The sequence below is a fragment of the Amphiprion ocellaris genome, chromosome 17 (genome assembly GCF_022539595.1).
Source record: "Amphiprion ocellaris isolate individual 3 ecotype Okinawa chromosome 17, ASM2253959v1, whole genome shotgun sequence".
In the NCBI taxonomy this organism is placed as follows: Eukaryota; Metazoa; Chordata; class Actinopteri; family Pomacentridae; genus Amphiprion; species Amphiprion ocellaris.
Window position 1 is genome coordinate 32,393,122 of NC_072782.1, and position 63,023 is coordinate 32,456,144.

At 36.9% G+C, this 63,023-nt stretch overlaps 3 protein-coding genes and 1 long non-coding RNA gene across 4 annotated transcripts; 2 read left to right on the plus strand and 2 right to left on the minus strand.

Annotated features, from left to right (window-relative positions):
- Nucleotides 1–17,582: 17,582 nt before the first annotated feature.
- On the minus strand, nucleotides 17,583–28,594 carry LOC111586733 (BTB/POZ domain-containing protein KCTD9-like). Its single transcript, XM_023296523.3, has 12 exons — nucleotides 28,434–28,594; nucleotides 28,194–28,315; nucleotides 26,901–26,944; nucleotides 26,559–26,652; nucleotides 25,155–25,213; nucleotides 24,951–25,079; nucleotides 23,857–23,924; nucleotides 23,595–23,690; nucleotides 22,659–22,808; nucleotides 22,149–22,254; nucleotides 21,188–21,321; nucleotides 17,583–19,732 (listed from the first exon to the last, which is right to left on the minus strand). Exons 1-12 carry the CDS (start codon nucleotides 28,479–28,481, stop codon nucleotides 19,616–19,618), a joined length of 1,167 nt encoding a protein of 388 aa, XP_023152291.1. The 5' UTR covers nucleotides 28,482–28,594; the 3' UTR covers nucleotides 17,583–19,615.
- Nucleotides 28,595–30,698: 2,104 nt separating this feature from the next.
- marchf5l (membrane-associated ring finger (C3HC4) 5, like) lies at nucleotides 30,699–40,034 on the minus strand. Its single transcript, XM_023296525.3, has 7 exons — nucleotides 39,933–40,034; nucleotides 37,794–37,881; nucleotides 36,720–36,922; nucleotides 35,858–35,988; nucleotides 35,410–35,581; nucleotides 34,498–34,664; nucleotides 30,699–33,494 (listed from the first exon to the last, which is right to left on the minus strand). The coding sequence occupies exons 2-7, from the start codon at nucleotides 37,820–37,822 to the stop codon at nucleotides 33,333–33,335; spliced, it is 864 nt and encodes a 287-aa protein (XP_023152293.2). The 5' UTR covers nucleotides 37,823–37,881; nucleotides 39,933–40,034; the 3' UTR covers nucleotides 30,699–33,332.
- A 1,905-nt stretch (nucleotides 40,035–41,939) lies between these two features.
- actr1b (actin related protein 1B) lies at nucleotides 41,940–54,197 on the plus strand. Its single transcript, XM_023296522.3, has 11 exons — nucleotides 41,940–42,144; nucleotides 43,753–43,817; nucleotides 44,005–44,080; nucleotides 46,785–46,910; nucleotides 46,992–47,116; nucleotides 47,771–47,987; nucleotides 48,368–48,460; nucleotides 48,549–48,723; nucleotides 49,286–49,347; nucleotides 50,728–50,768; nucleotides 51,508–54,197. Exons 1-11 carry the CDS (start codon nucleotides 42,097–42,099, stop codon nucleotides 51,608–51,610), a joined length of 1,131 nt encoding a protein of 376 aa, XP_023152290.1. The 5' UTR covers nucleotides 41,940–42,096; the 3' UTR covers nucleotides 51,611–54,197.
- A 2,148-nt stretch (nucleotides 54,198–56,345) lies between these two features.
- LOC129350959 (uncharacterized) lies at nucleotides 56,346–59,923 on the plus strand. The gene is made up of 3 exons (XR_008604559.1): nucleotides 56,346–56,684; nucleotides 57,860–58,008; nucleotides 59,422–59,923. It is a non-coding gene; the product is annotated as an uncharacterized LOC129350959 (long non-coding RNA).
- The last annotated feature ends 3,100 nt before the right edge of the window (nucleotides 59,924–63,023 follow it).

Sequence of the window (63,023 nt, forward strand, 5' to 3'; positions counted from 1 at the left end):
TGATTCTCCATATCAGGCTCAGCTGCACATTTAGAATAGAATAGAATAGAATAGAATAGAATAGAATAGAATAGAATAGAATAGAATAGAATAGAATAGAATAGAATAGAATAGAATAGAATAGAATAGAATAGAATAGAATATCTTTCATTAGTCCCACAAGGGGAAATATGCAATTTTGTACTTTTTGCATCATTTATCATCCAGAAACTGTTAAAATCAGGAAGAATGGTCAGATTGGTCTCATGGACCTTGAACTACACACATATGAAGAAAAGTAAGAAAAATTAACCAAATCTGAGCTTCATATTGTGATGTTTAATTTTAAAAATCATTTTAGTCTACATGGCTCATTTAAACATTCACCAAAACAAAACCTGTGTACAGGAGATTTACACAATTTTTCATCCAGAAACTGTAAAAACAGGAAGAATCACCAAGTTTTCAGCTTTCTGGCAGCCCTTGAACAATGAATATGAATTAATATATGATATTGAGTCATTTTTGGTCAAGTTTCAAGTCATTTTGGACAATTTGTGAGTCACTTTTATGTGATTTCGGACAAGTTACAAGTGATTCTGACAGGTTTAAAACCACTGCAGACAATATTTTTATCATCTTTGACAACTTTCTAAAGCTCATGAAGCCACTATTTTATTTCCTGTATTGGTAAAACTGATTGCCCCCCATTTTTATTGTGAATCAATAAAGAAATTAAACTTTCATGCTTTTCATTTTTAATGATTTCTGGTTTTCTAACTTTGTCATACTGACAAAAGGCCTTTCTGAGTTCTCTCTCCTTCTTAGTGGTTGTTCTGTTTCCACAGAGCTGCAGGACTTTAGATTGATGTGAAGAATGAGTCCAACGTGAATAAAAATGAATGTAAAACCTTTAATTTGAACCGTTTTACACCAGCATAGAAAAAACTGTGTGGGTTCAGAGCCCCTCTAATACATGCTGATCAAAGTTTAGCAGCTCAAAAGTAATTAGAAAGAATAGGAAAATCACTACAAGCTAAATGTAAATTAATGTTGTGTTTCTCTGCTCCAGGACAGCAAACGTCCAGATTTATTGAGTTATAGCATTTCTACTCTGCTATTTCTTCATCAGAGTCAAAGTGGACAGAGACACAAGGAAAACAGATGGATTCAATGAAAGCTGATCTATTCTCCTGCTGTGGCAGTTTGGGCAGAAACAGGCAATAGATAGATGAGGTTGTCGAGTTCCTGGAGACCTTAAATTAGAAAATACTTCTTCATGTTGCTATAAACTGGGAACTTGTGACGTCCAAGAGAACTGAAATCATTAATATCTGCCACTTGTGTTCAGAATACTGATGGCAAAGAATTAAATGATTAAATTCTGCCCTGACAAACTTAATATGGGGTTTGGTATAAAGTCTCTTCCTACATTTGTGTTTGCTTACAGGTGCAGAAAATTCCCATGTTGAAAGTAAATGGACTGAGCGCCGCATAAACCCACAGTTTGACAGGAACCAAAGCCACTTCCTCTGGACGCTTTTATCCCACAGCGTTTAGAAATGAATAATGAATCCTGGCATTAAAGAAAATATTGATTTAGCTTTCAGTGTCCTTTTTTCTTTTTCTGTGAGTCAGATGTTGATGTCGGTTTAAACAAAGTAGAAAAGCAGCTGAAATGAATTCTTCATTCAACACGGTGCCAACAGAACTATTTACTGAGACAGAAAGGTGGCAGATGGTTTTCCACTCCTGGTTTAGTGATATGTGCTCATGTACCGCTTGTATTTTATCCACACTAATCACTTTAAAGCCAGGCAGCAGCTGCTTGATGTTCTCTGCTAATCACATCGTAGCATCAGTGTTTCAGAAGATGCTCATGTTCATTTCCGCCTTTATTGAAAATCTAGTGCAGAAAACTATTTGAAATGAACAAATGTGAAAATATTCTGCAGTTAAATGCTTCTGAAGCATCTGATTGTGAAGCAGTTTTACAGTGTGTGCTTATTGATGAGCTAGCATTAGCATATAACTTTAGCCACGTTAAGAATGAAGCTGGTTCAAACATAAGGCACCTGCTGTATTGAGAAGCTTATATAAAGTTGATTTACATGTGAATTTAAGTGTAAAACTAAACAAGTTTTATGTATGCTTATTGATGAGCTAGCATTAGCATTAGCATGCCTAAACAGAGAAACAACACGAGTGTCGATGGCATCAGTAAACAGTGTGTAGCAGAATGTAGAGCTGGATATGTAGAATAATGGAATTAAATGAATAAAAAACATGGTTGAACATGTTGAATTTGTGATGGTGTGACTTTGAATGAATGTTGAGTCCAGTTGGACAAAGTTTGACTCCTTTTGTGCATATTTGGATAATTTTGTGCCATCTGAAGAAGTTTTTGAGGACTTCTGACAGCTTTTCAATTGATTTTTAACAATTTCTAAGTCCTTTTGGACAATTGGCATGTTATTTTGAACAATAGTGAGTAATTTTGGTAGTTTTTATGTGATTTTGGATGACTTTCGTGTCATTTGGAATAAGTTTTTGAGTAACTGTCAACAATTTTTGAGTAACTCTATCTAAAGACGGGAAGAACTTTAAAAAGGTCATTCTGGGTAAATTTTCATATCAGCATGTTGCTCGGTGGTTGGTCAGAAGAATTATACACACTGAAACTTGTTCTTTTTTTTAACCTAAAAACTAATGTTTTGTGTGACTTTCAACAATTTCTAAATAATTCTGGACAGATTTTTGTAATTTTAGACAAATATTTAGATGATTTTGGACAATTTTTGAATCAGCTTTTTTTTTTTTTTAATTCTATCATTTTTGACAGATTTCATTAATTTTGAATAATGTTTGAGTGATTTCAACAATTTCCAAGTAATGTGTGATAGGAAGTTGGTCAGAACAAGTTACAGCTAAAGAAAGAAAAACTAATTTTGGACACATTTTCTCTCAGTTTGTATGATTTTTGTATGATTTTGAACAAATGTTGAGTCCACCTAGACAAAGGTTGACTGCTTTTGTGCATATTTGGGTAATTCTGTATCATTTGAAGAAGCTTTTAAGGACTTTTGGCCATTTTTTTTTAGTTCTTTTTAACAATTTTGAAATATTTTTGGACAACGTTGAACAGTACTGAGTAATTTTGGTAGTTTTTTATGATTTTGGACGACTTTCGTGTCATTTGGAACAAATTTTTCAGTCACTGTCAACAATTTTTGAATAATTCTATCTAAAGAAACTTTTAAAAGTGCATTCTGGGTTAACTTTCATATCAGCATGTGTGATAGGTGGTTGGTCAGATCAATTAGAGATGATAAAAGGATAATTTTTGCCTACATTTGATTCCAGGATCATCTACAGACGTGATTCACTCTGTGGCAAAATAAGTTTCTCATATAAATTCGGCTGATTTTATATGGAAAAACCATCACAATTTAAAGCTTCTGCCACTTCACACAGCTTCCTTCTCCCAGCTCTTCATCTAAACCTTTAATTTACAAGCATTTGATTTGATGTTTCTGCTGTTAAACGCTGTTTGTTTGCTTTGAATGGAACCACAGCAGTGTCGTTTGATTTGATCCATATTCCTCTCAGATTAATGACATCGGTGCTTCCATCCACCCCCACCCCCACCCCCACCCCCCGTCCAGCGTCTGCCTGAAGACGAGGCTTTGTTTGCTGGGATGAAGCCACAGTGCTGCCTCTGTGCTCCGCTGGACTCTCACAAACACCCAGATGCAAACACTCGGCTGCATTGTTCGCCGCCTGACACTCAAACACACATTATGCCAAACAGCCAATGAATCCACAAAGGAATCCATCTGTGGGACAGTCAGTGTGAGTGCTGCTGATACTTATGTTTAGGGACAGAAATGTGTTTACATGGTCACACTGTGGACATTCAACCTCAATATGGACACTAAAAGAAAGTCCCAGTCTGGTGAATTATTCATCTTTAGGTCAAGACTTGGTTTCAGGTTCATTTAATTTAGCATGAAATGAATGTAAGTCAATGTAAAGTCCTGAGAAGTGATGGAAACAGAACTGTGTGGGCTGAGTGGTGATGTGAGCGAGGAAAGTCTAAACGGCTGATTATGATCTCAGGAAAGTGATACTGACACAATCTGACAGAATCTTTAAAGAAAACGATTCAAAGAGGCACTAAATTACCAGCAGAGATGACACCAAACAGATATAAAATGACCAGAAAGACAGTAAATGACCACAAATAGGCACAAAACTACCATAAAGGGACACAAAATGACAACAAGCAGACACAAAAGTAACACAAATAGACATAAAGAGATGCAAAATGACACAAAGCGACACCGAATATACACAAAAAAGGCCAAAAGATACCCAAAATGACCACAAAAAGACATACAATGACATCAAACAGACACAAAGTGACATCAAAATGACCAAATGTTGTCAGAAATGATAGAAATGTGACTGTGGAGGCTGAGTGGTGACGTAAATGAGTCAAAGCAGCTGATCATGATCACAGGAAAGTAAAACCGAGACAATTAAACAGAACTTTGTTTGCTGAGTCATGAACTGACCGGTCATTGTGATGCTCAGTTAGAGTTTAACACTGATCCAGATCCAGCCGTCCAACACAACAATGAAAGCCTCACTTCAGAGTTTTGACAGAAGTTCCCAGAAATGTACAGCCTGTAACAAGCATGTCAGTGTTTTCTGAGACCACCGCAGCGTTAGACGATCATAAGTGAAGCTGTACGCATCATTGTTGAGTCACTTTCCTCCAGATGAATGTTTAACAAGCTGCTGCAGCTTTGTTCAACCCTCCGCTGAACAATGATGATCTGTTGGTGCAGCAGAATAAGTCCAGAAGTCTGAACTGATCTAGCTGTAACTGATAGGACATGACAAAGTGATGAACCAGTCGACTTTATCGAGACTTTTAAGTGATCTGTGACCCTAGCAGTCGACTCTATGCAGCTTTGTAGTGAGTTTTAGCTCATTGTTCAGCTGTCCAGGTACTACTTTACTCCCTCTTAGTGCCACATTTAGTTGCAGGTTGAGGTGTTTATAGAGAAAACCCTCTAAACAGCTTCTGTACGATTAGAGACGAGCTGGTGAACAGAGCGGAGCATTCATTCTGAGTAAGATTAAAGTCATGTTGGGCACATTTTGAGTAATTCTGTGCAACCTTTAAAACATACTGGATTATTTATAAAATCATCCATCCATCCATTATCTATACACCACTTAATCCTCACTAGGGTCATGGGGGGAGCTGGAGTCTATCCCAGCTGAAATCTAGAAAACTGTCTCTTTGTGAAAGTTCCCGAGTTAATTTTTAATCCCCTAAACAACCAAATGCAATCAATAGTTAAGTCAGTAGGATGGTGGGCTGAATGTGCACAGCAGGAATTTAAAGGAGAGGAAATCCTTTTCTTTCCTGCTGCTAACAAAATGAAATGGGTGGGGGTCCAAACACACATTTCTACTTCTATCTCTGTGAGGACCACTGCCGATAAAAGGCTTTCCTCCCTGATTCTAACAACCCTTTAAACTTACTGTAACTAACAGGTATACAGCTTGATGATCAATACATCTGACAGTTATTATAGTAATAATAACTTTATTTATATAGCAGCCTTAAGAACAGCGTTCACAAGATGCTTTGACAGTCAAAAGATGCAACACAGACAATCCAGACATAAGGAGACGAGTCAAAGAGGCACTAAATTACCAGCAGAGATGACACCAAACAGATATAAAATGACCAGAAAGACAGTAAATGACCACCAATAGACACAAAACCACCATAAAGGGACACAAAATGACACCAAATAGACACAAAAGTAACACAAATAGACATAAATTGACACAAAGCGACACCAAATATACACCAAAAAGACCAAAAGAGACCCAAAATTACCACAAAGAGATATAAAATGACACCAGAGACCAAAACTGAGAGAAAGTGGCACAAAATATACACAAAAAGAACAAACACTAATCAAAATGGCCAATAAACATACACAAAATGACCACAAAGAGACATAAACTGACCTTAAGAGACAAAATATTCTTAGAAATGATGGAAATGTGACTGTCAGCTGAGTGGCGACGTAAATGAATCTAAACAGCTGATTATGATCACAGGAAAGTGATACTGAGACAGTTAGACAGAAACTTTGAAGAAAATGATTCAAAGAGATACTAAATGACCAGAAAGAGACACAAAATGACACAAAAGACACTAAAGTAACACAAACAGACATAAACTGACACAAAGTGACACCAAATATACACTAAAAAGACAAAATGAGACACAAAATGGCCACGAAAAGACATACTATGACAGAAAGCAACAACAAAAATAAACAAAAAGACCCAAAGAGACCCAAAATGTTCAACAAAGTCACAGAAAATGAACACAAAGAGACACAACGTGACACCAAAAAGATATAAAATAACCAGAAAGAGGCACTAAATTACACAAAAAAACATGCAACACAGACAACCAAGACATAATGACACGAGTCAGAGCAAATAATAATAAAAATGACAATAAAATAAGTGAATAATTAGCCAGACTAGCATGCATACCAAACAAGGGGACTAGGCAGTTTAAAAATTAAAGAATCACATGCAGGATTAAAAGTTAGAAATTAAAAAATTAGAGATTTAGAGATGACATCACATCAATGAACCAGGCAGCTAAAATTAAAATACAACCAGAGAGAACATTTAAAATAAACAGAACATAGTACAGAATAAAACAATAAAACTAATTAAAGCTAAAAGTAAACTTCACATAAAAGCAAATCTGTAAAAGTGGGTTTTAAGAAGTGATTTAATCCAAAAATTCTGCAAAAAATTCCCGAAATTTCTGAAAATTTGCAAAACCTTCAGGAAGAAAATTCCAAGAATTCCTTAAAAGTTTCCCTTAAAAGTTTAATTTTATATTTTAAAAAAACTCCTAAATTTGGCAAGAAAATGCGTGTAAATATTTTTTTAAAATGAGTAAAAATCTTCCAAAAAATCCTAAAAATATCTAAAGTGATTCCATATATATCAGTAAAACTTCTGATGTTTTCTTTAAGAACATTCACATAAAAATCAACCAAAATCCAGCGAAGTTTGCTGGATTTTGGTTGATTTTTATTTGAATATTCTTAAAGAAATATTTTTAACATTTCTTTTTTCCACCAAAAAATGTTCAAAAATTTCCCAAAAATGTTGAAAATGCGGACATCAGAAGTTTCACTGTGGAAATAGATTTTTTTCTCACATTTTAAACTTTAAAAGGGATCACTTTTGACCCGCAGGACGACATGAGGGTTAAAGAAGTTAGTGACTCTGCAGGCCTTATCTCCTCGGGCAGGAAGAGGAAGTTATTGTCTTTAATAACTGACTGGCTGCTCAGTGTACAACTTGTTCTCTTGGGTGTGTTTCAGTTGGCAGACAACCAAACTATTTATGTATGAGTCTGATAAAAGGTTCAGTTTTATCTCCCCTGGAAGGTTTCACATTTTGCTGCTTATCAACGTTGAGTCATGGACAATTTAATTAGACTTTTTGGACAAGAACTAAAGAAAAAAGACTTCTGACAGAGTAATGCCAATTCATTAAAAATGTAAAAATAAGTGATTGCACAACTATTTAGCCCCTTTACAGTGACTCTAATTGGACTCAGTTGGTTCTAGAAGTCAACAGACAGTAAATGGATGATCTGAGGTCAGTGATTGTAGCATAAAGACTCCTGGATCTGGAAGGTCCAGTCTCTGGTGGATCAGTTCTCCTGGATAGAACTACACCATGAAGACTAAAGAACCAAGAAACTCTGAGGAAAGCTTGTTGAAAAGCATCAGTCTGGACGATACAAGAACATTTAAAGTTCCTGGGTCTGGTCCTGCTGCTGTTAGACGCTGTCATACTTCTGGCTGCTACAATATCAACATGTTCTGTGAATTCAAGAACACTGCAACATCTATTTTCTACATCTTATACAATATGTGATGTGTTGTGTTTTTTTTCTACTTACAAACAAATCTGTGCAATGTAGACAATATTACTAATATTTATGAGCATTAATATTACTCTCAGTAACTCAGACTACTGTCCAGATACTTCTGGTGGAGCTTTAGATGCTGATTCAGACTCTCGGTAAAAGATTAAAAACCTGTTTTATTCTGTTTATATTCATTCTGTGTCCTCTCACGGTTCCATCCAGGCGTTATTTTGGATCCCAAGCCACAGCAGCCCCAACCCCAGCCCAGCGCTAACTACCGACCCTGTCCAACCACAGACCAGTCTGGACCCACCCAGACCTGGACCCAGAGCCAAACCCCAGAACTCTGGACTGACCCAGCAGAGCCGGGATGTTCCAGACCAATAAAAAGAGAGAAAAGCACATTCCTGGTGACCAATCAGAGCGTCGAGGCTTTTCTTTACCTCAACAGCAGAAACACATCAGAAAAAACACTCAGGTGATGAGAGGCAAGGAAGTTAGAAAAAGATTTACAAAGAAAAGAATCCAGAGAAACATTAACAGTGATGACATTCATATGAGAAACAAAAGAAAGCCAAGGAAATATAAAAGACACTGTAAAAAATCCCTTTAAAAAAGGTGAAATCTGGCAGCAAGGGTGCCAGAAAAAACACATAAAAGGTGGAATATATTAGCGAAAAAGCTGGGAAAATAACAGCAAAAATCTGTAAAATAATGTTTTTTTTTTTTACTGGATATAGATGCAGTAAAACAATGTTTAAGACAACATATTACTATGTGTGAAAATATAGAGTTTGATGTGGACATTATTCACAGTTTTGCCTGCTTTATTATTTTTATTTTTTACAGTGAACATGTAAAATATAACTTTTTTCTTTTTAGTTCTTTCACTGGGTATTATCTACAGTTGGACAAAATGGGTGAAATCTGTAAAATAGCAATAAAAAAAATGATATACCATTTTAAATGTATATTATGCAGAGTTTTTCTTTCAATTATTGTCAAATATCTGCCAAATAATGGTATTTCTTGCTAGCTTAAATATAGTAAAATGCTTAAAATTTACAGTTAAACACTGTAAACCAATAAATTGACACTTGTGAAAACACGCATTTTGATGTGAATGTTTTGGTTGTTTATTTTATGAATTACTGGTAAAATAAACATTTTTTCTGTGGTTTTACTAATTATCTGTAATTTAACAAAATCTGGAGAATCTGTGAAATGATGTTAAACTGTTCAAGAAATTAAAGTTAAAATTGTTAGAAAATGTCCGTCTATTAGAGCGTGTGATAGAATTATGCTAAAGGATCATCACAAAGGAGAGTAAAAAAATGCAACATATTACGTATTCATATTATTACTTTGTGGAATTTTCTCTTTTTCCCCTCTCCACACTTTCCGTACTCAGTTCCTGTAGTGTTTTTTTTTCCTGTTTGCAGAACCACCTCAATCCAGAAACAATTTATGCAAATCAGAGCTGACGTGGACTCACTTAGACCAGATGTGTTCCCTCCACAGCCCCAACAAATACTAGATCTCAGTAGTAGCTGTGTACTTTTATTTAGTACTCGGGATGTCAGGGTCTTGGGTCTGAAGGTTCTGGACTCTGGTCTCAGTATCTTGGTGTCTGGAGTCTTGAGGTCTATGTTCTCATTGTGTCAGGGACTCAGGGGCCAGATCTCAGGCTTTGGGGTTTGGGGTTCTGTGGGCTGGGTCTGGGGGTTTAATGCTCTTGTTTATCTGGTGTGTTGAGGTTTGGATCTCAGTGTCTGGGCTCTTGGGGTCTAGAGTATCAAGGTCTGGAGCCTCAAGGTCTGTGTGTTGGGGTCTCCGTGTCCCAGGGTTTGGGGTTTCAGGATCTGTAGCCTCAGGTTGTGGAGTCTAGGGTCTCAAGTTCTCACTCTGTCAGGTACTTGGCTTCCCCGGAATTGCATTAGTTTGGGGTTTTGGGGTCTGTGGGCCCAGTTTCTACTTTCTAAGGTCTCAGAGTCTAGGGTTTCATGGTCTTGGGTTCTGGGGCCTCAGTGTCTGGACTCCCCTGGTTTGGATCTCAGTGTCTGGGGTGTAGGGCCTTAACATCTGTGTTGTCGGGCCTGGGGACTGTGGTCTTGGGGTCTCCGTTATCCCACGGTTCAGGATTTTGGGGTCTGGTGCCTTAAGTTCTGCAGTCTCAGTTCTGGAGTCTGGGTTCTCAGGGTCCACTGTGTCAGGAACTTGAGGTCCCGGACTGGATCTCAGGGTTTGGGGTTTTGGGGTTGGTGGTGTTGTGGTCTGTGGGTCCAGGTTCTCAGTGCTACAGTCTTGGGGTCTAGATGTTTCATGATCTTGGGTCCTTGGACCTCAGTGTCTTATGTCTCTTGGACTCAGTCTCAGGGTCTGGGTGTATTGAGTCTCAGGGTCTGGAGTCTTGGGGACTGGGTCTTAGTGTATGTGGTCTAAGGATTTCAGTGTTTGGGGTCTTGAGGTCTCAAATTTCAGGTTCCAAGTTCTCTGTATCCGTGATCCTGGGGTCTAGAGTCTTAGAGACTTGATCTCAGGGTTTGGGGTCTTTTGTGTTAGAGTCTAGAGTCTCAGGGTCTGTGGTCTTAGGGTCTGGGGTCTTGAAGTCGGCAGTTTGGGGACCTGGGGTCTTAAGGTCTAGGATCTTGGTATATGTGGTCTTGGGGTCTGTGGACATGGATTCTGTGGGCCCAGAGTATTGGTCTCAGGGTCTTGTGTCCTCCTTGTGTAGGGTCTCAGGGGTCTCAGGGTCTGTGGTGTTGTGGTCTTGGGGTCTCAGGACCTCGTGGTCCTGGTCCCCCCTGGTCTCCCCTGGTCCCCTCTGGTCTCCCCTGGTCCCCCTTGGTCCCCCCTGGTTCCTCATGGTCCCCTCTGGTCCCCCTTGGTCCCCCCTGGTCTCCCCTGGTCCCCCCTGGTCTCCTCCCAGTTTATCTCTGCTGAACTGCAGCTTCTTTCATAGAAACGTCTAATTTTAGCAGCAGCTCGTCTTTAATGACAGACTGAGTTCATGATGACAAGCTAACGCTAATGCTAACGTAGTGCTGCTGTGGTTTGAGTTCATAGAGAGACGATGCTATGGGTGGTCTGTACTTCAACACGCAGTACAAGTACACAAGTACTATCAGCTGTAAGCAGTACAAGTACACAAGTACTGTCATGTTCATGCAGTAAAGGTACAAAAGTATTGTCAGCTTAATGCAGTGAAAGTACACAAGTACAACCAACTTTGTGTAATAAAAGTACACAATGAAAATCAGATTCATGCTGAAGAAGTACACAAGTACTATCAGCCACATGTAGTAAAAACATGACAAACACACACTAGTAGATGTGCAGGAGTGTGTCAGTCGGTAAAAAACACTAAAAACACACTCCTGCAGATGGTCCAGGAGTGTGTTTTTAGTGTGTTTCCTGCTGCCTCCTCCCTCCATAAAAGAAAAGAGACGACGCACCGCAAACTCAGGAATGTGGACTTTTTACACGGGCAGCTTTATTTGGCCTGAAGAAAATGTTCCCTCATTGAGTTCACCAAGCCACATCCCACACACACACACACACACACACACACACACACACACACACACACACACACACACACACACACACACACCACACACACCACACACACACACACACAGCCAACGTCCAGAATAAAACCCTCCATCTGCTGTTAACATCTAATAATCCAGGAGTTTCTGAGACGAACGAACCGACGGGAAGGAGCTCAGATAAAATGCACAAAAACATCACAGAGACACACAAACAGACACACAACGGCCACAAAGAGTCAAAAGAGGCAGAAAAATTCCAAACAGACACACAAAACGGTCTAAAAGAGTCCAAAAAAATGACTGCAAAAGACTAAAAACTGACTTAGCTGAAAACCGTTGCTCATGTTTTCTCGTTAATCCAGTAGTTCTGAGTTCTTCTGTTGAGACACAAAATGATTGGATAGATGCTGATTCCCTTCTTGGCCTATGAAGGCTGTCAGAATCTACCATGACTCGTCTCACGCTGTCAGTGAGATGCTGCTGAAGAAGGCAAAAGTTTGCACCAAACTGTCTAGAAGGTAATCATCATCTATGAAACCATTTTATGTCTGAACACAAGAACTCAAAGCTACTGGAGAAACTAACCTGAAGACACTGAAAGGCCACAAAGACTAGAAAGAGTCCAATAATCCTTTCTTACTGGTTTGTTGCTGGTTTCTTACTGGTTTGTTGCTGGTTTCTTACTGGTTTGTTGCTGGTTTCTTACTGGTTTGTTGCTAGTTTCTTACTGGTTTATTGCTGGTTTCTTACTGGTTTATTGCTGGTTTCTTACTGGTTTGTTGCTGGTTTCTTACTGGTTTGTTGCTGGTTTGCTGCTGGTTTCTTACTGGTTTGTTGCTGGTTTCTAACTGGTTTGTTGCTGGTTTCTTACTGGTTTGTTGCTAGTTTCTTACTGGTTTGTTGCTAGTTTCTTACTGGTTTATTGCTGGTTTCTTACTGGTTTCTTACTGGTTTCTTGCTGGTTTCTTACTGGTTTCTTACTGGTTTGTTGCTGGTGTGCTGCTGGTTTCTTACTGGTTTGTTGCTGGTTTCTAACTGGTTTGTTGCTGGTCTCTTACTGGTTTGTTCCCAGTCTGCAGACAGATGTTCCAGTGGAGTCAGAGGAACGTCTGTGACTCAGTTTTTCTGATGAGCTCAGATCTGTGGGCTGCTGTCATCACAGCCTTCACTTGTCCAGGTTCAGTTTGTCTGATGGTTATTTTTATTAGAGCTGAGGTCGAACCACAAAAAACCAGAAGAACTAGAAAGTTTTAAAGTGGTGATTTATGTGGTAATTTATTCATCACTTGTTTCTTCTTTTGATCAGTTTGATGTGTTTAAAAGACACTTAAAACTACTCCATCTTGGTGCAAAATCATCACAAAGATGCATGAAATGACCACAAAGACATTAAAAAATGGTCAAAATTGCCTCCTAATAAGCGTAAAATAACTACACAGATGTTTCAAACAGCTGTTTAAGATGTAAAACGGCCTCAAACAGAGTGAAATCGGCTCTTTGCAGCTGTTTTCTTGTGGAACCTGACAGAACGGTTAGATAACCTCTGGACAGATGATCCAGGAAACGTGGGCCGAGTCCAGCTCAGGATGTTGTTGTGGGTCTGTGGTGGGACTATTAGCTAACCTTGTTGTCCAGGTTGTGTAGTTTGACCCCGCAGTGCAACACAAACACTTTCAGCCCACAACTGTGTGTTTGATTCCAGCAGAAAACAGCCTCTGGCTTCCTATAAGTCACTGCTGGCAGCTGTCAGGATGGTTTACACCCGACCGGCCGCCGCTCAGCTGACTTCGGTTAGAAAATGACATCGTATGAATGCAGGCTGCAGAAAATGACATCAGTCTGCAGCTCAGAGTGGCTGGAGAGTAAATCTACTCCGCAGAACCTCAGTACGATCAGTTACTGTGGATCTAAAGCTTCCTACTCAAAAACAAACAGAACAATGTTTCATTAAGAGAGACTAGAGACTCTAAAAAATCCCCACAGAGACACAAATGACCTGAAAGACACAAAAAAATGTCATGAAAGATGCACAAAAGGACACAAAACCAGCATAAAGGACTCAAAACAACCATAGATAGATGAGAAAACAGCACAAAGAAACTCAAAACAACAGTAAAAAGATGCAAAATCATCAATAAGAGACATAAAGCAACTGTAAAGAAGCATAAAATGACCTGCAAAAAAAACTACAAAGAGATGCAAAATCACCATAAACTGATCAAAGTTAGACACAAAACCATGACAAAGAGCCTCAAAACAACTGCAAAGAGATGCAAAATCATCAAGAAGAAACAAAAAGCAACTGTAAAGAAGCATAAAATGACCACAAATAAATAAAAATGGGTCAAAAAGAGACACAAAATCACTGCAGAGATTTACAACTATAGAGGAACTCGAAAAATTGAAAAAAGATGCAAAACGACCACAAAGAGACACAAAATGACCACAAAGGGACACAAAATGACCACAAAAAGATGTAAAACAATGAAAAAGGGACACAAAATGACCAGAAAGAGATGAAAAATGACCACAGAGACACACAACTAAAACAGACACAAAACAACCACAAAAAGACACTAAACAACCACAAAGTGACACAAAACAACCACAAAGAGACACAAAACTACAACAAAGAGACACAAAACAACCACAAAAACATACAAAACGACCACAAAAACACACAAAACAACCACAAAAAGACACAAAACCACCACACCTTCCTCTGTATTGTGTTTTATGTCTGCTAACCTTCAGCGTTGTGTTTCTTCTGCTGCCTCCTGTGGCTGAAACTCGTACTGCAGCTTTAAGGTCCTAACCTGCTTCTGTTTTCTTACTGGTTTTCAGATGTGTATTGAACTCTGATTGGACCAGCTGGTGTCGACCACAAACCACCAATCAGGCGCCTCCACCTCCAGTTGACTTCCTGTGTAAACATGGAACCAGTTTACATGTTCAGTGTTTACAGTCCAGCAGCAAACAGCAACTCATGGACAAACCGCAGGAACAAACAGCAGGTCTGGGGGTGTGGAGGTCTGAGGGTGTGGAGGTCTGGGGGTGTGGAGGTCTGGAGGTTCTGGACTGGACACCATCATGGAGAGCAGGATGGTAGTTAAAGGATTAGTGGAGCAAACTGGAATCTCTCAGAAAAAACCCAAACAGAGCGAAGACGTCTCTGATACCGTTTACATTCCTACAACCTCTAAAACCTCTGGACAGATGTTTCACCAAGTCTTCAAAGATTACCGTCTTGGTTTTACTCTGCTCTCCTTGGATCAGACTTTCTACCAGTGTTGTTGTTTTAGTGGAACAACTAGTAAACCTGCTCAATCACTCAGGAAAGTTCAACTAAAATACCTTTTTTTTCATTTTTGTTACCAAGACCAGAACCTGAATGTTTCATCCTTGAACTGCTTAAAGCTGCCAATAAACAAGAACGCCCACTTTTTCCTGTTTCTCTACGGACTGTTTCCAGTAAAACAACCTTTCTGCAGATTGTTTCCAAGCAGAAGATGTTGGAACACTTTAGAATAGTTCGGGACATTGAAACCTTTTCACTGTAACCATGACAAGGACTCTTCACACCCATGTAGGGACGTGAAATCCAACTAAACTGGTTCTGGACTGGTTTTAGACCTGATTTTTGACTATATTTGGACTGGGTTTAGGCCCGATTATGGACCTGGTTTTTAAACTGGTTTTAAACCTGGTTTAGATGGTATTTGAACTGGTTTGGGCCTTGTTTTAGTGTGCATTTGGACTGGTTTGTCACTGGTTTTAGACAATATTTGCCCTGGTTTTTAATTGGTTTTGACTTTTTTAAGACTGTATGTGGACTGGTTCTGGACCTGATTTAAGGCTGTATTAGGACTGGTTTTAGACTGGTCTTTAACATGGTTCTGGACGAGTTTGAAACTGGCCTTCGGCACGGTTTTGGACCTGGATTCAGACAATAGTTGGACTGTTTTTTGGCCTTTTCTCAAGATTGTATTTGGACTGCTTTTTAACTAGACTTGGACCTAGTTTTGGCCTGTATTTAGACTGATTTTAGACCTGGTTTTGGCCCGTATTTAGACTGGTTTTGGACCCCATTTTGGAGTCCACTTAGACAGATTTTGGACCTGGTTTTGGCCCATGTTTAGACTGGTTTTGGACCTGGCTTTAGCCTGTATTTAAACTGGTTTTAGACCTGGTTTTGGCCTGTATTTAGACTGGCTTTGGACCTGGTTTTGGCCTGTATTTAGACTGGTTTTGGACCTGGTTTTGGCTTGTATTTAGACTGGTTTTGGACCTGGTTTTAGACTATATTTTAGCTGTTTTTTACTCCAAGCAGAAGATGTTAGAACACTTTAGAATAGTTTGGGATATCAAAACCTTTTACTCTAACCTTGACAACGAGTCTTTTTACATCCATGTAGTGACATGAATGCGTTCTAACAAAAACTAAACATTGTATAGGAACCGTTCTGAGGAACCTTCCACTGGAGGAACCAGGATTTAAAAACTATTTCTGAGGAGATAAAGTCACCAAACCACTGAAGGTCTTTATAACACGTGAACTCACCACAGAAAGACAACACTGCCCTCTGCTGGATGTTTGAGGTGGAACACCCATAGACGATATCACGTCACATCAATGTTTTTCTTTTATTATTTGGGTTGTTACGTAAAAAAAATTACAGCTGGTGTTTGTACAAAAGATTTGTTCTGAATCTGCTGAATAAATCAATAAACTTATTAAAAGTAGTGAATATTAATGTTGTTTCTGCATTTCACAGCCATACACTACATTAGCAAGTGACAAAAAATGACTATAATTACGTCTTTCATCGTCTTTAATAGTTCTGACCAACCACCTATCAACATGCTGATATGAAACTTCACCCAGAATGATCTTTTTAAAGTTTTCTCCAGCTTTAGACAGAATTCATCAAAAATTTTTGAAAATGACTTAAAAACTTGTTCCAAATGACATAAAAGGTTCCCAAAATCACAAAGAAAATTACCCAAAATTACCAAATTTTTTTGAGAAAAGTCTAAAATTACTCGTGTTCAAAATGTCAAATGTCAAAATGACTTGAAAATTACATAAAAAACATTCAAAGTAATGATAAGTGATCTCTCTGTAGTAACCGTGCGTCTTTTTATGGTTATTTCACATCTTTTTGTGTCAATGTTGTGTCTTTATGTCATAATTTTGCCTTTTTAGTGCTGATCTGGTGTCAGTTTTCACCAGAACTCAGATGTGTTTCTCCTCCTAAATGTCATGGTTCTATCTGCTGGACTGATGAAGTTCTGAGGCTCACAAATGATGGAAAAAGTCCATTAAATAGTGATAAATCTGGACCCACCTCTATGGACTTCAAGGACCTGGAATGTTCTCAGTGAGACGAAACTTAAAGACTGGAAGCAGGAAAGGAGAACGTCCCCTGGAGAAAGTTCTAGAGTAGACCTACTGACAGCTGGAGAAGGTTCTAGAGTAGACCTACCTACAACTGGAGAAAGTTCTAGAGTAGACCTACCGACAACTGGAGAAAGTTCTAGAGTAGACCTACCGACAACTGGAGAAAGTTCTAGAGTAGACCTACTGACAACTGGGGAAGGTTCTAGAGTAGACCTACCTACAACTGGAGAAAGTTCTAGAGTAGACCTACCGACAACTGGAGAAAGTTCTAGAGTAGTAGTAGTAGGTCTACTCTAGAACTTTCATCAAGAGGCAAGTATACTCTAGAATCTTTATCAAAAGGTAGGTATACTCTAGAACACCCCTTGTAGGAAGTTCTAGAGTAGACCTACCGACAACTGTCCAGTTGTCGGTAGGTCTACTCTAGAACTTTCTCCAGTTGTCGGTAGGTCTACTATAGAACTTTTTCCAGTTGTTTGTAGGTCTACTCTAGAACTTTCTCCAGGGGACGTTCTCCTCTATGGACTTCAAGGACCTGGAACTCTGGAAATATTCCCAGTCTGAAGGTAGAACTTCACTTAAAGACAAAAATAAAATCGATGAAGTCAGAATTAGTTTAAAACATGAAGAAGACGAGGAGAAAACATAAGAAAAAAAATTTATTCAACATGATGTTGCAGCAGAAACAGACAGTTTACAGTAACGTGCAGAGAATCACTGAATATAAACTTTACTCATCAGCAGGATCAGACTTTTACTAAAATATACGATTATCTGTCGGTACGGAAACAACACCGTCTGGTTAGAAAGGAAGAACATAAACCTGTTGATCTGCTGTAATAATTTTTTTCACTTTTTCTGTTCACAATGAAACAATGTGCAAAATGTTTCTGCTTTAAATGTTTAATTATTAAAAGTTAATTCTGGTTCATTTCAGTCTTATGTTAATTAATGAGTCTCTACTTTAAATTGAACCTTCAGATAAACCAGTTTAGACTGGACTCAGAGTTGGTTCTGGACTAGTTTAAGACCAGGTTTAGACTCATTTTAGACTGGTTTTGGCTTTGGATTAGTGTAAAACTGGGTTTTAGACTGTATTTAGACTGGTTTTGGACTTGGTAGTACATTGCTGTTTGATTGGTTTAAGACTGGTTTCGACTGGCCTAGAATTTGGTTTTAGACAATATTTAGACTGGTTTTTAACTGGTTTTGGACCTGGTTGTATATTGCTTTTTGATTGGTTTCAGACTGGTATTTGGCTTTGTTCTGGACTAGTTTAAGACTGATCTTGGACTCATTTTAGACTGGTTCTAGGCTTGGTTTTAGACTGGATTGGTATTGGTCTTGGACTGGTTATAGCCTAGGTCTGGACTGGGTTTTAGATGTTTGTTAGACTTATTCTGGGTCTAGTTCTAGATTTGGTTTTGAACTAATTTAAGATTTGTTTTGGACGTGTTTTGGTCTTGGTTTTGGATTTGGTTTTACACTGATTTCTACTGGTTTTAGACTGAATTCGGACTGGGTTTTAGACTACTTCAGGACCTGTATTTGGTCTGGTTTTGAACTGGTTTTGGACCTGATTTTGGACTGTAATTGGATTGGTTACAGACTTGGTTTTAAACCGCAATTGGACTGGTTTGAGACTGGACTGGTTTTTAACTGGTTTTGAATGTGTTTTGGTCTTGGTTTTGGACAAGTTTAGAACCTGTATTTGTATTGGTTTTTAATTGGTTGTGGACTCGGTTTTAGATTGCAATTGGACTAGCTTTGGACCTTGTTTTGGACTGTTTTTTAACTGGTTTTAGACTGAATTTGGACTCGGTTTTGGACTAGTTCAGGACCTGTATTTGGACAGTTTAATTGGTTTTGGACTGTAAATTGGACTAGTTTTGGACCTTGTTTTGGACCTGGTTTTACACTGTAATTGGACTCGTACTGGGCTTGGTTCTGGACTGGTTTAAGACTGGATTTCAAATGATTGTGAACTTGATTTTGAACTAGGTTAAGACTGGTTTTGGGCTTGGTTTTATAACGGTTTTAATTTTAGTTTCAGACCTGGTTTTTAACTGGTTTTGGCCAGTGTTAGGACACCAGTCCACCTCTTTAAATGCTGTTTTGTTTCTATAATGGAGGTTTAGAGTCCAGACCGGTTCTGACCACAGAGACACATTAATGTGAATCAAATGAGGCTGAAATCAAGCAGAACGAACGTCTAACTGTCAGAGGTAACAGGATGGAGGTAAAACTGGTTCTAACTCAGACCAGACTCATTTCACATTCTATGAAACATCATTTCACTTTTACATTTATTCTAAATGTATTTGAGTTGCAGAAACTAAAAGGCTATAAAATGTAAAAGAATTCATTTCCCCAAACGCTACATTTAATAAAAATGTATCTGAAGCAACTTTAAAGCGGTTTGAAGGCTTATGAATGTCACAAGCCTGCGTCAAACACATACGACACGTTAAAAAACATCTAAAACTACATTCATCGGCCCAGAAGGCATCATCATCGCTGCTGCACAGACCTCCAAAAGACACAGATGTGGTTTAAAAATGGTGGAATAAAGAAGGAAACTCAGAAACCTGCGGGTCCAGAGCGACATAAAGAAAGATTTGGTGTTCGTTCATCGGAGCGATTGTTGTGGTTTAAAGCGGTAAAATGGAAGACGGACTTTCACCGAACGCTCTGAGACATGTGCAGAGGAGTTAGCATCTCCTCAAAGATGGCTCCCTTCACATTGGAGCCTCGGAGGTTCGCTTCCTGGAGGTCGCAGCCGGACAAGTCGCAGTTCTGGAGAGAAAATCACAGCAATCGAAGTTTATCACAAGACGACACAGCGGCGGCGCTCTGACTGTAGCTCTGGACGGTTTGTTAGAGAAGATTTTACCCTCTAAAGTCCAGAATCATAGCTTAGCATAGTTAGCATTAGCCTCAGGTAGCTAGCTGAACCAGACACTTGATGCTGCAGAGTTCATCCACATGAATACCAGCTCGACAGCATTGAGGTGCGTTTGTTTCATGGACGGTCGGTCACCAAACACACCTGTAACTCCACCTCAGTAACCAGTGAGAGGCTCCACCTGGTGGAACAACTAGGAACTACAGCTGGTCTACAAATACGTTCAGTGAGACGCAGGCTCCTCATCTTCTGTCTTATCGGTTCATGTATTTTTTTTTTTTATCAATTAACCTTCTGAAACCCTGTCAGTTTCTGGGTGTTTTTGGACACACTTTTCTTCACTGTGGTTCATTTTTCTGTTTTTCTCTGTGGAACCAGAATAACATGAAGAAGGAGAGAACTCAGAAATGTCTTCTGTCACCATGACACAGTTAGAATGATGGAAATCTGAAAAAAGTTGAGCTTCTTGGATTTTTTTATTTTCCAAAAATGTTAAAAACCTAGATTAACATGTCCAAATTAGCCAAAGCCTGTCCACGATGTCCTAGAACTTGTCAAAAATCACATGAAGCTCATTTATATTAACTTAAAGTGTCCATAATGACACGAAATCCCTTCAAAATAACTGGAAATTTGTCAAAAATTACACAAAATAACTAAAAATAACTGTCCAAAATGACTAAAGACCCATCCGAAATAACTTTAAAACTTTTCCAAAGTAACAAAAATTGTCCAAAATTGACTCAAATTTTGTCCAAATCTACTTAAGAATTGCCTAAAATAACCTGAAAAGTCTCCATAATTACATGAAACTGGTTCAAAATTCCTAAAGTTTTGTTTAAAATGATGATAGAATAGACAATAAAAAGATGTTTCACCATGTTGAATGTATCTTCCAAAAAAATCATTTTTGACATATTTTAGTGAAATTTTATTGCTATTAAATAGGGTGAAATGCTAACAATATTAATGTGTGCATTAAAATAAAAATAAAACGACCATCAGTCAGCAGGTTTGATGTTAAGTTTAGCTTCAAAAGCAACCAAAAAAACCAGTAGAACTGACTTAAAGTCACGTGAAGTTATGCAACAAAACACTGGAGGATCTGGTTTCATCTTTGGGAAAACCATTAAATTCCACATTTTTAAGTTCTTTGTGATGTTAAAGCCTAACTGGATGCTACGTGTTAGCCGTGCTATTGTTTACTTCTGCTACCAGAATCAGGAACCAGCTCAGGTTGCTGTAAACAGTGAAATATGACGATTTAACAGCCGAATACTACAGACTACGTTGGTCAGTAGTAGGTAGTTTTGATTGCTGACGTTAAGAATGTTCCGTGTTCTCACCTCCAGGTCGGTTCCGGCCAGCGTCGCTCCTCTCAGGTTGCAGTTCTTCAGTTTGGCGTTCTTCAGCGTGGCGACTCTCAGGTTGATTCCTGTCATCTGACTTCCCTCCATGTCCACGTTCTTCAGGTTCGCTCCTGAAAACACACAAAAGTTCAGGACGAGATTCATCTCAGTGTGGTTCAGGGATCAACCGATTATCGTGTTGTTATTTTTACTAATTAAATTTACTAACTAAATTAAATAAATGTTCTACTTTAGCTCTGGCGCTGCCTCCTCCAGTAATCTCACACATACAGCAAGATCGGATTGGTCAAACATCTCGACTAACAGCCAATCAACACTGAAAGCTAACATGCTAAACATTAGCTGTTTCTAAAGTCTGATTTTAAACTTTGTTGTAACTGACAGCAGAGACACAATCTACAAAAACTGAAGAAGAAGCACAAACATCAACACAAATCAGGATATTAGCTGCTTTTACTGTAACTAATGCTATGCTAACGGCTAGCAGCTAAGGTAGCAGGCAGCCAGAGAAAAACCAAAACAGCTGCTGCAGAAACACACCTAATAAAGCTTTAACAGACTGGTCTTAGTGGGCAGAACAGCAGGAGACAAACTGATCAAATTCAACCAATCGATCAATCAGTAAACAGAGAACATGCTAACATCATGTGATGTTCTGACATCATCACGTCTGTTATTATTGTACTTTTCAGTGATAATAATCCTGATTAATGAACTAATCTAATACCAGTTAAATATCAGTTATCGGTCTTTCTTGATGACTAATAATCAATATCGGCCCGTATTGATCGATCCCTGCGGTGTTTATCTGCAGAATGTGATCGATCCCTGCGGTGTTTATCTGCAGAATGTAATCGATCCCTGCGGTGTTTATCTGCAGAATGTAATCGATCCCTGCGGTGTTTATCTGCAGAATGTGATCGATCAGTTCCTTCACCTTCCAGGTTTGCTTTGATTCCAGCCGGATCTTCAAAGTTACATCCTCTGAGTGACGCTCCTTCAGCGTTGGTGCACAACATCTTCACTCCCTGAAGGTTCGCCGACTGGAAAAATAAACACACATAAATATAAATATATATATAAATACACATCAGGTTTACTTCATTTAACAGGAAGTTACACTGACTCAGATTAAATTACTGGAGGTTTAGTCTAAAGAGACGCAAAACAACCACAAAGAAACGTGAGTTATAGTCTTTTTTTTTTTTAAGAAAATATTATATATTATATAAAAATATTAGAAAAATAGCTCCACCTGCAGCTTGTTGACAGCATTTTTTAAAAATTCCAACCTTTTCAGACTGTGGTTGTACGTTTGGTAACAGAAAAGCTTTGTGTTATTTTTTTAATCGTAGCACAGAAAGGTCCCTGCTTTTTACCGTCTGAGCTAATCAACTGTTAGCCTGGTATTAGATGTATTATCAGGTAATAAATGGGTTAAACTCACGTCCAGACAGGCCATGGACAGGTCGGCTCTCTCCAGATTAGCTCCGCTCAGGTTAGCGTGGCTCAGATTAGCTCCTCTCAGGTTGGCCATCTTGAAGTTGATGTAGCGAAGATCCAGACGAGATAGATCAGCTCCGGTGAAGTTCAGACCCTGGAGGACACAAACAGACGTAAATAACTCTTTAAAACATTCACGTTATTCTGATGTGATGCCAGAATCTGAACGTTTAATTTCAGATCACAACTCAATGGAAACCCGAAACTTTATTTAAATGAAGGATTTTATTACAATACATTTAGGAGCATTTATTCATATCCTGATCCTCTTGCTTTGTTGTTTATGTCGTCTAAAGTTGCAGCTATTGATTCTTTGATTAAAGTTTTTGTCTCTAAAGTGTCATAAAATAATGAAAAACACTTCAAAGCTGAGGATGATGTCTTCAAATTTCACACATTAACACTCATGTTTCACTGAGAGATCACAATATTCACTCCAGGACTACTTCAGAATGCCTCTTGTTTTACGGTCAGATACACAAAATAACCACTGGGACACAAAACAACCACAAAACGACACAAAATGACACAAACACACAAAATAACCACAAAACGACACAAAATGACACAAAGACACACAAAATAACCACAAAACGACACAAAATGACACAAAGACACACAAAAGACCACAAAGAGACATAAAACAACCGACTCCAAGAAACTCAGAAGCTCAACTTAAACGTTTTGGCATTTTTGTTCAAAACAAAAAACTTAACTTTATCCATGTATATTTGTGTTGATTTGTGTATATTAGTTTGTATTAGTGTGTATTATTGTATATTAGTGTGTACTAGTGTGTATATTAGGGTTTTCTGTGTATTTTTGTATACTAGTGTGTATTAGTGTGTATCAGTGTGTATTGTTGTGTATTTTTGTGTACCTGACAGCGTAACTCTGACTTGGTGGTCGTCGCCAGCAGGAATCTGATGAATTCTTTCCGGCTCAGAGGTGAATGATCCTCAGGAGGCTGAGACGACTGAACACAACAGACACACAAACATTCAGCACTGAATACACAACTCAGTCTGGAACACACACTTTATACACACCCTCTACCTACCCACACACACACACACACACACACACACACACACACACACACACACACACACACACACACACACACACACACACACACACACCTTTATGAGCGTCTCCAGCTGTTCAGCCAGCTGTTCAATACCAAAGAACCGAGCTTCTTCCAGAACACCTGCAGAGGAAAGAAGAAAACCATGACGTCATGATGTAAACATGACGTCATGCTGTAAACATGATGTCATCCTATAAACATGACGTCATGATGTAAATATGATGTCATGCTGTAAACATGATGTCATGATGTAAACGTGACGTCATGATGTAAACGTGACGTCATCCTATAAACGTGACGTCATGATGTAAACGTGACGTCATGATGTAAACGTGACATCATGCTGTAAACATGACGTCATCCTGTAAACGTGACGTCATGATGTAAACGTGACATCATGCTGTAAACATGACGTCATGATGTAAACGTGACGTCATGATGTAAACATGACGTCATGATGTAAACGTGACGTCATGATGTAAACGTGACGTCATGATGTAAACGTGACGTCATGCTGTAAACATGACGTCATCCTGTAAACGTGACGTCATGATGTAAACGTGACATCATGCTGTAAACGTGACATCATGCTGTAAACATGACGTCATGATGTAAACGTGACGTCATGATGTAAACGTGACGTCATGATGTAAACGTGACGTCATCCTGTAAACGTGACGTCATGATGTAAACGTGACACCATGCTGTAAACGTGACATCATGCTGTAAACATGACGTCATGATGTAAACGTGACGTCATGATGTAAACGTGACGTCATGATGTAAACGTGACGTCATCCTGTAAACGTGACGTCATGATGTAAACGTGACATCATGCTGTAAACGTGACATCATGCTGTAAACATGACGTCATGATGTAAACGTGACGTCATGATGTAAACGTGACGTCATCCTGTAAACGTGACGTCATCCTATAAACGTGACGTCATGATGTAAACGTGACGTCATGATGTAAACGTGACGTCATCCTGTAAACGTGACGTCATCCTATAAACGTGACGTCATGATGTAAACGTGACGTCATGATGTAAACGTGACGTCATCCTATAAACGTGACGTCATGATGTAAACGCGACGTCATCCTATAAACGTGACATCATCGTGCCGGTCGGAGGCGTGTCCTACCCAGAGGATTGATGCCCTCGTTGATGATCAGCTGACCGTGTCTCAGGTAGTTGAGAATCGGTTCGAAGTAGTCGGGGCTGCGATCGATCAGATACGCCCCCTGAGAGTCCTGCTTGTTCCCCCAAACATCTGGATCCAAACACACATCGTTAAAACCAGGAAAACTGATCAGTTAATAATCAATAAGAATATTGATCCGATCACCTTTCTCTCTGAACATGTGGGCCAACATGCTCTCAGGCTCTTTACTGACCAACGTGCTCCTGAAAAAATATTAACAAAACAAAACTGAAAAGGCACAAGTCGAATATTTTTTTAATTCTTTCACAATAATACAAAACTAAACATATAAAATCCTTCTAATAGGAAATACTTGGTCACAATACAGGAAAGAAAGTTATTTTCATTGAACATTGATAACTGAGCAGATTTGACAAGTTTTACCACAAAAACTCAAATGTTGGTAGAAAGTCCAATGCAAGGACAAATTCTTTTTTTCTCCAAATATAACTAAGAACATATTTATTCTTTGAATATAGGTATGTTTTTAAGTTCTGATTTCAGTAAAAATAATTTGTATTTTTGTGACCAAATATTTCAAGCAATATGTATAAAACAACATTAACATTCCAGTGAAAAATCAGTAAAAAAAAATTTAATTGCAGAAAATAGAGAAATAAATCAATGAAAAAATAATGACATTATAGCTGTAACAAAAAAGTAAATAAAAAATTACGAATACTGAAAAAATCTATGAATAAAAATACTGGAAAAAGAAAAGACCATTATAGAAATAAATCAATAAAATTATAGTAATAAAGAAAAAATAAATAAAAATACACAGAAAATAGAGGAATTAATCTGTGGAAAAAAAATCAATAAAAATTGTAGAAATACTTTTTAATTCATTTTAGAAATAAATCATTGAAGGAATATAAAAATAAAAAATGCAGAAAACAGCAATAAATCAATGAAATTATAGTAATAACAAAAAACAAATACAAAATTATGCAGAAAATACAGAAATCAATCTGTGAAAAAAATGGATGAAAAAAATAAGTAAAATAATAAAGCTCTAGAAATAAATCAATAAAACATGTTAATAATTGTAGAAAATATTACTTAGTTCACTTTAGAAATAAATCATTGATGGAACATAATTTTTTTGAAAAAAGTAGAAAATAGAAGTAAATTAATGAAATTATAGTTTTAGAGAAAAAAAAGCACAAAAAATAAAATATTGTAGATAAAACAGAAATAAATCACTTAAAACGTGAGAAAACAATGAAATTTTAGATAAAATTCATTATAAAAATTCTACTTACATAACTGCAGAAAACAGAAGCAAAACTCTAGTAATAAATTAATAAAAAATATACAAATATGAACGATTGGAGAAATAAATCAATGCGAAAAAATAACACATTTCTACGAGTTTTTTGGAAATTATGAAACAATCACTTCATTAAATGAAATGAGAACATTGTTAAAGAAAAACTAATTAAAATAAAAATAAAACATAAATAATATTAATCAGCTTCAGATAAACACATAAACAGAAAAACCTCATCGGGTCTCTGCCGCTATGATTAAATTCCTATTTATTACCTGGTGGTGGTGAAGCAGCGCCCGCCTACATTCAGCGTCAACCAATCAGTGTGAGTTTGACACCTGGCTGGACCAATGAGCTCGTCCTGAACATCTACACAGAAGAATACAGGCAGAGTTACAGGCAGATTTAAAGGTGTGTAACTAAAACACTGCCAACAAATGATGATAAACTCATTTTTCCTCTAAATCATACGTTATAAACCTGCTTCTCTGCTGAAAACAGAAATATTCAATGTCTGTAAATTAAATTTAGGACTTTTTCACTCATCCTGAGGCCGTTTATTGAGTTTTGAAGACTTTAAAATCCTGTTTTTAATTCAAACTGTTCATCAAACTAACCTTCAGATGAATCTCCGTCTGATATGTAAAGAACGTCATCGTCTCTGGAGACAAAAACACACAAACTGATTATAAATGCAGCAAAATAAATTCATAAAAACGTACAGTCTGATTATAAATATAGAAAAATAAATAAATAAAAACACACAGTCTGATTATAAACACAGTAAACTTAAGTTTCTTATGGCCCCAGCAACTTAATTATAATTTATAAATTATGTAAATTGTTCCTGCATCAGTCGTTGATTTATTTCTGTAGATTTTACAATTTTCATTTTGTATTTTTTTCATTACTTCTAAATTAATTTCTTCATAAATGTATTTGTGTCGTTTGGCTAATATTTTTGCATTTTTTCATGGATTTATGTCTGTATGTTCATATTTTTTTCATTTATTTATGTATTTTGTACATTTATTTATTTTGTATTTTTCAATTATTTAGGTTTCTAAACTTTCTATAGTTTTTCATTTTTAAAAAAAATCTGTAATGTCTTCATCGCTTTACTTCCGTACTTTTACACTTAATGATTTTATGTTTTCATATATTTATTTCTACATTTCCATAATAATGTCTTTTAACATTTTCTGCACTTTTTTATTATGTATTCTATTTTGTATTTTTTTTATTGGATTATTTCTATTTTTTTCTTGGTTTATCTGGCATTACTTTCTATTTCTCCAGTGATTTATTTCTGGTTTTACAACATTTATCTCTTTTGTAATTCTCACTGAGGTGTTTAAAAAAAAACATAAATTTTTTTTCTTTATTTTCAACAATTATTTTGCATCTTTCAATGACGGGTTTATTTCTACATTTGATCATTTATTGATAGTTTTCTGTATTTCAGCATTTCTTTATTTACATAAATATTGACGTATGGTAATGTAGAAGTAAATTCAGTAGATTTATTTAATTGGGATCTTTTATAAATATACAATTTATTTATTTTTATTTGTCTATTGGTGTCTGCCTGAGAACTTTTATGTCCTCCACAGCAGAAACTATTTATAATTACTTACATCAGAATCATAAATGAATTATTTTAATCCTTTCTTCTTCCTGAAACATATGATATAATAATAATAATACAATAACATATTTTTAATAATAATAATTATTATATTATTAGTAGCAGTAGGGGTAGTAGTAGTATTTCATAATAAAATTATTATTATATTAACATAACATCATATACAATAATAATAATAATACAATCATATAATATTCATTATTATTTATAATTAATATAATAATCAATCATAAATCTACTGATCAATGATCACGTGACTCACCTGATCAGTGCTACGTCATCTATGAGGCCTCCGTTCCCGTTATAAACACCGGAAGCTCTGATTCCCAGTTTGGAGCTGGCGGCGGTCAGGAGGTCCTCCAGGGAACCGAACACGGCGACCACCTGTACCGGAGAACCGCAGACACACCGGAAACACCGGAACAAGAAGGCGGACGTTAGCTAGAAGCTAAGCTAGCAGCCCCACAAACACCGATTCCCCGGTTATCCCGCCTCCCGTTACCTTCCCGTTGGTGGAGCTCCCGTTAACGAACAGCGTGACTCTCCTCATGGCTCCGTGGATCAACCGGAGCGGCTCCTGCTCCGACTTTCACCCATCAGAGAAGCTCTGTTGTTCGGCTGCAACCGTCTCTCTTCCTGCTTCTTCCCTCCGGACGCCGCTCAGACGCCCAGAGCGGCGGAACAGCCAATCAGAGGGCTAGGTTAAACCACCGCAGCCAATCAGAGGGCTAGGTTCAACCTCAACAGCCCATCAGAACATCTTCAGGTTTTTATTTAGTTTTTATATAAATTTTTAATAATATCTATTTTTCTAACTAAGCAATCCACACATTGCAGTTGAAAAATAAAGGAGGAAAAATATGTATTTTTATTGATTGAGATTTATGTCTCTATTTTTCCAAATTTTTATTTTTTCATTGATTTTCACTTTAATTTCATTGTTCTGCTTCTGATTTTTATTCTTTTCCACTGATTTTTTTTTTTTTTGGCTGTATGTCTTCAAATATGTATTATTTCTTTTTTCCATTATTAATAAAAATTCATTGATTTGTGTCTCTACGTTCTGCAATTAATTATTTAATTTTTTTCATTGACTAAATACCAGAATTTCATTGTTTTATTTTATTTTTTATAATTATTTACTTTACATTTTGTCATAAATTTATTTCTATATTTTCTTTAAACGTTCAATATTTACTTTTTACATTATTACTAGAATTTCAGTTTTACTTCTGTTTTCTACAATTAAGGTTTAGTAATTTTTAATTTATTTTCTACAAATTTAAAAAAAACTAAAAAAAAAAAAAATATATATATATATATATATATATATATATATATATATAAAAAAAATTGTTTTTTTGTTTTGTTTTTTTAACTTGTGGTTTCTATAATTAATTTTCCCATTGAATAATCTAGAATTTTCTAGTTTTACTTCTGTTTTCCAAAATTCTTTGTTTTTCATTGACTTATTTCTATAATGTTTTTCAGCATTAATAAAATTCTGAAGTTTTACTTTTTTTGCAATTATTTATTTTGCATTTTTTCCATTGATTCATTTCTAGAATTTTATAGTTTAACTTCCGTTTTCTGCAATTATTTTTCATGAATTTATTTCAGTATTTTATTATTTACAGTTTTTATTATTACTAGAATTCTACAATTATTTATTTTGTTTGTTTTTTCATTAATATTATTTCTAGACTTTTGTTGTTTTATTTCTTTTCCACAATACTTTTTAAAAATAATATCTGGATTTTCCTAAATTATTTCTATTTATTTTTCATTCATTTATTTCTAGAACTTTATAATTTTACTTGTTTTCTGAAATTCTTTCATTGATTTATTTCTATTTTTTTATTTACTTTATTTAATATAACTGTTCAGTTTTATTTTCTAACAATTATTCATTTTGCTTTTTTCCATTAATTAATTTCTAGAATTTTATAGTTTTACTTTCACTTTCTATAATTTTTTTATTGATTTATTTCCATATTTTCTTACATAAATTTTTCATATTACTAGAACTCTACAGTTATTTAGCTTTTTTAAATATTATTTCTAGACTTTCGTTGTTTCACTTTTGTTTTCTAAAAATCTTTGTTTTTATTGATTTATTTCTGTATTTATTTATTTAATAGAATTCATCAGTTTGACTTGTTCTTTTACAGTATTTTTTTTGCATTTATTTTTCATTGATTTATTTTTATAATTGTTTAGTTTTACTTTCATTTTCTAAAATTATTTTTTGTCATTGAATTATTTCAGTATTTTATTTACATTTTTTCTTTAATATTTTTTCTAGACTTTCATTGTTTTATTTGTTTTCTATAATTATCATTTTTATTAATTTATTTCTGGATTTTCATGAATTAATTATATTTATTTTTCATTTATTTATTTCTAGAATTGTATTGTTTTACTTGTCTACAACTGTTGCTTTTAAATAGATTTATTTTTGCATTTTATTCTGTATTTAATTCATTTCAATGATGCGTTATTTACTTTTTCAACTTTACTAGAATAAATTTCCTTGTTTTTATAATATTTCTTTTATTTTTTCACTGATATATTTCTAATAAAACTTTCTCAAACTTTCAACAACACGTCATATTTGAGCAAAAGTCAAAGTTTGCTGCAGTTTTCCAAAAATACTGACATTAATCAGTTTGTTTTCAGCGTGATTGAAAATAAAAGCATAAATTATCGTCCAGAAACATCCAGAATAATCCCATAATTGTTAAAGTTGTAATAAAAGCAGCAGATGGTGATTCCTAAAGATCTTTATTTAACAAATCATCACAGAATAAATTAGATCTTTAAACAAACATTTACTGCAGCTGGATTCCAGAAGTAAAAACTTTCCTTTATTAAATTAATCAAACAAATAACATTTCAGCATTTATTTCAACATTTTTCAAACATTTTCCCCCAAAAATCTGAAGAAACCAGTTTGGTTTTCAGATGAGCACAAAGAAAAAAAAAATCACAAAATCTGGAAGTTTTTAGTTGATTCCAAACTTCAGATTCAGATTTAAATATTAAACTCAATGATCGTCTCTGAGAGCAAAAAAAGTTCCTGTTTATTGTTTTGTTCTAATCTGAACTCTGACAAACTTAAATTTTCCACAAATATCAACTAATTCTGAATGTTTTAGTGACAAAACGCAGATTTCTTTGTTGGTGTTTCTGTTAAATTCTGAGCTGGAAACTTTAAATTCAGATGTTTTTTAGGAGAAATGGATGGAAGTGAAACTGATCTGGAGTCAGTTTGTGTCTCGTTTCAGTCATTTTTTCCGCAAATTTGTCCTTTTTTTGTCGCCCTTCTGTCATTTTACATCAGTTTTGTGTTGCTTTGTGTCTTTGGGACAGTTTTTTTCTCATTATGGTCATTTGGCATCCCTCTTTTTCTGTTTTGTGGTCCTTGTTTTGTGTCCGTTTTTTGTCGTTTTCTGCTCATCTTTGTCATCTTTTTGTCTCCCTTCTGTCATTTTGCATCAGTTTTGTGTCATTTTGTGTGAATTTAGGACATTTTTTTATCGCTTTGTTGTCATTTTGTTTGTCATTTTTGTCATTTTGCGATTCTCTTTTTATGTTGTGTCTCATTTCCTTGTTTTTGTCTCGTTTTTTAATTGTGTGTTTTTTGTTGTTTAATGCTCATCTTTGTCATTTTATATCAGTTTTGTGTCAGTTTTTTGCCGTTTTTGTCATTTTGCATCTCTCTTTTCCTTGTTTTGTGTCTGTTTTTTGTTGTTTTCTGCTCATCTTTGTCATCTTTTTGTCTCCCATCTGTCATTTTGCATCAGATTTGTGTCATTTTGTGTTTTTGGGACTTTTTTTTTTCACATTGTTGTCATTTTGTTGTTGTTTTTGTCATGCTGCATCTCTTTCTGTTTTGTGTCTCATTTCCTTGTTGAGTTTTTGTCTCTTGTTTGTTTTTGTTTTGTGTGTAGATTTAAGCATTTTGTGTTTATTGTTGTTTTCTGCTCATATTTGTCTTTTTTTGTCTCTCTTCTGTCAGTTTTGTGTTGTTTTGTTTGTCTTCGAAACAGTTTTTTGTTGTCATTTCTTTTGTCGTTTTTGTCTGCTGTGTCTTGTTTTTCTAGTTTGTAACATTTTGTGTCTCATTTTACTTGATTTTTTCCGTTTGTGAGTGTTTTGTGTCTCATTTTTCTTGTTCTGTGCCTTCTTTTTTATGCTTTGTGTCTAGATTTAGGGATTTTGTGTCTTGTTTTTGTTGTTTTGTGTCTGTTTTTTGTTGTTTTATGCTCATATTTGTCATTTTTTGTCTCCCTTTTGTCATTTTGCATCAGATTTGTGTTGTTTTTGTGTCTTTGGGACATTTTTATTGTCATTTTGTTTGTCGTTTTCATCATCCTGTGTTTCCCTTCTTCTGTTTTGTGTCTCGTCTCTCTTGTTTGTGACATTTTGTCTCAGGTTTGATCGTTTTGTGTGTCTTTGGGACAGTTTTTGTCTCTTTGTGGCAGAGAAAATGAACAAAAACCAGATGTATTCTTCAGACTGACATCTGGATGGATGTAAAACTGATCTGGTGTCAGTTTTTCTAATTTTGTGTCTGTTTTTGTTATTTTATGGTCATCTTGGTCATTTTTTTGTCTCCCTTCTGTCATTTTTCTGTCTTTTCGTTTGTCTTTGGAACATTTTTTTCCTCATGGGGTCATTTTGTTAGGGTTACGCACCTCTCTTTTTCTGTGTTGTCTTGTTTTCCTTGTTTTGTGTCTGCTTTTTGTTGTTTTGTGTGTGTTTTTTATTGCTTTGTTTCTATTTTTTCTTACTCATCTTGGTCATTTTGCATCAGATTTGTGTTGTTTTTGTGTGTTAGGGTCACATTTTTGTCATTTTGTTCGTCATTTTCATCATTCTGCGTCTCCCTTTTTCTGTTTTGTGTCTCGTCTTTCTCGTTTGTGACATTCTGAGTCGTGTTTTGTGTCTCATTTCCTTGTTATCTGTTTGTTTTTGTTCTGTGTCTGGATTTTTTTTGTTTCAATACTTAGTGAAAAAATGACCTGAAGTTGTGTGAAAATGAATCTAAATAGAAAGAGTTGAGTTTACTGTGAGAGAAAAGAGAAAGTTTTTAAACATCTCTGGATGATAAATGACTAAAAAGATGGTTTTCAGCTCCAGACTTAGTTGTTTTCTTGGGAAATGCTACAGTTTGTGTCTAAACGGGGAGAATTCAGTCGTTATTTGGGCTGAATTGAAATCTAAGGCCTCAGCTGGTGTTTAAAGAGTTCCAGGCTGCAGGAGCTCCAGTGTTTCTACCTTCTAGTGCTGCTCCTCAGGGTTTTAGTTCGTCCTGCAGCTTCTCCTCAGCTCTCAGAGTGTTTCAGCTTCAAGAAATTCCCTCCAGGTTCCGTTTCTTTCTTTCTAACTGTGACAGTCACTCGTTGCCGCTGTCCTCGGTGTCGTCGCTGCCGTCGGTTTGTCCGCCGCCGCTCCTCTCCGGGTAGTTTAGGATCTGTCTGTTGGCCTGACTGACGTACTGCTGCTGCTTGAAGTAAACCTTCAACACGCCTTTGATCAGAACGAACGCGATGCCGCCCTGCAGGGGAGGAAGGAGAGAACGTAAAAACAGAAACACCACAGTCACTACACCAGCCTGGACTGGCGTTTTAGACTTTTTCCCCCATTTTTAAGGTCCAGTAACTAAATATTTGTCCTCTGCTGGATCCATTCAATCATTCTGATCTGATAAAAACTACTCTGCCTGAGTCCTGAAAACATTTCATGGCTGTTGGAGTTTTATTTCTGGAGATATTCAACCATTAAAATGGCTTCTTGGGTGTTTTTTTAGGGTTAAAATACAAAAATTCCAGGTCTGAAAACGGAGGGAATTCTCAAAATTCTGTCAAAATATTTAACAGAACTTGGTTTTGGTATCAAATAACAAATAAGAGAACAAACTAAGTGCCGAACAAACCATCAAACAAACAAACCTGTTGTCTTCATTTACAGGCAACAAAAAATATTGTTTCCTTGTCTGAAAAAAAATCTAAAAATTCAGCAAAAAAATTCCCCAAATTTCTGAAAATTTGCAAAACCTACAGGAAGAAAATTTAAATAATTCCTCAAAAGTTTTATTACAAAGAAAATGAATTCCTCAAATTTGGCATGAAAATTCTTGTGAATATTTTCAAAAAATGAGTAAAAATCTTCCAAAAAAAATCCTAAAAATATCTAAAGTGATTCCATCTATATCAGTAAAATATCTAATATTTTCTTTAAGAACATTCACATAAAACTCCACCAAAATCCAGTGAAATTCGTTAGATTTTGGTTGATTTTTTTGTGAATGTTCTTAAGAAACATTTTTAACATTTATTTCCACCAAAAAATGTTGAAAGATTTCCCAAAAATGTTGAAAATGTGAACATCAGAAGTTTCACTGTGAAAATATTTATTTTTCCCACATTTTCAAACTTTAAAACGGATCAATTTGGCCTACAGGACGACATGAAGGTTAACAGCACTGACTGGAGAATTAGCTCCCCCTGCTGGTAATCTGATCAATAAACGAATGAAAACCGGTTGAATGAAACACCCACCAGTATGGTCCTCTGCAGGTTGGAGGACGTCCGTCTGAACAGCAGCCGACCCACCAGACTGGCGATGGAGGGAAAAATCAAAGCTCCACACAGAGTCCTGGACACCGACAGGTGATCTCCAGAGTTGGGTCCATCCACTGGGACCCGAGGAAGGTAGCGGCTGCTGCCTGACACAAAACACACTTTAGTTTCACTCACAGTAACCAGCAGACGTTTATATTACATCTAAACTACCTGTTCAACATACAGCGTCTTTAGTTACCTGAAGATTAGGAGTAATTTAACTTCTCAGTTTTCCTCAACAGCCGACACAACGATCACTTGTACTGATAGAATAACTAGTGACTCAGTCTTTGGTGATTTATTATCTAGCACCAAAATCAGGTCAAAATGGGATCACAGAGACACAAAACATGGTAACAAAAAAATTTCAACAAACTGGCCAAACTCATCATAAAGAGACACAAAATGTCCACAATAAGATGCAAAATTACACCGAAAAGACACAAAATGACGACAAAGAGACAAAATTGCACTAAAACGTCCACAAAGAAACACAATGAGACACAAAATGTCCACAAAGGGACACAAAATCACACCCAAATGACAAAAAATGACATCAAAAACTTCCACAAAATCACCACAAACAGAACAATTTATACTAACAGACACTAAATGTCAACAATGGGACACAAAATGACATTAAATGTGCATTAAGAGACAAAATGACCACAAAGAGACAAAATTACAGTAAACAGACACAAAATAACCCCAGAAACACAAGATGACACCAAAGATAGCAGACTAAAGGACAGTGAGGCCTCAGAAGGTTCTGAAATCTCAGCCACAACTAACACGAATGACTGATGTTTCCTCTTGCTGTTTTAATGGCTGTGTGTTTGTTGTGTTCACCTGGCGGCAGCTTCCGTTTGTACGAGTATCTCTGCCACAGCCGGACCAGGTAGTCCTCCCAGCGGATCATCTTCCCCAGAACCAGAACCACTGGGATGGTGGGCAGACCCATGAGCAGGAACAGGGGGTCGGCTCGCTCCATCACGTACAGGCCCTTCTTATGGCCCACCACCTGCACGCCACAAACGGTACACACAATGACCACAAACACGACAATTTACACTAAAACGCACGGACCGTTCAGAGAGACACAAAGTGGAAACAAGGAGACACAAAACGACCACAAACAGACACAAAACAACCACAGAGACACAAGACGACCACAAACAGAAAAAGTTCTACTAAAAGACACAAAATGTCAACATTAGGACGCAAAATGACACCAGAAAGAAGGACAGGTAGACAGGAAACGTTGTTCTAACGTTGTTTCAGCGTTAAATAAACGGACCTGCATGACCGTCACGGCTCCGTACGTCACCGCCGACCAGTAAACCGTCCCGACCACGACTCCGACGGCAGCGAAGGGACTGATCCTGGACAGAGCTCGGTCCACCTGCTGCAGGAAGTAGACCACCGGACCTGAAGACGATAAAAACCAGACACGATCCTCTGAAACCCACTAAAAACACTTCAGCTTATTCTACAAAGCTCCTCAATCGCTTCTCTGACCCGCTGGAGACAGAGATCTTAGTTAGAAAATGTTTTTAGCAGCAACTTGGCTGAAAAAAATCCACTAAACTTCTAACTTCCATTGTTTCGATTCGTCATCCAGGTCACATGATTAACAGAAAACTACTTATCTGTAGTTTAGACATTAAATAAAGTTATTATTACAATCACATTTGGTTACGTTTCCCAAACGATGTCATATTTTGTCACAACAAATTATTTTAAAATATCCAAAAAATCTTCGTAAAATCCTTGAAAAATATGTTTTAAATGCCAGAAAAATTTCTTTGAAAATATTAATAGAAATTTTCGGGTTTTTTAAATGTCTAAAAACATATTTTAAAGTTTTTAAAGAGCTAAAAAATATTGCAAAAATGTTTGAAAATTATGTTTTAAATGTCAGAAAATTGCTTTAAAAATATTAATAGAAATTTGAGGTTTTCTAATATCTAAAAATATATTTTAATGTTTTAAAATATCCAAAAAAATATTACTAAAATGTTTGAAAAATTATGTTTTAAATGTCAGAAAATTGCTTTAAAAATATTAATAGAAATTTGAGGTTTTTTAAATAAACTAACAATATATCTTAATGTCTTCAAATATCTAAAAAATAATAATAAAATGTTGTGTGAACTGACCCATCTTGGGGAAGACGATGTGGTACTGGGTTCCACACTGAGGGCAGCTCACCGACCCTCCACTGTTTCCTTTCTGCTTCTCATCCAGCCAGCGCTGCAGACAGGCCTGGTGGATCCACTTAGTGCAGCCTTTACACCTGCAGGGACTCACCCACTCTGCACTGTGGTCGTCCCTCTCAGTGGCAAAACAAACCCAGCAGTGCCTGAACGCATCACACAAACACAGCAGTAGTAGTTAGATATACGGTGGTTATAAAAGAACACAATGATGGTGAAACAAACCCAGCAGTGCCTGAACGCATCACACAAACACACTGGTTCTCACGGAATAAAATGCCTGAAATAAGCTTTGATTTGTTTAGTAACTAATGAATTGTTTGAAATAAGATTCTAAAATGTCTAAAAATGAATAAAATCTCCTCAATATATTCAGAAATTTCCGTGGTGAGAGATCAATGAAGTTTATCTTCACTTATCTATATAAAAACATAGTTAAAAATATTAAATAAATGTCCAATAATGTTTTTAAATGAGCCAAAAATGTGCATATTAAAAATATCTCTATAATTACTAACAAAATAGCTAAACATATACTTCTAAATTAAAGAAAACTGAACAAAATGTCAGAGCATTTGTTGAAAATGTCAAAATCTTAGCCAAAATGTTAATAAAATATTAAATATGAAATAAACAGCTTCACAATTCTCATCACCTTCTTTCTTTCTAATTCCACAACAGATTTATTTTTAAAAAATCATTCTTCTTCTTCTTCTTCTTCTTATTATTATTATTATTGATAATAATAATAATAATAATAATAATAATAACAATAATTTTTATTTGTACTGCACTTTTCATTTAAGCAAAAATCTCAAAGTGCTACATTAAAGATATAAAAGGAAAAAACAAAACAAGCCTCAAAAAACATGCTTAAGTGGAAAATCAGTGGCGCTCATAATATCTTAATCTGAATAACACTGCAGTATAAATATGTAACTGAGAACAACTAAACCACATATTTAACTATAGTTTTGTTAAGTGTGAAGTGAGATTGTGTCTGGAGGTTTGTTTTACTTCTCGGGCGTCTCCTCAGCGAGAGCCATGATGCTAAAGATGGAGATCTGATGCTGGAGACGTTGAACCCATCAGACTGAAGGAAGATCTGTGGAGAAATAAAAAGATATTTATAGATTCTAGATGCTGATTCATAGAAACAACTTTCAACAGCAGGAACAGAGTTGAAAACAACATCTATAAAGTGAGTTATTATTCTTCACAGGCAATAAAAGAAGAGAGTGACGCCGATGGACCTCATTTTATCTGATAACAGCAGATCAGTTTAACATAATAATAAGTTTAATATTTGCTCCATACGACTGAAACTTAATGAAGGTTCCCAAAAAATATGAATTAAAATCCTGAAAATATACAAATAAAATATCAGAGAAAAATGTGTGAATTATTTTAAATGTCAAAAATCTTAAAATATTTATAAACTGACCAAAAAAATGTTAATAAAACAGCAAACACATATTAATCAAAAGTGAAAATTGCTGTACAATTGTTCAGAAATACATAGATAAGAAACATCTGAAAAAAATACTAAAATATCTAAAAATACATTTTAAATAGCTGAAAAATACTAAAGTGTGATCAAATAAAAATATGTTTGACCTTTCAGAAAAAAAGCTAAAAATATTACAAAAAGATGTCTTCAAAAAAAACAAAAATGTCTATAAAATATGTTGGAAATATTATTTAAATTAATTAAATAATAATTATGAATATAGAAAGTATTAAAACAAAAAGAAATGTCAGAAGATTATTGGGAATTTTTTTAAAAAAATGTCAAAATATCTGAAAATAAATTTTAAATATCTGAAAAATATTAAAATGCGATCAAATAAAAATATGTTTGACATTTCAGAAAACTGCTAAAAATTTTACAAGATGTCTGCAAAAAACTTCAAAATGTCTAAAAAAACATGTTAGTAATATAAATAGCATTAAAATTTTTAAAAAGTCAGAAAATTATTGTGAAAAAAATTAAATGAAATGAAATATGTCAACTTATCAAAAATACATTAACAAACAAAGTTATTTAAAATATCTGGAACAACAATAAAATAATGACATTCATTAGGCATTGGGATGATATTAATAATTTAAATCTCTGAACTGTATTCTAAGAATCAGACGTGGAAATGAGGATTCATGTGTTTGTTTGCTGCAGTCTGAGCGACTTAACATCTGTTTTAACGTCTCTCAAAGAAAATGTTTATAACTAATTCATTAAAACAGAGAATCACAGAAGTAGAACGTGCTTTAAAAATCAAACTCTCAGTAACATCCAGCTGCCTCTGATTTGATCTTCACTAATTGTCCTCGCTGTCTGCAGAAAACCAGTGTCTGTTTCTGAATACAGAAGCAGGAAAACCAAAGCAGCGACACTAAATTTATCCACAAACAAATTCCAAAGTCGGCAGCTGAATGTGACGCAGCAAAACGAAAACTACAAACTGAAACTGATAGAAAAACTGTTTCTGCTCAAAGAAAAAACAGCTCAGAAAGAGAAAATGAAAACGCTCCAAACGCATAAAAATAATAATGAAAATTCACTTAAAACCATAAAAATAACATGAAAATCCACCTAAAAATATAAAATTCACATGAAAACTAACCTAAAAATCTAAAAATAAATGTGAACTCATCTAAAACATCATTATTAGAAAGTGCTGTCACCGTGGATGTAAGGTTGTGTGTACTTGTATTTCTGAGAATTTGACACAGATTGAAGTATTTATACACGTTTATAAACTGGACTTTGCGGCATTAAGAAGCACTTTTTGGCAGCAGGCCGCTATCTTTGTTTTGAATCCGAAAAACTTCAGAAACGACTTAAAAATCAGTTTTATCCTTCAGTAAACGTTACGTTTGGTTCAGCTGTCACTAGGTGAATTTGTAAGGATTGAAGACACATATTTTGAGCAGCTGTCTGTGTTTCTAAAAGTTGTTTTTAATCCGTAAAACTTCAGCTTCTGTCCGATTAGCCGGTGGTTAGCTCAGCGGCTAACACAACTTCAGCTAGTTCTGTTCACAGCGGGCTACAAACGGCAGCTAAGCTCATTTAACAGACAACACAGCTGACCTCGGTGAGTGTCAGTCTGTAAAACACTAATATCTAAGTAGCACCGGTATAAAAACACCGCCTACCTGAGGATAAATACTGTTTTTGCGGTTAAAATCCTCCGTAGTTCTGCACTGATTTTCACTCTTTGGCTTCTGTTGACTCTCTGAACGGCAGGTCAAGCCCCGCCCAGTCTGGTTTTTAGCTGCTTTCGGATTGGTCGAACGCTGTGACGGAATGTGGTGCCTTCATGGTGTGTGAGGAAAAATCGAAAAATTCCAAATTTTCTGGACATTTTTTAATTTCTATTGAGGAATTTATGCGTTATTTTTGCCTTATTCGATTGTGTTGTGTGCTTTAGTATCTAATCTGTCTTCTTCTTTTGTCTAATCAGTTGCTTGTAAAGCACTTTGAATAATATTTTTTTTTTTTTAAAATGCTGCTCCATCAAAGTTTCACTGATTGGTTGATATATAACGGCAGAATTGGAGATTAAAATCCTTTTCTAGCGATTTATCAACGATTTTACGTGCATACGAGATCAGTTAATGTCGTTATTAATGTTTAATTACCACTTTAAAATGCAGATTTCTCAATTTAAACTCTATATCAATGACTTATTGACCTTAAACCGTGCAGACTTGGTGACAAAACAGCTTATTAATAATATATTAAACCTTAAACACACAGACTTCATGATGATATCGATCTTTAAAAAAATGACAGCTAACTTAGTGACTTAGTAATGACGTCTTAACATTTGTAACTGCATATCTGGTGAATAAAAATCTTTATTAATAGCATTTTAACAATTACACCAGAAGACTTGGAGACTAAACTATTTATATATAAATTATTACCATTTACAGCTGCAGATTTGGTGATTAGAACTCTTTATTCATACATATTGAACATTTTAATCAACATACCTCTTTATTAATACTTGTCATGGATGATTAGTGACATTTTTGTGTGCAGATTTGATCAATAAATGACTTTATTCATTGATTATTAATATCTAATCCTGCAAACTTCATGATTAAAACTCTTTATTAACTGTATATTACCATTAAAACCCACCTTTTTGATTATCAAAACATCCAATTACCAATTTATTAACATTTGAACCTCCAAACTTGATGATTAAAGCCATTTATTATTAATATATTAGCTTTTATATGTGCAGATGAGGTGAATGTTTCTTAAGAACATTTTTATGTGAATGTTCTTAAAGGAAATATTAGACGTTTTACTGATATGTATGTAATCACTTTAGATATTTTTAGGATTTTTTTTGGAAGATTTTTACTCATTTTTTGAAAATATTTACAAGAATTTTCTTGCCAAATTTGGAGAATTTTGTTAAAATAAAACTTTCAAGGGAAACTAATAAGGAATTATTGGAATTTTCTTCCTGAAGGTTTTGCAAATTTTCTGAAATTTTTGGAATTTTTTTTGCTGAATTTTTGGATTTTTTTCAGGCAAGGAAACAATATTTTTTGGTGCCTGTAAATGAGGACAACAGGAGGGTTAAAGATATCTTCTGTTCAGGATGCAAATATGTGAAATGAATCATTTTCATTTTATATGTTGATGAAGATAAAGATAAGATAAAGATAAAGTTCTTTATTTCTCCCCACTCCAGGGGAAATTTACATTGTTACAGCAGCTTATGTAACAGTAGACATAGTGATAAGAATAAAATAATAATAGAACAATAGTAATAATATTTACAATATATACAAGGGTGACAGATGAGGGAAAAGTGGCTTAACAGAAAAAATAAAAATAAAAATAAAGTTTGATTGCACTTATTAGGCCAAAAATACATTTAACAATTTATTTTAGTTTTTTTTCACTTTTAAATGGGTCAGTTTGATCATCAACATTACTGGAGGTTGAACTGGCTCCTTTATTCCCTCAGACAGATGCTGCTGTTGATGCTGCTGCTGCCGTTGACAAACAGACGCATGGCCTCTCTGTCCAACCCTATGATTGGCTTTTCCTCCTGTCAATCACACCATTCTTCTCTGTGATTGGTCCGCTCTATCGTCAGTCTAACGGCAGCCGCGCTGATGTGGTTGTGGCGGAGGGGAGGCGGGCCGACGGTCAGCGGCAGCAGCACAGCGGAGCGGCGGCGTCGACTCGGCGGTGACAGGGCGTTATCTGCTGTACATGTTAAAAACACACCACACCGGGAGGAAGACGCTCACGGATCGGTAGAAGCACACCAGGAACCCTCAGTCCGTCATGGAGTCCTATGACATCTTAGCTAACCAGCCGGTGGTGATCGATAATGTGAGTATGATGATGTCATTCATCCACACCCAAACCGAGGAGGCCGCGGCTAACGGCTAGCGGCTAGCTCCGGTAGCTATTGTGTCCTGGCTGACCGTAAATCACATTTAGTGGCTGTGTTAAACATGCAGCAGCTGCTAACGTTACCGGACAGTGTGTAAACTGTGCTAACGTTCCTCCTGTTGGTTTTATACGCTGTGGTTTGTCCGAGCTAACGCTAGCTAACAGGTTAGCTCGGAATATTCATAATCATAATCAGTTAGCATTAGCCGAGCTGTCATCCTATTAGCTTCACACATAAACAGCAGCCACACAGTCAGCTGATATTACCAATCAATATCTAAAGCTACACCAGAATCTATCAGCTGTAATCAGAGCAGTTCTTATAGCTGATAGATTCATATATACATCCTGTATTTACACAGTTCTTATAGCTGATAGATTCATATATACATCCTGTATTTACACAGTTCTTATAGCTGATAGATTCATATTTACATCCTGTATTTACACAGTTCTTATAGCTGATAGATTCATATATACATCCTGTATTTACACAGTTATTACCCAAAGAAGTGGCTTGTTTTAGGAACCAGATGTAGAAAGATGTTTCTCCATGCTGAATGGATCTCCAACAACCTCCTCCTCTGTTCACTGTTTCTGAGCCATGCTGTGTTTATTTTGTTCATCCAGTAGCTTTGGTTTTCCTCTAAGTCTGTCTGTGAAAACACTGCCTGCAGTTCAACCTGAAAACTAAATGAATGTTTTGGTTCTGGAGAATCAGTTTCTGGTTGATAAATGGTGTCGTTGTGATGATTTTTTTTTTTTAAACCCCACAACATGCCTTTTAAATCTACTGTCAGATTTTTTTGGTTCAGAATTTAAAATGAAATCTAAAAATGTAGTCAACATGTAGACTTTGAAATCACAGCTGTCAGATTTAGTAACTGTGTGTAAAAAGTTTGGAACACCATGTTAGAAAACACGTGATATAATTTAGTACATTTTAATGGTTTTAGAGCTAAAATTTCTAATAGAAGTCAGAGGAACTCATGAGTTCAACATTAGAGTTTGTCAAAGTCGAGGACAGTTTTCCTCACCAAACAGCAGCTGAGTTCTTCTACCTGCTGCTTTTTAAAGTTTTCTTCAGGAAGAGATTGTTTTGGATGAACGTTGCAGATTATTCCTGACATTTAAAAAAAAATTGCACCTGCTAACAGGTTGTTTTTGCTGCTAGTTTGTGGACAAAAATCAAGAAAATTGAGGTTTATACAGGGATAGATGATGCCACTGTTCAAGAATTTTGATATGAATGGATTCTTTTACTAAATCTTCCTGTGGTTTTGGTCACAATGTGCTGAGAGAACTTTCATTCAGATTTTATCCCCTTTGGTTTTGGGGAAATTAAAGTTTCTGGACGTTTTGGTGCATTTCTCACCAGTTTCCAGCTGGACGTTGTAGAAATAACTGTTCACACCGTGGGCTGTTCAGACAGACAGTGTGTTGAGAGTGTAGAACAGTTCCTGCTGGAGGCTTCATCTCATGACTAACTCTTATTTCAGCTCCAGTCCTGTGATGCTGACTTTAAATGTCCGTTTGTTCCTGCAGGGTTCAGGGGTCATCAAGGCCGGCTTCGCAGGAGACCAGATCCCCAAATACTGTTTCCCCAACTAGTAAGTGTCCTTCAGAGGATCTTTATTCACCCAAAAACACAGCTGTCTAGAGCACAAATCTGATTTATTTAGTGTGTTTTCAGTTGTTTGACCCAATAAGTGTCTCCATTGATTAACAGAGGGTCGTTAAAGTCCACTTGCTGCTGGTTTGTGTTGTATTTTGAATTGTGTGTCTGTTTGTGTGCAGCGTCGGGCGTCCTAAACATGTCCGAGTGATGGCCGGAGCTCTGGAGGGAGATCTGTTTATCGGACCCAAAGCAGAGGTAAATAAAAACTTCACTTCCTGTATGTTTCTCAGCAGCTAATGGTGTTCATTTTGGTTCCTGATGTCGGTTTTTGGTGAGAATTTGTAGCTATTTAGGTCAAAGCAACCTTTTTTTCTGTCTTTAAAACATCTCTGCCCACAGCTGCTGCCACATTTGTGTACGGTTGCCGTGGTTACGTGTGTTATTCTGGTCTGTGGTGGGTTTAGTGGAAAAGGTTCTGCAGTGATTCAACAGACGTCTCTGGTCACTTAGCATTAGCATTAGCAGCTAGCTGTTATAGTACATACTACAGGTACTGTTTACTGCAGTATCAAACCAAATACTTCATCGTATTCCTGCGCTTTAAGCTGATCGTCACAGTCTGCAGTGTAAAATGTTAAATTAGACGTTTGTCTCTTTGTGGTCATTTTCCCTTTCTTTGCTTACGTCTCTTTTCTGTTTCGTTTTGTTAATTTTGTCGTCAATTTGCACATCTTTATAGTTGGTTTTTCTCCCATTTTTTTGTTTTATGCCACTTTTGGGACATTTTATGTCTCTTTATGGTTGTTTTTTTGTCCCATTTTGGTTGTTTTGTGTCTCATATTGTACATTTTGTGTCTCTTTATGGTCATTCTGCATCAATTTATGGTTGTATTTTCTCCCATTTTGGTTGTTTTGTGCCACTTTTCTTCACTTTCACTTGTATCTTTGTGGTCATTACATGTTTCTTTGTTTACGTCTCTTCTGGCTCGTATTGTTTATTTTTGTGGTCATTTTACACATTTTCAGGCTTGTTTTTTGTCCCATTTGGTCATTTTCTGCAACGTTTGGGACATTTTGTGTCTATTTATGGTTGTTTTTTCTCCCATTTTGGTCGTGTTGTGCGTCATTGTGCATTTTTGGTCTCTTTACGATCATTCTACGTTGATTTATGGTTGGGTTTTTTCTCCCATTTTGGTTGTTTTTGTCCCTTTTGGGACATTTTGTGTCTGATTTTAGTCATTTTTTACCTCTGTCGCCAGATTTTCTCTTTGTGGTCATTTTATGTTTCTTTGTTTATGTCTCTTTTCTGTCTCATTTTGTTTATTTTGTGGTCATTTGGCACATCTTCATGGTTGTTTTTTCTTCCATTTTGTGTGTTTTGTGTCTCATATTGTGCATTTTGTGTCTCTTTATGGTCATTCTACGTCAATTTACGGTTGTTTTTTCTTCCATCTTGGTTGTTTTGTGCAGCATTTGGGTCATTTTGTGTCCGATTTTTAGTCATTTTGCACCTCTCTGTTGCCAGCTAGTCTTTTCGTGGTCATTTAAATTTTCTTTGCAAAGTTTACGTTCGTGTTTTTGTCCGTTTGATATGACTGCAGTCCACTGACGGCTTCTTTGACATCAGTTAGTTTGGAGTTGACTCCATAATCATTGTTCAGGAAGCATTAAAAGTAAAATGTTGTTGGCAGTTTTTCTCTTTGTGTTATTGTTTTTGTTCCTTTTTGATCATTTTATGCCTCATACTGTAAATTTTGTGTCTCTTCGTGTATGTTCTTTTCCCGTTTTGGTCGTTTGCTGTGTTTTTTTGCAAATTCTACACTCGACTTTTTGAACAAAATGCAGCCACGCCGACAACTTCTTTGACACTTTGTTGGTTTTGAATCAACCAAGTAAAAGTTCAGTAAACATTGAATATGTTGTCAGTGTTTTGTCTTTTTGTGGTCATTTTAAGCCTCTTTTGTCTCTCATATAACATTTTACCTATATTATTCGCTGTTTTTGTCCTGTTTTGGTTGTTTGGTGCAATATTTGGAGCATTTTGTGTCTGATTTTGGTCATTTTGAACCTTTTTGTTGCCCATTTGTCTATTTGTGGTTATGTTTTGCTTGTTTTTGTCCCATTTGGTCATTTGATGTTGAGCATCTTGTTTGCAAAGTTCAAACAAAACAGAGCTACACTGTTGACTTCTTTAGATAAGATAAGATAAGATAAAGTTCTTTATTTCTCCCCACTCCAGGGGAAATTTACATTGTTACAGCAGCTTATGTAACAGTAGACATAGTGATAAGAATAAAAGAATAATAGAACAATAGTAATAATATTTACAATATATACAAGGGCATCAGTTAATTTGGAGCCGACTCTCAGTAAACATTCAGTAAAGGTCAAACACGTCAGACCAAACAGTCTCCATCAGGTTAGACCAGTTCAAAGTTGTGAAATCTTAAATCTGGTTGAGTTTTGTCTCTAGATTTTGATATTAATTGCAGTAATCAGGAATTCGGTAGCAGATTTGAAAGTTATTGACCCTTCATGAAGCCTCAAAAGGCCACAAAAATGATTCTGACATGCCCTCATTGCAAATTTTCCGTGTAAAAACAAATAAATGATGTTGAAAACACACTGATCTGACTGTATAATTAACATTCCTTCCACATGTGCAACCTGCTTATGAAGTTTCCAGGCCTAAAACTGAGCTTCATTCGCTGTTAGTTCTGGTTTTATTGGACTTAAAGAGCAGCAGGACACATGATTCTCCATCAGATCAGATCAGATCAGATAAGCTTCCTACTGTGTCTCTTTGAGCCTCCTGGCTAACGTTAGCTGAGGTATCATGTGACTTTTCTGTCTCTGCTGCTGCAGGTTGTTCAGTTTCTTTCAGCTTGTGAAGCATGTGAGCCCACAGAGATGTAAAGGTGGTAAAAATCCAAACATCTGCTGTGTTTCTGCCCACCAGGAGCACCGGGGCTTGTTGTCGGTCAGATATCCGATGGAGCACGGCATTGTGAAGGACTGGAACGACATGGAGAGGATCTGGCAGTACGTCTACTCCAAGGAGCAGCTGCAGACCTTCTCCGAGGAGGTGAGATCTTCTCCAGACGTTTGCAGATGTTTTATCAGCGCTCCAGTGATCCAACAGTCTGTGCTTTCTGACCTCTTCCAGCATCCTGTGCTGCTGACTGAAGCTCCTCTGAACCCCAGCAAGAACAGGGAGAAAGCAGCCGAGGTTTTCTTTGAGACCTTCAACGTCCCGGCGCTCTTCATCTCCATGCAGGCTGTGCTCAGCTTGTAAGAACTCGCTGTTTTTCATGTTTTACAGCACAGCTTTCACCCAAAACCCACTTTATGAGCAGCAGAAGCAGCATCAACACCTGCTCAGCTGACATTTCTGCCTGAAGGGACTGTTTTCTGAAGGAAAACTCTCATAATTACATAAACAATGTCCAATAATTCTGTGATAATGCCGTAAAAACACAAAACAGCTACAATATTTACACACAACATTTCAGCTAATTCTTAAAACACCCTTTAAAGCCATACTCAGTTTTAACCGTCATGTCGTCCGGCGGGTCAAGATTGACCCGTTTTAAAGTTATTTTCAATATTTTTGGGAAATCTTTGAACATTTTTTGGTGGGAAAAAAAGAAATGTTAAAAAAGTTTCTTTAAGAACCTTCACAAAAAATCAACCAAAATCCAGGCAATTTGGCTGGATTTTGCCTTCAGAACCCTCTTCCATGCTGTCTGACAGACTATAAACCAGAAAAACGAGCTCTGAAACAGCAACGTTGAACTTCAGCTGCTTGTATTTGCTCCTTCGGTGTCAGAACTCCATGAATCAGAGGAACCAGACACAGTTTCTGACCTTTTCCAGTCTGACCTTTATCGCAGAAACATCCACACAGAGATAAATGATCCTGATTCAGTCTGCTGTCTGCTTCAGGTACGCTACGGGACGAACCACCGGCGTCGTGCTGGACTCCGGCGACGGCGTCACCCACGTGGTTCCCATCTACGAGGGTTTCGCCATCCCGCACTCCATCATGCGGGTCGACATCGCCGGCCGAGACGTGTCCAGATACCTGCGGCTGCTGCTGCGCAAAGAAGGATACAACTTCAACACGTCGGCCGAGTTCGAGGTGGTTCGTACCGTCAAAGAGGTGAGGGACGCACAACGACCACAGAGAGACACAAAACAACTATAAAGAGACAAAATGATCACAAAGAGACACAAAACGACCACAAACAGACACAAAACGACCACAAACAGACACAAAACGACCACAAACAGACGCACAATGACCACAAAGATACACAAAACGACCACAAAAAGACACAAAACAACCACAAACAGACACAAAAAGACCACAAAAAGACATAAAACGACCACAAACAGACGCACAACGACCACAAAGAGACATAAAACGACCACAAACAGACGCACAATGACCACAAAGAGACACAAAATGACCACAAAGAGACACAAAGGTAGAAGTTTTGTGAATAAAAATGTAATGTTTGATTTGTTGTTTCTCCACAGAGAGCCTGTTATCTTTCTCTGAACCCACAAAAGGACGAGACTCTAGAAACAGAGAAAGCTCAGTACGTCCTGCCTGATGGAAGCACTTTAAATGTGAGTCCTCAAACGTCCAGAGATAAATCTGCCTGATGAGACGTTCTCTGATGATCTGAGACGTTATAAACCCTGTTTGCGTCTTCAGATCGGTCCGGCGAGGTTCAGAGCTCCAGAGCTGCTCTTCAGACCCGACCTGATCGGAGACGAGAGTTCGGGGATCCACGAGGTTCTGGCCTACGCTATCCAGAAGTCCGACATGGACCTGAGACGCACACTGTTCTCCACCATCGTCCTGTGTGGAGGCTCCACGCTCATCAAAGGTCGGTGCTGGAAGCTTCTGAGTTATCCAGACAGCAGAACGTTTACAGCTCCAAACCTGAGGACCAATATTCAGGGTCAAGGCTGCATTCAGCTGCTTCATAGTTGGTGAAAATACCTCATTTCTTCTCAGAATGCAGCCACATCTGGGACCTGCTGGACATCAGAAAGTTGGTGCTCCTCAGCATGGGATTTTACGTGGCCGACCACTTCCTGTCTGAGCTGCTGGCGTCCCCAGTTGACTCAAATTTGTCCAGAATGACTCAGAAAGTCTTAAAAATGACTACAGTAGATCATAAATGAATCAAAATGCGAAAATTTACTTAAACGGATCCAAAATAAATCATCTGTGGCTGATAAACTGTATTTTTGGTGTTTCTTTTTTTAAAGAAACATGAATTTCAGGTCTACTGGTCCATAAACGTCTATAATCTGTATTTTTAAAAGCTGTAAATCATCAGTTTATTTACATTTTCTTCATTCCAGACACAAAGGAAGACTTTCATTTAATGTTATCCCAAAGAATGTTTAATAATTCTGATGTTTTTGTGTTTTTTCCTGCAGGTTTTGGAGAGAGGCTACTAACTGAAGTCAAGAAACTGGCACCCAAAGACGTGAAGATCAAGGTGAATTTCTGTTTATATAAAATAGGTTGATGACTTCTGTCTGCTGGATCTGACGGCGTTTTATTCACCTCTAACTGGAGCATTATGGGGATTATTGGAGTAAAATTAAACGCAAACATGTTGTAAAGATGTGAAACATGTTTAAATGTGTCATTTGATTTGCAAGATTTAAAAGAAAACATGAATTCAGATGTGACAGTTTGATAAAATTTGTAAAAGAAAATATAAACGTGTGCATTAATCTGTAAAGTTACATGGACAATTATTATATAATGTGCACAAATATGTGTACATTTACACAGAGATTTCTGAATATTTCCACGAATCTGTGCATGAAAATCAGACAAGTGCAAAGAATCAAACCTACAAAACCTAAATCTGAATGAAACCTCCAATTTCAGAAGCCTGAATACATTTAAATGCTCTTTTTTTATTGGCTGTTGACTAAAGTATTATCCATCCATCCATTATCTATACACCACTTAATCCTCACTAGGGTCATGGGGGGCTGGAGTCTATCCCAGCTGACTCAGGTGAAGGCAGGGGACACCCTAGACAGGTCACCAGTCTGTCACAGGGCTACATACAGAGACAAACAATCACTCTCACATTCACACCTACGGGCAATTTAGAATGATCAATTAACCTCAGCATATTTTTGGACTGTGGGAGGAAGCTGGAGTACCTGGAGAAAACCCACGCATGCACAGGGAGAACATGCAAACTCCATGCAGAAAGATCCCGGGAAAGCCGGGACGTGAACCAGGGATCTTCTAGCTGCAAGGAGAAAGTGCTAACCACTACACCACTGTGCAGCCACTAAACTATTATATAAATATGTATTTTATCAGTTTTTTATCATTTTAATATGTGCTAAAAATGACTAAAACTGATCCAAAATGAGTCAAAAATCCTTGAGAAATCTTCAAAATCACTAAAACTGGTCATAAATGAATTTAAAAATTGGTTGTAAATCAATCAGAAATTGTTCAAAAATTACTAAAACTGTCCACAAATAAATTATAAAATGGTCATAAATGAATTAAAAGTTGTTTAAAGTTGGTCACGATGTCTATAACTGACCAAAATAACTAAAAGAGTTTGTCATAAATTAAATGAAATTTGATGAAAATGACTGAAACTGGTCAAAAATGAATCAGCAATTGGTTGTAAATCATTAAAAATTGGCTCAAAATTAGTTTTAAATTTTAAACCAGCTTTAATCAGTTCATCTAAATGGGTTCTAAATGTTTGTTTAACTCAGTTTTGTTACTAAACCGTCAGTAGAAGTTTAAACTGAGCTGTGGTTGGATCCAGTGGACTTTATTTCTCTTTATATCTGAGTTTTTGTGACCTTTTTGGTTTTTCTTCCCTCCGTAGATCTCTGCTCCCCAGGAGAGGCTCTACTCCACATGGATCGGGTAAGAAACTGAAATTCCGCCGCCCGCCATTTCCACGCCCTCAGACTTTTGCGGAGCATTTTGATAGCTTTTGATCACCCATGCCTGGAGTACATCCTGGCCGAATTTCAGCTCTGTCAGGGTAACCCTATTTGAGTTTAAAGCTTTTGAAAATGGGCAAAAATTGGTCAAAAATATGACACATAATTCAAAATGGCCAACTTCTTGTTGTGTTTTAGGTGTGGTTGTGACCTAAATTTTTGTGCGTCGTGATGAGTTACGTGTGTACTAAATATCCTAGCTGTAGGTAACTGGCCATTGTTCCTGGTTGAAATTTTCCAGGGGGCGCTATGGAACCATTTTGGCCCACAAGTGTACAATTCCCCTAAAACATAACATTTTTCACCGGTCCTGATGTGTGTCCAAATTTTCACGTGTTTTTGAGTATTTTTTGGCCTTCAAAATTGCAATTTTATATGCGACAGAAAAATACTACGTAATTAAAGCTGCAAGCAGTGTTGAATGGATCCTTATGGGTCAGTGAATCCAAGCATGTCCACCAGGTGGCGCTGCGACTGAGAGTGTATTTCGACCTATGTATCTGGTGAAGGCCGGACTCTGATCATACATGTAAAGTTTCAGGCAGATTGGAGCATGTTCAGGAGAGCTAGACACCACTTCCTGTTTATACAATAATAATAAACCCACCGTTGGGTCTCGACCCTGATAATCAATAACCTGCGTTTGTCTCCTCCATCAGCGGCTCCATCTTGGCGTCGTTGGACACCTTTAAGAAGATGTGGGTGTCCAAGAGAGAATACGAGGAGGACAGAGCTCGAGCCATCCACAGGAAGACCTTCTAGTCTGGACCAGACCTGCCCTCAGACCCCCAGACAGCTGGAGACCCCCAACATCTGGGGCCATCTGCATCCTGCATCCACCCGACTGCTTCAAACACCAGGAACTCACCTGCTCAGGTGCAGTTTCCATGTTTCTCCATTAGTTCCTGGGTACCGAGGGCAGAGCAGCACTGTGGACTCTTGTTCTTCTCACGTTCTCTAGTCCAGTATGGTGTCGCCTTCGAAGCCCTGGAGCTTCACAGTATCATGACATGTCAATAAACCTGAATGTTTGTTTGTTTTTTTCGTTGAAGTTTCCATTCCAGACCGAAGATTTTTATTTGATGTCTCTTTTGTAGTTTTTTTTTGCAGGTTCATAGCTAGTTGGTGAGATCGGCTCTGTATTATAAACTGCAGTTATGAAGCGGTTAATTTATCATTCTTCTGTCTTTATCACCACGGAACGACAGGAACATGTTCAGTTTTATGTCGGCGTTTTGTCTCAGCTGACGGATTAAAACCACCTGGAAGAAACGCCTCCATCTAGTTTTATTTTCTAAATGACTCTGCTTCAGGTTAACTCTGACCCCAGCGACGTAGATTCAACACAAACCTGTTACACCAACCTTTAAAACACGTTTAGATCCATTTTACTGCTGCAAGTTTAAACAAAATACCCTGAAAAACTCTGGTTTGTTGGTGTTTTTGTTCTCATTTGGTTGATTTATCCACATTTAGTTGTTTTAAATCGACTAATCAGTTCAGTTTTTGACATTTTCTTGAGATTTGAAGATGAACAAATCATTAGAACTCTTTATGTCCATTTTACTGCTGGAAGGTTAAAAGAAATGCCACAAATTGCATTGAAAAACTTAGTTTTTTTGGTTTTTTGTTCCCATTTAGTTGATGTATCTTACATTAAATTGTTTTAAATCATTTAAACTCTTGATGTGAAACAAAAACACACATTTCAGCTCCATTTTAAAGCTTCAAATTTAAAAGAAATACCACAAAAAGCACTAAAAATCTTTGGTTCTTTGGTGTTTTGTTCCCATTTGGTTGATTTATCCACGTGTAGTTGTTTTAAATCAACAAATCAGTTCATTTTTTGACGTTTTCTTGAGATTTGAAGATGCACAAATCATTGAAGCACATTTCAGCTCCATTTTAATGCTTCAAATTCAAACAAAAATTGATTTGTTGGTGTTTTTGTTTCCATTCGGTTGATTTTTCTTACATTTAGTTGCTATAAATCGACAAATCAGTTCAGTTTTTGACGTTTTCTTGAGATTTGAAGATGCAGAAATCATTAAAACTCTTCGTGTGCAGCAAAAACACATTTTGGATCAATTTTACACATTCAAATTCAAGCAAATTACCACAAAATTCCCTAAAATACTACTTTGTTGGTGTTTTTGTTCCTGTTGATTTTTCTTACATTTAGTTGTTTTTAAATTGACAAATTGAATCAATTCCAGTAGCTTTAGTTATGAAGGAGGCGTCTTAAGGTAACCGACAGTCCAAAAACCCCAAAATCCTCATTTTACAGTCATTCATGGCAAAGAAAATCAAACCATCTTTACTGTTAAAAAGTTCAAAACTCAAAATGTTGGTAAGTTTAATGTTAATCTTCTGTAAATACACAACTAATCAATTCCAGTAGTTTGCAAATATGAAGGAGGCGTCCTGAGCTAACCGAGAGTCTAAAACCCTCAAAATATTCAGTTTACTGTCATTTACGGCAAAGAAAATCAGCACAACTTTGCATTTAAGAAGCTAAAACTGATATTTTCTTTTAAAACAAATTTAGTCAGCCATAGTGATTTGTGATCACTTTTTTGACTCTGCTTGCCCTAATAAAACTGCTGTTTCCGGATGCTAACCCTAAAATGGAGGTGTCTTAAGCTAACCAACAGTCCAAAACTCCCAAAATATTCAGTTTACTGTCATTTATAGCAAAGAAAAACAAAACATCTTTACATTAAAGAAGTTATAAACTGTCATTTTCCTGTAAAACACCATAGTTTTCATGAATTTGCCATCACTTCTTTGGCTGCCTGAATGGCGGCTGTTAGCTGCAGATGCTAACTCAGAGGCTAACTTCTGTGTTTTCTATGGTTCAGGAGGTTTTTCCAGACGTTCCTTGAAGCTACAGCTGAGTGTAAAGTTTCCGTGATGCAGAGTCAGTGATGGGAGGTTAAATAATCCTGTAAATGTTCGTCCATTCGGCTAATAAATCGCAGCTCGGTTGCATGTTCGGTTAGCGGTGAGCAGAAGACTCTGGATCAGACCCGAGGTTTTGTAATATTCCCTCCTTCCTCTCTAGTAAACTCTGATTTCCCTGCATCTCCGGGGCAGTGAAGGTGTCGCGTTGCCTTCAGGTCCGGAGCGTCCACGTCGTCCTGCTTCTGGTGTTTTTAAAAAAGATCAAATGTTTAAAAAAAAATGAGGAGCAGTTGTGAAGCATCTTCAGCCTCGTGTACAGCGGAATGCTTTTCAGAACAACCACCAGATCCATCGGTAACGAACTAAAAATGTACAAAACTGTTTATTCAAGTGTTTGCTTTTACTTTTCGTAAATTCAGTATAATAAATAAGTTAATGGCTGCTGCTCGGACGTCTCCTCCTTCATTTATCTGATGATTTCACATTAACAAAGTCAGTTTCTGCACTTTTTATTGAGTTACACGTACAGTTTAGCATCAGAAACATGAAGACTAAGGTTGGTAAATATACAACAATATGAAAAACTAGGTTCATCCAACAGAAATTGAGGTTTTTTAGACATTTATTAGACACCAGGCGTCTGATTCTACATATATGCACGATATACTTGAACAATACCCCAACAAAAAACAACTTTTTCAACCATTAAATCAATAAAAACATCAATACATGTACAATTCCTGTGTGGGTGGAGTAACTACATTCCTGGCATCAAACATTTTCAGCAGAAATAACTTCTGGTTGGTGTTTTTGCTTCAAAGCTTCAAATATAAACCAATAATATTTGAGTCTCGCTGAAATTTTGGACCATTTTTCCTCCAAAATCCTTTCAGTTGCAGATGTTTAACGGTTTCTACACAAGATTAAGGTCTGCTATTCAATATAAAACCCAACAAACCTCAGAACATCTGGTTCTTCATCTCCAGTAACTTTATCAATGATCAGAGTTCTACCTTCATAGTGGGAATATTTCCAGAGTTCCAGGTCCTTGAAGTCCAGAGGAGAACGTCCCCTGGAGAAAGTTCTAGAGTAACAACTGTCCAGTTGTCGGTAGGTCCACTCTAGAACTTTCTACAGTTGTCGGTAGGTCTACTCTAGTACTTTCTCCAGATGTCAGTAAGTCTACTCTAGATCTTTCTACAGTTGTCAGTAGGTCTACTCTAGAACTTTCTCCAGTTGTCGGTAGGTCTGCTCTAGAACTTTCTCCAGTTGTCGGTAGGTCTACTCTAGAACTTTCTCCAGTTGTCGGTAGGTCTACTCTAGAACTTTCTCCAGATGTCAGTAGGTCTACTCTAGAACTTTCTACAGTTGTCGGTAGGTCTACTCTAGAACTTTCTCCAGTTGTCGGTAGGTCTACTCTAGAACTTTCTACAGTTGTCAGTAGGTCTACTCTAGAACTTTCTCCAGGAAACGTTCTCCTCTATGGACTTCAAGGACCTGGAACTCTGGAAATATTCCCAGTCTGAAGGTAGAACTCTGATCATTGATAAAGATACTGGAGATGAAGAACTAGATGGTTCTGAGGAGGTTTGTTTGGATTTTAATCAGATTTATTAGATTTTTTTAGTTCTCTCATAACTAAAGGTGCAGTTTGTCTGTTCTCCAGCAGGTGTCAGTCTGACAGCATCAGATTTCTCTAGAAAAGATTTTTCTGTTAATATTCATCTTTTCACCTCGTAAATGTGTTGACAGCTGCTTCTTGTTTTATTTCTCTATTTTCTCTGCAGCTCAGTTTGACATTAAAGCGACTTCAGGATTTCACAATAAAAGTCTGGAACAATAAACCAGAATAAGCAGATTTTAGCGACGCTCTACAGAAGTAATCCAGGAGGAAGAAGCATTAATCCTCCGTTTACATCTGAGCTCAGCTACAGTAGATTTACATACATCAACAACACAAGTTCAGGATAATTATTAGGAAAATATCACCTCAAGTATCAGAAAATATTGATATTAAACCAGAACTATATCAGTAATGCATCTGATAAATCAACAAATTAATTTTAAAAAAAAAGAATGTTTATCAGTTAGATGTTTGTACTAAACACAATTTAAAAATATTCAAAAAAATATTCAGAATTTATGAGAAATATGAGTTACAATATATCATTACACTATGATAAATATGAACAAAATATGTTAAAAAAAATCATATTCAACAAATAATATTAATGTAATAGGTCCGTGTACGGATCTGGTAATTGGATTTTCCGTTCTGAAACGGGTATTGAAAAACAAAAATCGAGTGGTTATTTGATTTTCGTTATAAAATACAAAAATTAAAATTGAAATATAAGGCATTTTTCCTTTTCATGATCAAAAAGGGATATACGATTTTTTTAAAAAATGCTTTGATTTTCGTTTTATATTTAGAATAACAAGAAAGTAAAATCAGTAAGCGACAAACGGAAAAAGGTCCGTTTTTTCATTTTCTGAGACCGGAAGTGGTCATCAGCCTATTTTAGCAAGGTCTATTTCAGCAAGGGTGGAGCCAAACAGAGTACGGTGTACAGACAGGATATAATTTTTTTTCGTTAGTTTTCATGGTCAAAATGAGAGATCAGGTGGCCGATCTTAAAATAAATCAATATTGATTTTTATATAGAGCGTTAAAGTTTTGCGAAGCCACGGGGCGGGGCTACTTGATTGACAGTCTGGCCTGGAATGATTGACAGGTCCTATGGAGGAGAGGCAGCAGAGACTCTGCTCTCCTCGTTTGGATTAATTCTGATATAATAACTGTTGGTTTATTTATCGGTGCAGCAGCAGAACCTTTTCCACAGACAGTTTTCCTGCCCGTTGGCTTGTTTTAACCAGTTTTATACCTTCGGCTGATTCTACCAGCAGACACTGAAAGGACTCTGATAGTTTGGTAAGTAAATGTTTATTTTCGTATCGGTGCCGCTTTTAATGCACTTTATATGCAGCTTTAGTGTCAGATATAATGTGTGTCATGCACTCCAGATGTTGGTGGAGTTTATTTCTGTGTGTGTTGACCAGAGAAGAGAGTTAGCATCCAGTAAATATTAGCTTTAATGTTAGCGATGCTAACCGAGCTAGCTGCTCAGTCCTAGCCTGATTAAAGCTAACGTAGCATTAAGCTAACGTAGCATTAAGCTAACGTAGCATTAAGCTAGCGATGTTTGTGTTGAGTTTCATGTAAACAGCTGAAGTGTGTTGTGTTACTGTAATGTGGTTCATTAAGTTCATGAAACTGTGGCTGGTTGACGTTAATGTAACGTTCAGGAAACTTAAATGTGATTAAAACAGTAACGTTAATGTTCTAGTTGTCAGTAATCAGCTTTAATTTGATACTAAAACAGACTGATAGTTTTAAATGACATCAGTTTCATTAATTTGTTGAAAATTGTCTCATTTGTTGTTGTGATGTTGCAGCTGATTGATTCAAACCAGATGATCCGTGTTGAAGATACGTTTAGTTCTAGTATCAGAAGTACAAGAAGGAAAATGGAAGTTTAGTTCTGCTACGTCAAAGATTTCAGGAATAAAATAACTAAATGAGTCTTTATGCCTCAAACTTTATTTTACAATAATGAAATAATGAAATAATCACAGATAATAAAAATATAAATAGCAGAGAAAACCTGAGAGAATAATTTCCTGAAAAGTCTGTGAAGGAAAAGCAGCTTTTTATCCTGAAAGATCAGAATCAGCTCCAACATCTGCATCTGACAGCATCAAGTCAACCAGAAAGAAAAGAAAAAAGAAAATGACTTCTTTCTGATCACATCTGTTCCGCTGCTCACAGGCTGCTGCTGCTCACATTCTTCACATTTATAGTCCACTTTTAAAAGTTCAGCAGACAGGTGCTCTGCTTTGGAGTGTGACGATGTCGTTGGTGATGTGGAGAGTGAAGTTTCTGTTTCACCCACAGCGTGCTTTAGGGCAGCCGGGTCGGACTTGATGTTTGAAATACTGACCGACAGCTCAGATTTAACTGTCTGTAGTTCTGTTTTGATGGATGTTAAACTTTCACTCAAAGCCGCCAGGAGCTGGGTCTTTAAAATAACCACCGTCTCGTTACAGAGTGAAAGTAGCAGTTCCTCCTGAAGGTCAGAGATTGCAGCATCTGAGGGCCTTTTCAAAAGAAGATGTAGTTGATGAAGGCGTTCTGGAGCAGGACCAGAAAGACCACGACCAAGCAGCCTTGAGATCTTAGGCAGCGTCTCCCTCAGGTGGGTGTCAACGGTGTTCACGGTCAGGTCTGTGGTAATCCCGTCAAAAAACATCCATCCATCCATTATCTATACACTGCTTAATCCTCACTAGGGTCGCAGGGGGGCTGGAGTCTATCCCAGCTGACTCAGGTGAAGGCAGGGGACACCCTAGACAGGTCACCAGTCTGTCACAGGGCTACATACAGAGACAAACAATCACTCTCACATTCACACCTACGGGCAATTTAGAATGATCAATTAACCTCAGCATATTTTTGGACTGTGGGAGGAAGCCGGAGTACCCGGAGAAAACCCACGCATGCACAGGGAGAACATGCAAACTCCATGCAGAAAGATCCCGGGAAAGCCGGGACGTGAACCAGGGATCTTCTCGCTGCAAGGTGAAAGTGCTAACCACTACACCACTGAGCAGCCCCCGTCAAAAAACAAAACAGAAAAAAATCTAGATTATAAATCAACATGTAACCAAAGCACTCTGTGTATAACGCCATAGTATAGGATGTAGTTCAGAAAATGTCAAAGTATAGTATACTTTTCAGGAATAACATAGCATGGCCTGTAGTTCATAGTACAGCATGTCAGCAAATAAAAACCCATAGTTTATTATGTGGTTCAAAAAGCGCAAAGTGATAGGATGTTGCTTAAAATTGTCATGTATGATATGTGGTTGTAAAAATGTCATAGTGCAGTATATTGTCAAAATAGTATGTTTTTCAAGAAACCATCAGAGTATAATATGTCGTCTAAAAAATGCCTTAGAATAATATTTCATTGCACAAATAAAAGTATAGTAATTTTTAAAACTGTTCAAATTCTTATAATATGTTGCTAAAAAACAAAAAAACTAAAACAAAAAAACGTCATTGTAATATGTCAATTTAAAAAGCCTATAGTATAGCATGTCGCTCAAAAAATGTCATAGTATAGGATTTCACTCTAAAAACGTCATATTATAGCATGTCACTCTAAAAACGTCATATTATAGCATGTCACTCTAAAAACATCATAGTATAGCATGTCGCCCAAAAAATGTCATAGTTTAGCCTTTTGTCCACAAAGCGTTGTTATGTCCCAGCTGTCTGTAGTAGGTGAGGAGCAACACAAAAACAGTCCAAACGCTGGTTTCTAGAGGGTTAGACAAGTATTTATTTGAAAGAGCAAGTTTACAACACAACATGTGAGGGGGTTAAAAGCAAATGGGTGTTAGTAAAATAAAAATAAATAAACAGAACTAAAAGTGAACTTCATGTTGACATTGATGGGCATTCCAACCAGGAACAAAGTAAAAGATAATCAATAGGAAAAAAAACTCTTCCTGTTCACCTCTTAAAACCCAAAAACACACCTCAGTAGCACCCTAAACTAAAACTACCAATGGGTTCCCTGTTTTCCTTTGTGAACAATTCAAAGGTCCCTCTCTGTCTCCCCACACATCCACCAACCACTGGAACACATCTCCAAAGTTCTGCTGGACCAGCTCAGCTTCCCCTCAGAAGAAGTGCTGCCACCTGCCAGATGAAGGAGCCTTTTGAGAGGCAGCTGGCATCGTGATTGGACTGTACTTTGGTCTGTTCCAATCCAGCTTCAGCTCCAGAGACGGCAGGCGGGACGAGTCAACGGAGGCCGGATGGACGAAGGCATGCAGCTGAGTACAATCCAGAAAACAACAGAGGAGGAGTGCAGCAGCCCAGAGCCAGAACAACCAGAGTAGCATCGTATGTCTGTTAGAAAACATCATAGTAGAGCCTTTGGTATGAAAAAACACCATCATATACATCGTATATTGTACAAATAACAAGTCAAAGGAAAGAGACATACATTGTAGAATTGTAGTAATTGTGGGCTGACTGATTTACTGATTATCAGTATTTTATTTTTTACTGATTTATGGTAATAAATACATTTAAAAATGGTGCTACTTTGGCTCTGAACCTTTATCTACCTGTGGTCGCTCTGTCTTCTGGAGTGATTTGATTGGTTATACATCACGAATAAAACTCCTTTAACTTAACATCTGTAAACAAAACAAAAACGTATCAACAAAGTTTTCTTTTAGAGTTTGTGTTCTTCTAAGTTTAACTCCAAGATTTTAAATACTTTCATTTACTGCAAATGAATATCTACTCCAAATGTCTCACGAATAATCATTGTCAGCCTTAAAAACCCACAAAACACCCCTCTATACTTGACCACACTTAGTACAGTCCGGTTCCCCCTTCTATAAATCTGCTTGGAATCTTCCACTTCCTGTTTGTCAAAGTGGCCTTCTACCTGGACAGGTTTTGTTGGAGCTCATGCATCAAACATTTTAGGTAACTGCACTTTAATATGGATGGATGACACTGAATTAGAGTCTGTTTTAATGAGACTGAGTTAAGATGTGTAGCTCTGTCATTAAATAGTAAATTATTTCTCAGATTTCACAGAGAAAAGTCTGAAATGTTTGCTAGGTTAGCGTCCCACATGTTCTTTGGCTCAGCTAAAGCTAACTCTCTCCAACTTCTGGATCTCTTGAGTTGCTTGTTGTTAAAATATCTTGCTAGAGGTGCTGAAGCTCAGAAAGTCTGAGATGTTTGTTCAAAATAAGCTCATTCTCAAGTCTGATCTGAACTGTCCTCTTTAGTTTGAACTTTCCCTAAACTTAGGAGTTAATGACAGAGCAGCACATCCAGACTCAGTCTCATTTATGTAGAGATTAAACTTCAGTGTCATTCATTGATGTTAAAGTGCAGTTTTTCAAATGTTTGTTGCACATGCTCCCGACCAAACCAGTCCAGGTGGAAGATGATGTGAAGAGAAAGCTCCAGAGGATGAATATCACACATTTACGTTGGAAATAAATGTCCTTTAATTAGACATTGTCATGCAAAAGTTGGATTCCCTTTAATGATGTTCAGATCTTTGTTGAGTGTTTTGTTGATGTTGGTTTCTAAATGTTTTCTGACACTCGGCCCCAAAGATTAAAACCTTCTACGGCTCACAAGCTGCAACAATTCACACATTATCAACTATCTTTCTGACTAAACTAAGATAAAAAGTGAAAAACTGCCTGATTCCTGCATCATGAATGTAAATCTTTTTGGTTTTTATGACAGTAAACTGAATATATTTGGGTTTGGCATTTTATAAACCAAAACAAGAAATGAATTAGTGGAGAAAACAATCAACAGATTAATGGACAAAGAAAATGTGTTTTCCAACATATATGGCTGAATTACTCCAACATTACAAGATACATACAATTTTAATTCAATTTTATTTATATAACAGCAATTACAGGTCAAATTGTCTCAAGATGCTTTATTTTTATATTTTTTGTCATATTTAAAATATGACAAAGTAAGAACTTTAAACCTCTTGAATAATCCAATTTATTATTTGGTTTTTAAGAGATTAATGGACAATTAAAATAAGTTTCTCCACTAAAACTAATAAACATGAGGTCAAATAGACAGAACAGTTTTAAATACTGCAGTCCCACGATGACAAGAATAAAGTTTGTCAACAAAAAGTAAATCTGCTGGTGGATTCCATTAAAGTCCTAATAAAGGATAACAAAGTGTGACACTAAAGGTTTAGTGGTGCTAAAAATGTCCAAGGTAAAGATATGAAGTTGAACATCTGGATGGAGGTTGATAAAAGTTGACCTCCCTTCATTCTTCTCTGGATTTAATGGAGGTGGTTAAAGGACTGCTCTTCTAGTGCTCTTCCTTCTAGTTGCCTCGTATAAAGGACACTCCATCCTGGAACGCGACTTCAACACCTCTTCATGACAACCTGTTCCTTGCTCCGACCTGGTGGAAACTCAATAAACTCGCGAAAACCTAGTCGAGACTTCAAAAGACTCCGTGGCGACTCAAAGAACTCTCGTTGGAGACTCGAAGAACTCGTGGCGGACCTCGAAGAACTCGTCGGGCGGGGGAAGGTGTGTGGTAGATGGGGGGAGGGTGGGGGACTTAGAGGAGGGGGGATAGCCGCCACCCACCTTCCCCGCCTACTCTCCGCCCTGGACTCCACCCAGAACTCCCGCCTTGGCTCCGGCCCAAGTGGGTCACTTCAGGAACTACGATGTCAAAGGGACGACGAATTTATTTCTTTTCTATCTGATCTGTAGCTCAGTGGAGTTAAGGATTTTGCCTATGGAGCTGCAGGTCGCTGGTTTCAAGACCAGACACTTCTTAAAGTTTTCTCAAAATCCTGACAAAGACAAAGAAAGAAAACTTGCCCATCGGCGGGTCTTGAACCTGCGACCTTCCACTTGGTAGTCTGTCTTCTTATCCCCTGAGCTATTCGCTCAGATACTAATTCTCCTTTTTTTTGCGCATTTATCATCTATTTTTTGTCGTTTTCGAGTTTTTTTTTTAACTCAGAGTCTCGACTCGACCGTTTTCTCCTCAGGAGGCTGGACTTCAGCCTTTGTTCTGAGGGTGGAACCCTACAGTTCCAAGACTTTCCAAAGCCTCCAGAACCTCCTCGAGTCCTCAGGACCTGAGCTTTCACACAGAAGTCTGAGGCTGAAATTTCTAAGTCCCACAGTAGTTCCCTGGTTAGATTGAACTTTCAGGACAGTCCAAGGACTGAAATCTTCTAAGTTCCCTGAGTAGTTCTCTGTTAGTTTGAACCTTTCGACAGTCTGAGGACTGAAAACCTTATAAGTTCTTGAGTAGTTCTCTGTTAGTTTGAACCTTCAGGACTGTCTGAGGACTGAAATCTATAGTTCTTGAGTACTTCTCTGTTAGTTTGTGAACCTTCCGACCAGTCTGAGGCTGAAATTTTAAAAAGTTTCTCAGTACTTCTTCTGTTAGTTTGAAACTTTCTGGTTAACAGAAGCCTTAAAACTTGTGACCATGAGTCTTGATTTCACATTTAGACCATCCATCTGAGTTCTTCTCAGACCTTTACCTGTGGGTTTTTAGAAATCCTCAATAAACTTTGATCTCTTCACTGAACAGTAAAGTTTGTGAAGATCAGAAGGTAACAGTTTGATCAATGCCTTCAACTACTAGTAGACT

Excerpts from the sequence above, each read along its gene's own strand:
- actr1b (XM_023296522.3), top strand. The coding sequence starts at position 42,097 with ATGGAGTCCTATGACATCTTAGCTAACCAGCCGGTGGTGATCGATAAT. Across the intron at positions 47,988-48,367 it reads TGGTTCGTACCGTCAAAGAG|AGAGCCTGTTATCTTTCTCT; the intron begins GTGAGGGACGCA and ends GTTTCTCCACAG. Across the intron at positions 49,348-50,727 it reads CCAAAGACGTGAAGATCAAG|ATCTCTGCTCCCCAGGAGAG; the intron begins GTGAATTTCTGT and ends TTCCCTCCGTAG.
- marchf5l (XM_023296525.3), bottom strand. The coding sequence starts at position 37,822 with ATGGCTCTCGCTGAGGAGACGCCCGAGAA. Across the intron at positions 36,923-37,793 it reads GCTGAGGAGACGCCCGAGAA|GCACTGCTGGGTTTGTTTTG; the intron begins GTAAAACAAACC and ends TGATGCGTTCAG. Across the intron at positions 35,582-35,857 it reads GAGCCGTGACGGTCATGCAG|GTGGTGGGCCATAAGAAGGG; the intron begins GTCCGTTTATTT and ends TGTGGCGTGCAG.
- LOC111586733 (XM_023296523.3), bottom strand. The coding sequence starts at position 28,481 with ATGAGGAGAGTCACGCTGTTCGTTAACGGGAGCTCCACCAACGGGAAG. Across the intron at positions 28,316-28,433 it reads GGAGCTCCACCAACGGGAAG|GTGGTCGCCGTGTTCGGTTC; the intron begins GTAACGGGAGGC and ends TCTCCGGTACAG. Across the intron at positions 26,653-26,900 it reads AGACGGAGATTCATCTGAAG|ATGTTCAGGACGAGCTCATT; the intron begins GTTAGTTTGATG and ends TCTTCTGTGTAG.